Genomic DNA, 72,089 nt, shown 5'->3' on the forward strand with positions numbered 1-72,089 from the left:
ATAGTAAGGGTATGAACTACTGTTGCCATCAGACATTGCTTGTGTGACAGAGGGCCAACACCATCAGTAGGATCTGCCACTTCACCCCAGGAATCTAGTCATCTCGTTGTGAACGTGTTAAAATATCATTAGTTCCATTAGACAGCGCAAAATTATATCATGCTTATCGCATTACATCAAAATATGGCACTGACATCCATCTCTCCCAACTGTTACAAGTCACGATGCTAGAGATGCACAACGAATCCACCAATCACAAGGCGTTCTACTGAGATGTTATCTTGATGTTTTGGAGTGTGTTTTCCTGTTGCTTTTAACAAGTCTTCATTGTAAATCTATATAAATATAAGCAGCGCATTTATCCAAGCTAAAGCAGCTGCTTCATCTGTCTGATTCGGGTAAGTAACCTTTAAATGTTTTATTTCTAATAATGGAAAATCTCTGTTCTTGAACACAGCCGAAGAAATTCTAAATTAATATATAATTTTTCTTTAAGCAAATCAGTAAATGTGACATCGCGTCACTCGATGTTCTGGCCTATCACTTGACTGTCGTGTTTGTTCATAAGCTCCCGTCGCATGGCAACAATACTGCTGTGCGGCGACAGGCAACAACTGCTTACTTTCTTATGCAAATTGTATGAATGACGGGTGCCTCCGCTACAGCAGAACATGCTTACACTTTTCGCCAACACCAGGGCCCGCTTGCACAAAGCGATCTTAGCGCTAAGATGATCGTAACTCCAATACTTTAACATAGGCTTACAATTTATTCTTAGCACTAAGATCGCTTTGTGCAAGTGGACCCAGGTGTCAACAGTGACTTTCAGTTATGCATTCATGTAATTATCACCACTATTTTGCCTATTAAGTCCAATGGAATCTGTTTTATCACATAATCGAGTATACTTAATCTCTGGAGTTTGACGAATCAGTATCAGAGACAAAACTGATGCAATTCTCTATTTTGACTTTTACCATTTGTTCCCGTGTTTTATTGGTGAACAACTGACTTGCTGGTGGGGCTGGATACGCTCACCTGGTATATAAACACATGCTTATGATATAGTCGGAATCTTACAACCAACTCTGTTTTTGTCAGAGATTCCTTATGAATATGGAAAGTGTTTTGTTGCTTTATTTTCTTTTTTATGGATGTTTCAAGTGCTCATTAATCACAAGTTTCATGAGAATTTCAAAGTAAATTGAAGGCAAGGAATATTTTGTTAAAAGGTTTGATATAATATGCTGTATTATCTTTTAAAATACAAGAGAAAAAACCGATTGCCAGTATTTTGTTCCGCTGGTGATTGCATTGGTAACAGCCAGAATTATCTTAATGTCACGCAGATAGTATCAGTTCATCAGGATGCGTCTGTTCCTTGTCCTCCTGCTCGTGGCCCTGGTAGTGATCCCGGAGTCGGACGCCTGGGGAAGGAGAAGAAGAAGTTGGTTCAGGGGCAGGCGAATAATTAACGGCGCAGTTCGGGTGTACCGGGTTTACAGGAGATACAAACACATCATCAACCCAGCAATCGGTAAGAACAGGAATAACTCTCCCAAACGGGTTAGATGTACAATTACGTTTAGGGTAACTTTAGAAAAAAATGGGTTTACGGATTTCGTCCACCATAATTAAAACGGCAACTGGAAAAAAATGAAGAGTGTTATTGACATTTTCCGCCAAAAGGAACTTGCGTTGCTAAAACGAAGAAGCAATTGAAGACCACCCATACTGTTCCTTCTTTACTTTCTTTCATTCCAACCTGTCCACCCTGAGTTTTCACACAATATCCGTAAAACAAGAAATAGACATTGCTTGCCCTATACAAGATTACAGTTGGAGACTTAGAGATTTTGTCTCACCCGTGCGACAGAGTTGGATGGCAAGTTACGAATGTGCAACATATTAAAGATTGTATTTAATACAGATGATGGGACATCAATGTGCATTTAGCCTAACTCTAACCCTAACCCTAAATATTGTCAACAGAGGAATGGTGTAAAAATGTCAAATATATCTCGAAATATACCTGACGCTTTGAGAATAACACACCTAATACAATATTTAGATTTCGAAAATGTCATATGTCCAATAAGTCACAGCAGTAAGTGTGATGTCTTCTGGGCAAATATGTCCTAGTTACGGCGTGTTAACACAAATGATTGAGCAAATTACTTGTGTTAGAGCAGCCTGGAATGTTATTTCAATTGTAGAAGTCCAAATTAACGTCTGTCGTAGACGTTACCACTTTTTAAAAAATCACTTTCAGCGGATCTTCGCACGATTAGGGGCGAAAAATCAAATATTTAGATAATAAGTTATCATGTTAGATCAATGTGTACAAAGTGGAACTTAAAAGACACTAAGTGTGTGTTTATGAACATTACAATATGACATTTGATGCTGGAAGGACATTCTGTTGACAAATGTACATTGTTGTTTGCAGCTGCCCTAGGCAAACGAAACACTGACGAGCTTGATAAGAACAAGGATGGCAATATTGACCAATCAGAAGCTGAGGAACTGATGGAAAGACGGGCAGCCGAGGATCTTCTTTCACTTGCTGATGAAAATGGTAAAACACGCTTTGCTATTCATTTAATGACAATGTACACCTTTATACACTTGATTTTGATGTTTCACTAAACACTAGCATTACTTAAGTGTTCCTGTCATTTACTGTGAAAATGTATATTCCTCTCGCTTGACGAATAAAGTCTGACTGACAACTTCAACAATTTCAGGTGATTCGAACGTGAGTGTGGAAGAGTTCTCGAGGAGCATCCATGACTTCATGACCATAGATTCAGGTAATATAACATAACAAGTTGAATAGTTTGTTTGTATCTGGACCCGAAAATCCAATGATTGACATCATGAGCATCGATCCAAGTAATTGGGATACGATGACATGCATCAACCAAGTCAGCGAGCCTGACCACCCGATCCCGTCTGTCGCCTCCCACACAAGCATGGGTTGCTGAAGATCAATTCTAACCCAGAATCTTCAAGGGACAGTAGAATAGTAGTGGTATTTGTAGAAAATATCAAAAACACAGACATGTAATGTTCTGATTCGAGCGAATGATTTAGGTTGAGGTATGAGGCCATTTTAACAGCATTTCAGCTTTATTACGCTCTTGGAAAAAACACAAAGACTTGAATGTCTTTAACGTGTATAACTTCATTAAAGCCCTGAGGAAGTGGTACAGTGATGACAGACCGAGGATCATAATCAGGAAGAATCGGATACCGAGACCAGCTGATCCTGGATCTTTGAACCACTGGGCCACCCCAGACCCTGATTATTGATTTGAAGGACGACAAACATAGTTGACACACGTGTATTATTTTATACTGTCAATTGTTTCCTTTCAGACCCACTGTTGCAAAAACAACTTGCAGAAGAGTTTGCTGATGCATTTGAGGATGATGCGGAATAAAGCGCCCGATCAACATCTTTATGAAATGATTTCAATAAAAAGATTCTTGCAAACGTAAACTGTCTCCTGTGCTGTTGATTATCAATTAAACTATATTAGGCACTAGAGGTGCACCCAAAAATCGTTTCAGAATCCGCTGGACGATGTTCCTAGAAACATCAAGGAGATTTGCAGGAGAACCTTGAGCCGTTTTAAATAGAATGGGCAACAATTGTGCTCCTCTTCTTGCGGATCTGTTTCTTTATGCAAATGCCCTGATTGGCAAAGTCAAAACAAAGTAATTTCGCTAAGAAGTTTCAGGTATATCGATGATCTGATATCGTTCAATAAGAATCAAATAGCCAATTCCTTTACACTGATCTACCCACCTGAACTAGAAATAAAAGAGACCAGTACGAGTAGAGAGGCATAGCCAGTTACAGTTAGAATCGAGTCTGTGAATTCTATATATCTATTGACATAGCCCGGTATCATTAGCATGTGACATAATAATAAATAACAATTTGCACAGTCTTCGAGGGTCTGTCACATCATTTGATTGACACTTTAAAGAAATTCGGATTGGTTAAAAATATTTTTTTTCATGAACCTATTTCTTTCATTTTTATTTTTTTTTACACCAGAAAATGTAATGAAATTCGTCACCGAGTTTGCTTGTAGAAGTATGACAAAGTTTCATATGGTATTTTATGGATTGAGGTTTTATATTATAACAATATGGTTTTATTCTCTGTGCCAAGTTTAGTCTGTGGCCATGAAATATTACAATGTGATTTCACTCAAAGGTAGGTGACACCACGAGTTGTAAATAATCATGTCTAAACCAGTAAATCCGGGTTAGAATATAGCTTCAGCAACCCGTGCTTGCCGTAAAAGGGGACTATGCTTGTCATAAGAGGCGACTGACGGGATTGGGTCAGGCTGGCTGCCTTAGTTGATGCATGTCATCGTCTTCCAATGGTATGGCTCGATGCTCATGATGTCAATTGCTGGATTGTCTGGTCCAGACTCAATTACAGACAGCCGTCATTTAGCTGGAATGTTGCCGAATGCGGCGATTAACAACAGACACACAAACTAAACCAGAAAACGTTTTTCTGGGCAGCTTGGGGCCAGTATCATGTGAAATATGTAAACATCAACATGGTATCTCATGGTGAGTGGGATGCAACTATAAAACAAACACACGTTTTCTGGTTTAGTTTGTTTGTCTGTTGTTAAACGTCGCATTCGGCAACATTCCAGCTATATGACGGCTGTTTGTAAATAATCGAGTCTGGACCAGACAATCCAGCGATTGACATCGTGATCCATACGCATTTGATGTAATGCGATAAGCATGATAGAAGTTTGTGCTTTGTAATGGATCTAATGAAATTTTAACACGTTCACAACGAGAACGTTACATGCGATAGTAACGTATGACAACCACTACCACTACTACGGAAACTAATACCCTAAACACTGAAGGACTGGTTGGCAGATGGCCATTATACTGTGTCTGAGTGTGGTAAACAGTGTCATACAACATGGTGTCCTGGAGGACTCTTGCTTAAAAAACCAGCATACACTTGTACAAGCACACACACACACATACACACATACACACACACACACACACAAAACACGCACGCACGCACGCACGCACGCACGCACGCACGCACGCACACACACACACAGACAGACAAACACACATATATTTCTTATATTTATTTAGATTTACAATGTAGACTTCTTAAAAGAAACAGGAAAACAGACTCCAAAACAACAAGATAATATCTCAGTAGAACGCCATGTGATTGGTGGATTCGTTGTGCATCTCTAGCATCGTGACTTGTAACAGTTGGGAGAGATTGATGTCAGTGCCATATTTTGATGTAATGCGATAAGCATGATAGAATTTTACGCTGTGTAATGGAACATTGTGATATCTAATGATATTTTCACACGTTCACAACGAGATGACTAGATTCCTGGGGTGAAGTAGCAGATCCTACTAATGGTGTTGGCCCCCTGTCACACCAGCAATGTCCGATGGCAACAGTAGTTCGTACCTCAAACACTACTACTACAACTACTACTACTACTTCCACTACAACAACAACAACTACTACTACCACTACTACTTGCTGTTTTTCTGGGCAGCTTGGGGCCAGTATCATGTGAAATATGTAAACATCATCATGGTATCTCATGGTGAGTGGGATGCAACTATAAAACAAACACACGTATTCTGGTTTAGTTTGTTTGTCTGTTGTTAAACGCCGCATTCAGCAATATTCCAGATATATGACGGCTGTCTGTAAATAATCGAGTCTGGACCAGACAATCAAGCAATTGACATAATGATCATCGAGCCATACAATTGGAATACGATGACATGCATCAACGACCCACGCTGTCGGGGAGTACTGACCACCTGATCACTTTATTACTTCTAATGACCAGCATATAGGTTGCAGTGACCTATACTAACACGGATTCCCCACGAAACTAATGTTCTGACGACTAACAGTGGAATACACAGGGGAGATAACCACTTGAAATAGCTCCAGATTATTAAAATATTTCTGGATAATCTTGGACTATCAATATCTGGCAATCCTAAAATATTATTTCACTCAGATGATTTAAAGATGCAGTTAATATACGAGTTTCTGAAATATATGATAAAACAAATATCTTCCTCTAGTGGTGTCACCTACCTTTGTGTGAAATCACATTGGAATATTTCATGGCCACAGACTAAACTGGGCACAAAGAATAAACCATATTGTTATAATATAAAACCTCAATCCATAAAATACAATATTAAAAACTGGTCGCTGGGAAAATAGTCCCCACAACCAAACATTTTGTCATACTTGTCCAAGCTAAATCGGTGACGAATTTCATTACATTTTCTGATGTATAACAAACAAATGAAAGAAATAGGTACATGTAAAAATATTTTGTCACCAACCCGAATTTCTTTAAAGTGTCAATTAAATGATGTGACAGACCTTCGAAAACTGTGCAAATTGTTATTTATTATTATGTCACATGCTAATGATACCGGGCTATGTCAATAGATATATAGAATTCACAGACTCGATTCTAACTGTAACTGGCTATGCCTCTCTACTCGTACTGGTCTCTTTTATTTCTAGTTCAGGTGGGTAGATCAGTATAAAGGAATTGGCTATTTGATTCTTATTGAACGATATCAGATCATCGATATACCTGAAACTTTTTTGTCAAAGTATCTTGTTTTGATATACCAATCCGAGCAGAAATTCCGATTCATATGCATAAAAACAGATCCGCAAGAAGGGGAGCACAATTGTTGCCCATCCTATTCAAAACGGCTCAAGGTTCTCCTGCAAATCTCCTTGATGTTTCTAGGAACATCGTCCAGCGGATTCTGAAACGATTATTGGGTGCACCTCTAGTGCCTAATATAGTTTAATTGATAATCAACAGCACAGGAGACAGTTTACGTTTGCAAGAATCTTTTATTGAAATCATTTCATAAAGATGTTGATCGGGCGCTTTATTCCGCATCATCCTCAAATGCATCAGCAAACTCTTCTGCAAGTTGTTTTTGCAACAGTGGGTCTGAAAGGAAACAATTGACAGTATAAAATAATACACGTGTGTCAACTATGTTTGTCGTCCTTCAAATCAATAATTAGGGTCTGGGGTGGCCCAGTGGTTCAAAGATCCAGGATCAGCTGGTCTCGGTATCCGATTCTTCCTGATTATGATCCTCGGTCTGTCATCACTGTATCACTTCCTCAGGGCTTTAACGAAGCGGTACACGTTAAAGACATTCAAGTCTTTGTGTTTTTTCTAAGAGCGTAATAAAGCTGAAATGCTGTTAAAATGGCCTCATACCTCAACCTAAATCATTCGCTCGAATCAGAACATTTCATGTTTGTGTTTTTGATATTTTCTACAAATACCACTACTATTCTACTGTCCCATGGAAGATTCTGTGTGAGAGGCGACAGACGGGATCGGGTGGTCAGGCTCGCTGACTTGGTCGATGCATGTCATCGTATCCCAATTACTTGGATCGATGCTCATGATGTCAATCATTGGATTTTCGGGTCCAGATACAAACAAACTATTCTACTTGTTATGTTATATTACCTGAATCTATGGTCATGAAGTCATGGATGCTCCTCGAGAACTCTTCCACACTCACGTTCGAATCACCTGAAATTGTTGAAGTTGTCAGTCAGACTTTATTCGTCAAGCGAGAGGAATATACATTTTCACAATAAATGACAGGAACACTTAAGTAATGCCAGTGTTTAGTGAAACATCAAAAACACGTGTATAAAGGTGTACATTGTCATTAAATGAATAGTAAGTGTGTTTTACCATTTTCATCAGCAAGTGAAAGAAGATCCTCGGCTGCCCGTCTTTCCATCAGTTCCTCAGCTTCTGATTGGTCAATATTGCCATCCTTGTTCTTATCAAGCTCGTCAGTGTTTCGTTTGCCTAGGGCAGCTGCAAACAACAATGTACATTTGTCAACAGAATGTCCTTCCAGCATCAAATGTCATATTGTAATGTTCATAAACACACACTTAGTGTATTTTTAGTTCCACTTTGTACACATTGATCTAACATGATAACTTATTATTTAAATATTTGATTTTTCGCCCCTAATCGTGCGAAGATCCGCTGAAAGTGAATTTTTAAAAAGTGGTAACGTCTACGACAGACGTTAATTTGGACTTCTACAACTGAAATAACATTCCAAGCTGCTCTAACACAAGTAATTTACTCAATCATTTGTGTTAACACGCCGTAACTAGGACATATTTGCCCAGAAGACATCACACTTACTGCTGACTTATTGGACATATGACATTTTCGAAATCTAAATATTGTATTAGGTGTGTTATTCTCAAAGCGTCAGGTATATTTCGAGATATATTTGACATTTTTACACCATTCCTCTGTTGACAATATTTAGGGTTAGGGTTAGAGTTAGGCTAAATGCACATTGATGTCCCATCAGCTGTATTAAATACAATCTTTAATATGTTGCACATTCGTAACTTGCCATCCAACTCTGTCGCACGGTTGAGAGAAAATCTCTAAGTCTCCAACTGTAATCTTGTATAGGGCAAGCAATGTCTATTTCTTGTTTTACGGATATTGTGTGAAAACTCAGGGTGGACAGGTTGGAATGAAAGAAAGTAAAGAAGGAACAGTATGGGTGGTCTTCAATTGCTTCTTCGTTCTAGCAACGCAAGTTCCTTTTGGCGGAAAATGTCAATAACACTCTTCATTTTTTTCCAGTTGCCGTTTTAATTATGGTGGACGAAATCCGTAAACCCATTTTTTTCTAAAGTTACCCTAAACGTAATTGTACATCTAACCCGTTTGGGAGAGTTTATTCCTGTTCTTACCGACTGCTGGGTTGATGATGTGTCTGTATCTCCTGTAAACCCGGTACACCCGAATTGCGCCGTTAATTATTCGCCTGCCCCTGATCCGGATCCAACTCCTTCTTCTTCTCCCCCAGGCGTCCGACTCCGGGAGCACCACCAGGGCCACGAGCAGGAGGACAAGGAACAGACGCATCCTGATGAACTGATACTATCTGCGTGACATTAAGATAATTCTGGCTGTTACCAATGCAATCACCAGCGGAACAAAATACTGGCAATCGTTTTTTTCTCTTGTATTTTAAAAGATAATACAGCATATTATATCAAACCTTTTAACAAAATATTCCTCGCCTTCAATTTACTTTGAATTTCTCATGAAACTTGTGATTAATGAGCACTTGAAACATCCATAAAAAAGAAAATAAAGCAACAAAACACTTTCCATATTCATAAGGAATCTCTGACAAAAACAGAGTTGGTTGTAAGATTCCGACTATATCATAAGCATGTGTTTATATACCAGGTGAGCGTATCCAGCCCCACCAGCAAGTCAATTGTTCACCAATAAAACACGGGAACAAATGGTAAAAGTCAAAATAAAGAATTGCATCAGTTTTGTCTCTGATACTGATTCGTCAAACTCCAGAGATTAAGTATACTCGATTATGTGATAAAACAGATTCCATTGGACTTAACAGGCAAAATAGTGGTAATAATTACATGAATGCATAACTGAAAGTCAGTGTTGACACCTGGATCCACTTGCACAAAGCGATCTTAGTGCTAAGACTATTGTAAGCCTATGTTAAAGTATGGGAGTTACGATCATCTTAGCGCTAAGATCGCTTTGTGCAAGCGGGCCCTGGTGTTGGCGAAAAGTGTAAGCATGTTCTGCTGTAGCGGAGGCACCCGTCATTCATACAATTTGCATAAGAAAGTAAGCAGTTGTTGCCTGTCGCCGCACAGCAGTATTGTTGCCATGCGACGGGAGCTTATGAACAAACACGACAGTCAAGTGATAGGCCAGAACATCGAGTGACGCGATGTCACATTTACTGATTTGCTTAAAGAAAAATTATATGTTAATTTAGAATTTCTTCGGCTGTGTTCAAGTACAGAGATTTTCCATTATTAGAAATAAAACATTTAAAGGTTACTTACCCGAATCAGACAGATGAAGCAGCTGCTTTAGCTTGGATAAATGCGCTGCTTATATTTATATAGATTTACAATGAAGACTTGTTAAAAGCAACAGGAAAACACACTCCAAAACATCAAGATAACATCTCAGTAGAACGCCTTGTGATTGGTGGATTCGTTGTGCATCTCTAGCATCGTGACTTGTAACAGTTGGGAGAGATGGATGTCAGTGCCATATTTTGATGTAATGCGATAAGTATGATAGGATTTTGCGCTGTCTAATGGAACTAATGATATTTTAACACGTTCACAACGAGATGACTAGATTCCTGGGGTGAAGTGGCAGATCCTACTAATGGTGATGGCCCTCTGTCACACAAGCAATGTCTGATGGCAACAGTAGTTCATACCCTTACTATCGAATAAATACGTTATTAAAGAAAAGGAGAAGACAGTCGGAAGAATCTTAATATTTCCAAAATTGAAAGAAATATTTGTTTCTAGTAATAGTTGTATGATTTTTGGGGAACACATTACATCCGATAGCAACGTATGACTACCATTATCACTACTATGGATACTTGAACAGAAGGAAACAGTTGTTCTTGGTTGGGTTGGCATAGCTCGTCCAAATACACTCGATTAATGTGGAAGTGCTCGCCCAAACACACCCGTTGCGCATGTTCTTTTTTTGGGGGTAAATCTCGTGCGTGTCATGCTGATGTGACGGACCACTACGTTGAACGGGGTAACATGTGAAAGTTGACATTTATTCGTTGTGGGATGAAGACGTCCTCTGAGCTCCAGTCAGGAGATTGCCTTTGCTAATACTAGAATTAACTTCCATTATCCACTTTATAACAGAAAGTGGTCAATTATTCACTTTTGATGAATATATAGAAACATTTCATTTTGGGGCGATTTGGTTAGTGTGGCAATGACGGTTTGTGTTTCTGTCTTTAGTTTAATTAAAATGTTCGACATGATATTTTTGACTTGTTGTTTACTTAACGGGGAATAACGTGCCTCATTCCCAATACTAATACCTCAAACACTACTACTACAACAACTACTACTACTACTACTACTAGTATTCCACTACAACAACTACTACTACCACTACTACTGGCTGTTTTTCTGGGCAGCTTGGGGCCAGTATCATGTGAAATATGTTAACATCAACATGGTATCTCATGGTGAGTGGGATGCAACTATAAAACAAACATATCCCTCACTAGCTGTGTTTGTAAGACTATGGAACGTATGATAAATAATCGTTTAGTTTGGTACTTGGAAACCAACAATCTCATTACTAACATTCAATGTGGTTTCCGCAAAAATCGTAGTACTGTCGATCACTTAGTCCGTTTAGAATCTTTTATTAAAAATTCCATAATAAATAAACAACATGCTGTATCAATATTTTTCGATCTCGAAAAAGCGTATGATACTACATGGAAGTATGGTATTTTAAAAGATCTACATGATTTTGGTTTAAGGGGCCGTTTGCCTCTATTTATATCTCAGTTTTTAAAAAATAGACAATTTCAAGTTCGTGTGGGTTCAACCCTGTCTGACCATTACAATCAGGATCAGGGTGTCCCACAAGGCAGTATCTTGTCTGTAACATTGTTCAGCATAAAGATAAACAGTTTGTCGAAGGTTTTAAACGATTCACTTGATGGATCATTATTTGTGGATGATTTTAATGTTTCTTGTCGTGGTAAAAACATGCATACCATTGAAAGACAACTACAATTGTGTTTAAACAAAATCAATAAATGGTGTCTGGAAAATGGCTTTAAATTTTCAAAAGCCGAGACCAACTGCATTCATTTTTGCAGAAAGTATAAGCAACATAAGGACCCTGATTTAGTTTTGGATGGTGCTCCTATCAAAGTTGTCAAAGAGGCCAAGTTTCTTGGTCTTATTTTTGACCATCACTTGACGTTTCTGCCACATATAAATTATTTAAAAACTAAATGCCTGAAGGCTCTTGATATCATAAAAGTAATTTCAAACGCAAAATGGGGAGGGGATCAGAAAACCCTCCTCCAATTGTACAGAGCCCTCATCCGCTCTAAACTTGATTACGGCTCCATCGTCTATGGTGGAGCATGTAAAAGCAATTTGAAAAAACTGGATTCTGTTCATCATCAGGGCCTGAGGCTTTGCCTTGGAGCCTTTCGAACTTCTCCAATTCATAGTTTGTATGTGGAGGCTGATGAGCCTTCACTTAAACAACGTCGCATTAAGTTATCTTTACAATACGTTTCTAAATTACGTTCTTTGAATTCCAATCCAGCCTATGACTGTGTTTTTAACCCTCTTTATGAAGACCTATATAATAAAAAATCATCACTCACTCCACCCCTTGGACTAAGAATACAATCGTCCATTTTGGCTGCTCAAATAATTCTCGAAAATATAGCCCCCACCCACCTTTTGACTTCCCCTCCATGGCAGTTAGTGAAACCAGAGGTGGATCTAACCTTAACTAAATTTAAAAAATCTGAAACCAATCAACTAATTTTTCAACAAGAGTATAATCAGTTACGAAACAAATATAATACTTATCAATCTATATTTACCGACGGATCAAAGGATGGTGACGCAGTTGCAAGCGCCACCATCATCGGATCCAGGACAATATCATCTAGAATACCGGATAACTGTTCTATTTTTACAGCCGAGTCAAACGCCATATTAACAGCACTAAAATACATTCGTAAACAATCGAAGCATAAACAATTTATTATATTTTCCGACTCTCTTTCCTGTCTTCAGGCAATTACAAATCAATCTACAAAACATCCACTTTTAATCGAAATACTTGAATTATATAATGAACTTGCCACTGGCCAAGGCGACATCGTTTTTTCCTGGTTACCAAGCCATGTTGGAATCAAAGGTAACACAGTGGCCGATGCTGCTGCTAAAGCTGCACTCAACAAATCTGTGACACCACTTCTTGTTCCATACACTGATTACAGACCTGTGATTGGATCATATATACGAGATCTGATGCAACAGAAGTGGGACACCCAAGTAGGTATCAATAAATTACATGACATTAAACCAAATATCGGTTACACCTACTTGGGTTGTCAGTCCAGATTTGAAGAGGTCATTTTACGACGATGTCGTATTGGCCATTCGCGTTACACCAATGAATATCTATTGAAAGGTGAGGATCCTCCGTTTTGCATCCCTTGTGATGAAAGAATCACGGTCAAGCATGTCCTGCTTGACTGTGTTGATTTTTCCATCACAAGGGATAACTATTTCAAGGTTAATTCTATGAAGGATCTTTTTAACACTATTAGTTCTCATTTAATTATTGGCTTTTTAAAAGAAATAGAGTTGTTCAGTAAATTTTGTTAATTAGCTTTGTATATAATAAATGAATTTTAGCATTAGTGGAATAAATAAATCTCTGTGATTGATCGTGGCTGTATCCTCAAAGGGGGTTAAAGTAGTATAAAATTATTGTCCCCCTGAGAGGGTATCGTAAGTCCATATCATTCAAAGTATGTTTTTCCAACTACAGTTTTAATCGTAGAATATGTGTTCTTTTAATTTGGCTACATTTGTCAATAATTGCCAACACCTGAAGGGATGATGTAAATCCGGCTGGGGTCCATGCAGGTAGCAAAAGTACTGTAAGTCCCCATGGACCCTAGCATGGTGATCTACCTTCAGTTGTTGGCGATCTATAGCCCGTTTTTATAATGTATTGTTATGTATAGCGCTATTGATTTTATTATTACATACTAGTTTTAAATTTATTGCTGTGATAAGTCTAGTTGTTTTACTGTCCCTCGTTGGCAGGTTTTTACAATCGTTTCAGTATATGTATTCTATTTTACTATTGATAGTCACGATATGGCTGAAATATTGCCGATGTGACTTAAAATTAACTCACTCACTATAAAACAAACACACGTTTTCTGGTTTAGTTTCTTTGGGACGATTGTCTGATTTGAGCTATTTCCGATTTTCAATTTTAGTTTTGTTCAAGCATTTGTGATTAAGTATGCCCTGAAATCTTAAATCTGCAAAGTTGCTAACTTCACTTGACCTTTAAGGGAATAAAGGAAGGACTGGTTGGCAGATATGGTTGGCATGATACTGTGTCTGAGCGTGGTAAACACAGACACACACAGACACAGACACAGACACACACAGAGAGACACACAGAGACACACAGAGAGACACACACAGACACACACAGAGACACACACAGAGACAGACACAGAGACAGACACAGAGACAGACACAGAGACAGACACAGAGACAGACACAGAGACAGACACAGAGACAGACACAGAGACAGACACAGAGACAGACACAGAGACAGACACAGAGACAGACACAGAGACAGACACAGAGACACACAGAGACAGACACAGAGACAGACACAGAGACAGACACAGAGACAGACACAGAGACAGACACAGAGACAGACACAGACACAGACACAGACACACACAGACACAGAGACACACACACACACACACACACACACACACACACACACACACACAGACACAGAGACACACAGACACACACAGAGACACACACAGAGACACACACAGAGACACACACAGAGACACACACAGAGACAGACAGAGACACACACAGACACACACACAGACACACAAATGGATCGCTGCTCATTATGTCAATGTCATATAGCTGGGAAATTGCTGAGTACGGCGTTTAACTTGAAGAGACAAACAATCCAAACCAGAAACCGTGTTTGTTTTATAGTTGCATCCCACTCACCATGAGATACCATGTTGATATTTACATATTTCACATGATACTGGCCCTAAGCTGCCCAGAAAAAACAGCGAACAGTAGCAGCAGCAGCAGCACCAGCAGCAGCAGTTGTAGTAGTAGTAGTAGTGTTAGTAGTAGTGTTAGTAGTAGTGAGTAGAAGTAGTGAGTAGTAGTAGTGAGTAGTAGTAGTAGTAGTGAGTAGTAGTAATGAGTAGTAGTTAGTAGTAGTAGTAGTAGTAGTGAGTGAGTAGTAGTAGTGAGTGAGTAGTAGTAGTGGTAGTAGTAGTGAGTAGTAGTGGTAGTAGTAGTGGTAGTAGTGAGGAGTAGTGGTAGTAGTGAGGTGTAGTGGTAGTAGTGGTAGCAGTGAGGAGTAGTGGTAGTATTGGTAGTAGTGAGGAGTAGTGGTAGTAGTGAGGTGTAGTGGTAGTAGTGGTAGTAGTGGTAGTAGTGGTAGTAGTGAGGAGTAGTGAGGAGTAGTGGTAGTAGTGAGGAGTAGTGGTAGTAGTGAGGAGTAGTGGTAGTAGTGAGGAGTAGTGGTAGTAGTGAGGAGTAGTGGTAGTAGTGGTAGTAGTGAGGAGTAGTGGTAGTAGTGAGGGGTGGTGAGTGGTGGTGGGTGGTGGTTGTATGGAGTAGTAGTGGTAGTGAGGAGTAGTAGTGGTAGTGAGGAGTAGTAGTGGTAGTGAGGAGTACTTGTGGTAGTGAGGAGTAGTAGTGGTAGTGAGGAGTAGTAGTGGTAGTGAGGAGTACTTGTGGTAGTGAGGAGTAGTAGTGGTAGTGAAGAGTACTTGTGGTAGTGAGGAGTAGTAGTGGTAGTGAGGAGTAGTAGTGGTAGTAGTGAGGAGTAGTAGTGGTAGTGAGGAGTAATTGTGGTAGTGAGGAGTAGTAGTGGTAGTGAGGAGTAGGAGTAGTAGTGGTAGTGAGGAGTACTTGTGATAGTGAGGAGTAGTAGTGGTTGTGAGGAGTAGGAGTAGTAGTGGTAGTGAGGAGTAGTAGTGGTAGTGAGGAGTAGTAGTGGTAGTGAGGAGTAGGAGTAGTAGTGGTAGTGAGGAGTACTTGTGATAGTGAGGAGTAGTAGTGGTAGTGAGGAGTAGTAGTGGTAGTGAGGAGTACTTGTGGTAGTGAGTAGTAGTAGTAGTAGTGGTAGTGAGGAGTAGTTGTAGTAGTGGTAGTGAGGAGTAGTAGTAGTGGTAGTGAGGAGTAGTAGTAGTGGTAGTGAGGAGTAGTAGTAGTGAGGAGTAGTAGTAGTGAGTAGTAGTAGTAGTGAGTAGTAGTAGTAGTAATGAGTAGTAGTAATAGTGAGTAGTAGTAATAGTGAGTAGTAGTAGTAGTGAGTAGTAGTGAGTAGTGGGTAGTAGTAGTTGGTAGTAGTAGTGGGTAGTAGTAGTGGGTAGTAGTAGTTGGTAGTAGTGTTGGGTAGTAGTTAGTAGTTAGTAGTTAGTAGTTAGTAGTAGTTAATAGTAGTAGTAGTTAGTAGTAGTTAGTAGGTAGTTAGTAGGTAGTAGTAGTTAGTAGGTAGTTCGTAGGTAGTAGTAGTTCGTAGGTAGTAGTTAGTAGTAGTAGTAGTTTGTAGTAGTTAGTAGTAGTAGTTTGTAGTAGTTAGTAGTAGTTAGTAGTAGTTGGTAGCAGTAGGTAGTTAGTAGTAGTAGTTAGTAGTAGTAGTGCTTGGTAGTTAGTAGTAGTAGTTAGTAGTAGTAGTTAGTAGTAGTTAGTAGTAGTAGTTAGTAGAAGTAGTTGGTAGTAGTTAGTAGTAGTTAGTAGTAGTTAGTAGTAGTAGTAAGTAGTAGTAGTTAGTAGTAGTAGTTAGTAGTAGTTAGTAGTAGTAGTTAGAAGTAGTTAGCAATAGCAGTTAGTAGTAGGTAGCAGTAGAAGTAGTTGGTTGTAGTAAGTAGTAGTAGTTAGTAGTAGTAGTTAGTAGTAATAGTTAGTAGTAGTGGTTAGTAGTAGTGGTTAGTAGTAGTGGTTAGTTGTAGTTAGTAGTAGTTAGTAGTAGTAGTTAGTAGTAGTTAGTAGTAGTAGTTAGTAGTAGTTAGTAGTAGTAGTTAGTAGTAGTAGTTAGTAACAGTAGTAGTAAGTAGTAGTTAGTAGTAGTAGTTAGTAGTAGTTAGTAGTAGTAGTTAGTAGTAGTAGTTAGTAGTAGTAGTTAGTAGTAGTAGTTAGTAGCAGTAGTAAGTAGTAGTTAGTAGAAGTAGTTGGTAGTAGTTGGTAGTAGTTAGTAGTAGTAGTTAGTAGTAGTTAGTAGTAGTAAGTAGTTAGTAGTAGTTAGTAGTAGTAGTTAGTAGTAGTTAGAAGTAGTGTTTGAGGTATTAGTTTCTGTAGTAGTGGTTGTCATACTTTGCTATCGGATGTAATGTGTCCCCTTTTTATCATACAACTATGACTAGAAACTAATATTTCTTTCAATTTGGGAAATATTAAGATTCTTCCGACTGTCTCCTTCTTTTCTTTAATATTGTATTTATTCGATAGTAAGGGTACGAACTACTGTTGCCATCGGACATTGCTGGTGTGACAGAGGGCCAACACCATCAGTAGGATCTGCCACTTCACCCCAGGAATCTAGTCATCTCGTTGTGAACGTGTTAAAATATCATTAGTTCCATTAGACAGCGCAAAATCCTATCATGCTTATCGCATTACATCAAAATATGGCACTGACATCCATCTCTCCCAACTGTTACAAGTCACGATGCTAGAGATGCACAACGAATCCACCAATCACAAGGCGTTCTACTGAGATGTTATCTTGATGTTTTGGAGTGTGTTTTCCTGATGCTTTTAACAAGTCTACATTGTAAATCTATATAAATATAAGCAGCGCATATATCCAAGCTAAAGCAGCTGCTTCATCTGTCTGATTCGGGTAAGTAACCTTTAAATGTTTTATTTCTAAGAATGGAAAATCTCTGTTCTTGAACACAGCCGAAGAAATTCTAAATTAATATATAATTTTTCTTTAAGCAAATCAGTAAATGTGACATCGCGTCACTCGATGTTCTGGCCTATCACTTGACTGTCGTGTTTGTTCATAAGCTCCCGTCGCATGGCAACAATACTGCTGTGCGGCGACAGGCAACAACTGCTTACTTTCTTATGCAAATTGTATGAATGACGGGTGCCTCCGCTACAGCAGAACATGCTTACACTTTTCGCCAACACCAGGGCCCACTTGCACAAAGCGATCTTAGCGCTAAGATGATCGTAACTCCCATACTTTAACATAGGCTTACAATAGTCTTAGCACTAAGATCGCTTTGTGCAAGTGGACCCAGGTGTCAACACTGACTTTCAGTTATGCATTCATGTAATTATCACCACTGTTTTGCCTGTTAAGTCCAATGGAATCTGTTTTCTCACATAATCGAGTATACTTCTCGAGCAACCTCCTCGTGGTGAGTGCTGGGTAACGCTAATCGCTCTTCCCCCGTGTGGAACCGGGGTAGAATATTTCCACAGCACCCCATTGCTGGTCGTAAGAGGCGACCAAAGTGGGCAGCCCGTTTGCCGTGGGTTGCGTCCCTGTGTCGGCAGAGGACGGGAGTCTGGTAGTTGAGGGCACTGGTTCCTGGAACTGTGTTCCTTTGCCCAACACACTACTTTGACCCTTACTTCGCCTAGACGGGTGGTAAGATGGGCCCGGTCTTATCAATCGGCTGGTCATGCCAGGCCCTGTGCGTAATATTGTATATGCACTCCTGTGTTATATTATAATGTATATTTTGGTCTTGGCTAGGCATACTTTGTATGAATTACCAATTTTTGATGGAATAAATTGCCTAGAGTCTTACGCCAGAAGGCGGTGGCTCATGGGCCAATCTGGTGATGTTGACCTCTGTATTCTGTATGTCTCCAGTTTCTTGTCATGGACTGAACCTGCCTGGCACTACATCTGGTAGATGAATATAGCTATTCACGTCATATTTGCTGGCGTATAACATCCCTGTATCCCTGGTGTTTGCATGCTGGAAATCCGATGCGTTACAACACTGTCCTTGTTGACACTCCATGGGGGGTGGGGAGCAGGTATGCTGAAACACTTTTCTTTCGCCATGTCTACCAAACAACCTGGTTCTCTTCGTAACGACAAAAAAAGGCGTCTTGAAGATGATGATTCTGGGAACATTCCCACCAACTCCGATTCATGGGCCCGATTCCTGGTGATCGAGGCTGCTGACAAACTACCTTTAAAATTGAATCCGTTTGCTATTTCAAAAGCTATTAACGGACACTGTGGAGAAGTGAAAAATGTCACTCGTCTCCGTAGTGGTTCTATTTTTGTGGAGTGTCTGAAGAAACAGCAATCTCTAAATCTCTTGTCCATCAGTCAGTTTGCAAATGTTGAGGTTGCTGTTTCAGCACACAAGACTTTAAACTCCAGTAGAGGAATTGTTCGAGACAGAGCTCGATGCCTTTCGGACATGTCTGAACAAGAAATTGTTACAGAGTTAAAGGATCAGGCAGTGACTGCTGTTAAACGTTTCACCAAAAAGGTCAATGGTGTTATCACTCCCCTGAATTCCTATCTCTTCACATTTGATAGACCAAGTATCCCCCGTTCAATTAAAGCTGGTTATGTTAATATCGGAGTGGAGGTGTATGTCCCCAATCCGCTCCGATCTTATACTTGCCAAAAGTTTGGCCATGGTTCAAAATCATGTGGTCGACCTCATGTTTGCCAGCGTTGTGGTGGTCAGCATGACAGCACTGACTGTAGGGCAGATGTAAAGTGTGCCAACTGTAATGGCCAACATGAAGCCTGGTCAAAGGCCTGTCCTATATGGAAAACTGAGTCACAGATATTGAAACTGAAACACAACAACAACATTTCATATCTGGAAGCCAAAAGGCAAGTAGCTAATCAGGTGCCGTCAACTTTATCTTATTCTGCTGCAGTGTCTCGTTCTGCTGCTACTTCATCAATAGAATGCCAGACTGAGTTGACGTGGGTTCACTCTGTGAAACCAGTTGATACAACATCTGTCATTCAGCCCAACAAATCAGATTGTCAGCCCACTACATCATCCTCAGAATCACAGACCGATTCACAATGTTTACCAGACATTGAAAACCCAGGAAATGTTCATATGTCGAAGACAGAAAGAAAAAAACTAAATAGACAACATCTTCGGACACCCTCTCCTTCAGAGGTGCCTGTCCACAACTCCTTTGGACCTTTGGATATGGAGGTAACTCCGTCTTCTCAGGCCAGTGCTAGGAGTTCTTCACGCTCGCGTGTGAGATTACCTATTGAGCCGCCATGACTCACACGCCTCATTTGATTCAGTGGAATTGCAGAGGACTCAGGAAAAATTTTAATGAGATACAATTGCTAATTCAGGACTTTACACCATCAGCACTGTGTCTCCAAGAGACTTATCTTAAGCACAGCGATGTATTTGATTTACGGAAATACAATTGCTATCATTCCTTTTCACCACCAGGTGAGAAAGCTACTGGAGGTTCTACTATATTGATCAGGCAAGGCATCATCCACAGTACTGTTCCCCTCAATACCAATCTTCAAGCTGTAGCTGTCCGACTTACCTTGCACATTGCACTTACTTTGTGCTCCTTATATATTCCTCCTTCGACTACTCTTCAGCAGGCTGATCTTCAGAATCTTTATGATCAGTTACCAAAGCCCTGTATCATCATGGGCGATCTAAATGGGCATAATCCTCTATGGGGAAGTCCAAATACAAACAGTAAGGGAAAAGTGCTCGAAGACTTTATTTCGGACAACAATCTCTGCATATTTAATGATGATTCTAACACTTATTTGCATCCTGCTACAGGAACATATTCAGCACTGGATCTCTCCATCACAGATTCAGATCTTTACAACGAATTTGAATGGTCAGTTCATGATGACCTTTGTGGGAGTGACCATTTCCCTACCATCCTTAAAACTGTTAACCCTACTGATCGTCCACCAACAACACGGTGGAATTTTACTAAGGCTGATTGGTCTTTATATGAATTACTATCCACTGAAAAATTAACACCTGACATTTTTCAACATGTTCAAGATCCGATACAGTTGTTTTCGGACTTGCTGAATGAAATTGCTGATGCAGCAATTCCAAAGTCCTCTGTAATTCCACATATTCGTAAACCATGGTTTAACAACGAATGCAAACAGGCACGAAAATATAGGAAGAAAGCGGAAAAGTATTTCCGCCGCCATCCTACAGTCCATAATCTAGATCGAGTCAAAATTACAAATGCCAAGGCACGACGTGCTTTTAAACAAAATAAGCGTATGTCTTGGAGGAACTATGTCTCCAAAATAAATTCCCGCACGCCCATATCCAAGGTGTGGAATATGGTGCAGAAAATAAAAGGCAAAGGTTCAAGATCGTCTGTTCACCATCTTAAGGAAGGTGACACGTTATTAACGGATAAAACAGATATTGCCAATAAACTTGGAGAAACGTTAGCAAAACATTCTTCAACATATAACTATGTCCCGGAGTTTCAAAAATTTAAGAAACAACAGGAAAAGATAAAAGTTAATTTCACTTCTGATAATGGTGAAGACTATAATGAAGTCTTCTCATTACATGAGCTACATACCGCCCTTGGGCAAGCTCATGACACAGCAACAGGAGCTGATAACATTCATTACCAGCTTTTAAAACATTTACCAGAATCTTGTCTGGAGACACTTTTAGATATATTTGACCAAATATGGACATCAGGGAATTTTCCTACTTCATGACATAATGCCATTGTAGTCCCAATACCGAAGCCTGGCCGGGATCATACAGATCCCTCGAACTATCGACCTATATCCTTAACAAGCTGCGTATGTAAAACCATGGAACGAATGGTTAATAATAGATTAATTTGGTATCTGGAAACCAATAATCTATTAACAAATATCCAATGTGGTTTCCGAAAAAATAGAAGTACTATCGACCATTTAGTACGATTAGAATCCTTTGTGAAAAATGCTATTGTCAACAAACAACACGTAGTATCAATTTTCTTTGATCTTGAGAAAGCCTACGATACTACTTGGAAGCATGGCATTCTAAAGGATTTACATGATTTTGGTTTGAGAGGCCGTTTGCCTCATTTTATATCACAATTTTTAACAGACAGACAATTTCAAGTCCGAGTGGGTTCCACCCTGTCTGACCATTATAATCAGGATCAGGGTGTCCCACAAGGCAGTATTTTGTCTGTCACCTTGTTTAGTATTAAAATTAATAGTCTGTCCAAGGTTTTAAGTAATTCAGTGGATGGATCACTGTTCGTGGATGATTTTAATGCATCTTGTTGTGGTAAAAATATGCATACCATAGAGAGGCAGTTACAAATCTGTCTCAATAAAATTCATAAGTGGTCTGTAGAAAACGGGTTCAAATTTTCTATGTCTAAAACTAACTGTATACACTTCTGCAGAAAATATAAGCCGCATAAAGACCCTGAATTATTTTTGAATGGCACCCCTATCAAAGTTGTGAAGGAGGCCAAATTCTTGGGACTCATCTTTGATAGCCATTTAACTTTCTTACCACACATTCAATCACTTAAAGCTAAATGCCTGAAGGCGCTTGATTTATTGAAAGTTGTATCAAATTCCAAGTGGGGAGGAGATCAGACAACCCTCCTACACTTATACAGGTCACTGATCCGTTCAAAACTTGATTACGGCTCCATCGTCTATGGTGGAGCCTGTAAAAGTAATTTAAAAAAACTTGATACTATCCATCACCAAGGGCTGAGGCTTTGCCTTGGAGCCTTTCGCACTTCTCCTATTCCAAGTCTGTCTGTTGAGGCGGATGAGCCTTCTCTTAAACAACGCCGTCTGAAACTATCATTACAATACATCACTAAATTATATTCTAATCAGTCAAATCCAGCCTTTAATTGCGTATTTAATCCTCTTTACGAAGATATTTACAATAAGAAAACATCTCTTGTTCCACCACTAGGAATAAGAATTAAATCAGTCGTTTCTGCTGCGAACATTACATTTCAGGATATAGCTCCCACAAAACTTTTTTCATCGCCTCCTTGGCAGATGGTAAGACCAACTGTAGACCTCACATTAACAAAACTTAAGAAATCTGATACAAATCCACTTATTTATAAACAAGAATACAATCAATTACGAAACACTTATGACACATATAAATCTATATTTACAGATGGATCCAAGGATGGTGGCGCAGTTGCTAGTACCACCGTCATTGGATCCAGAACAGTATCTTCACGTTTACCCGATAATAGTTCCATATTCACAGCAGAAGCGCACGCAATTTTAACAGCACTACAATATATCAAGAAGAAATCAAAATATAAAGACTTCATTATTTTTTCAGATTCACTTTCGTGCCTTCAGGCTATTAAAAATATGTCATGTAAACATCCATTTTTAATTGAAATTCTTGAGTTATTAAATGATCTTGCGACTGGCCAATATGACATCGTTTTTTGTTGGTTACCAAGCCATGTTGGGATTGTTGGTAACACACTGGCTGATGCTGCCGCAAAAGCAGCACTCAACAAATCTGTGACACCACTTCTTTTACCATACAGTGATTATAAACCTGTCATTAGATCTTACATCAGAGATCTAATGCAGAAGAAGTGGGACACCCAAGTTGGTATAAATAAATTACATGCAATAAAAGCGAATATCGGTTATACCTACTTGGGTTGTCAGTCCAGATTTGAAGAGGTCATTTTAAGACGATGTCGTATTGGCCATTCACGTTATACTCATGAATATATTTTAAAAGGTGAAGATCCTCCATTCTGCATCCTTGTGATGAAAGAATCACGGTCAAGCATGTCCTGCTTGACTGCATTGATTTTTCCATCACAAGGGATAAATATTTCAAGGTATCATGTATCAAGGATCTTTTTTATCAGGTAAGTAGTCATTTAATTATTGGGTTTTTAAAGGAAATCGAATTACTGCATAAATTTTGATTGTTATAGTTTGTAATTAAATAAATAACTTTTATAATTGGTAGAATTATTCAGTAACTAGGATTGTTAGTGGCTATATCCTCGAAGGGGGTTAAAGTAGTGTAAAATTATTGTCCCCCTGAGAGGGTATGTAAGACCACGTCTTTCAAAGTATGTTTATTTCTGCTCGTTTTTAGACGTAGTATATATGTTCATTTATTCTGGCTAGATTTGTCATTAATCGCCAACAGGCACTCGTGAAGAGCAACCTCCTCGTGGTGAGTGCTGGGTAACGCTAATAGCTCTTCCCCCGTGTGGAACCGGGGCAGAATATTTCCACAGCCTCCCATTGCTGGTCGTATGAGGCGACTAAAATGGGCAACCTGTTTGCCGTGGGTTGCGTCCCTGTGTCGGCGGAGGACGGGAGTCTGGTAGTTGAGGGCACTGGTTCCTGGAACTGTGTTCCTTTGCCCAACACACTACTTCGACCCTTACTTCGCCTAGACGGGTGGTAAGATGGGCCCGGTCTTATCAATCGGCTGGTCATGCCAGGCCCTGTGCGTAATATTGTGTATGCACAACTGTATTTTAATGTATATTTTGGACTTGGCCGTGCATTACTTGTATGAATTCTCCAATTTGAATTGAATAAATTGCCTAGAGTCTTACGCCAGAAGGCGGTGGCTCATGGGCCAATCTGGTGATGTTGACCTCTGTATTCTGTATGTCTCCAGTTTCTTGTCATGGACTGAACCTGCCTGGCACTATATCTGGTAGATAAATATAACTATTCAAGTCATATTTGCTGGCGTATAACATCCCTGTATCCCTGGTGTTGTAGACTGGCTTCCACTGTGCACCGTCCTTGTTGACACTCGATGGCGGGTGGGGAGCAGGGATGCTGAAACTTATACTTACAACATGTCTCTAAATCTGCACTCTGGTTCTTCAAAAACAAACAAGCGTAGGCATACAGATTCTGTCTCGTCTGATGAAGATGTCTCTCCTCAAGAGGCCGATTCTTGGCCTAGGTTTATCGTCATTTCATCCGCTGATGGCTCTCCTTTAAAGCTCAATCCTTTTGTCATCTCCAAGGGAATCCAAAGTACCTGTGGGGAAGTCAAGAATGTCACACGTCTTCGTTCTGGCTCCATCCTTGTTAAATGTGCACGGAGACAACAATCCGTTAATCTGCTGGGTCTCCAGCAGTTTGTTAACACAAAGGTTGTTGTCTCAGTGCACAAGACACTGAATTCTTGCAGAGGTATTGTGAGAGATCGCGCTCGCTGTCTGTCAGACATGGCAGAAGAGGGCATAGCAACTGAGTTACAAAACCAAGGCGTCACTGCAGTTAAACGATTTACCAGAAAGACACAGGATGGTAAGATTGTCAACACACAAACTTATCTTTTCACTTTTGCAATGTCAACTCTTCCTAAATCAATTAAAGCTGGTTACTTTAACATCGGAGTGGAGGTTTATGTCCCAAATCCACTCCGATGTTATAAGTGTCAAAAGTTCGGCCACGGAGCTAAATTTTGCACTGCTAAGACAAGATGCTTCCGTTGCAGTGGAACTCATGAGAGTACAGACTGCACAAGTGACATCAAATGTGCAAACTGCGACGGAAAGCACTTGTCCTCGTCTAAATCCTGTCCTATATTTGAACATGAAGCCCAAATATTAAAAATCAAAGTCACAAACAACCTTTCTTACACTGAGGCCAAAAGGTTACTTCCATTGCAAACCCCGTCAACCATGACGTATTCAGCTGCTGTGTCCTCTCCAACTCAAGTAGTGAAAGTATCGACAATCTCTACACAAACCGATATCTCTTGGGTTCAGGATGAACAGATTACCATTGATGAAACCATGACATCTCCCATAGTTCCGTCAAGAGTAACATCTGCTTCCAAAACAGAGACCTTGCTTGCGACGCCTAAAAATACTGAACTGATAGAACCTGAAACATCCACTAAAATGCAAACAGTTTCAGGTGAAGCCCACTTGTCAAAGCAGACTAAAAAGCAATTGAAGAAGAAAGGCAGGGCACTCCAGCACTTGGAGGCGCCTTCTCCTATAACTACACCTTTAGAGGTTCATAATCCTTTTGAGCCTCTGGAGATGGAGGTTAGTCCCTCAGTCCCAGTCCATGGGAATGGACCTCCCTCCCGCTCACGATCTCCAGTTGAGCCACCATGAGTAGCTCTTCTCACATTATACAATGGAATTGCAGAGGACTTAGGCACAATTTTAACGAACTGCAATTATTAACAACGGATATTTTTCCGTCAGCAATTTCTTTACAAGAGACGTACCTTAAAAAAACCCGATAAATTTGATTTACGGCAGTACAGTTCGTATCATTCCTTCTCTCCCCCGGGAGATAAAGCTACTGGAGGAGCTTCTATTTTGGTGCGGCGGGGCGTTGTTCACAGTCCTGTTCCGCTTGACACGAATTTGCAAGCAGTTGCAGTTAGACTTACACTGCATATTGCCTTCACACTTTGCTCCTTATACATTCCTCCATCTTCAAATCTTCAGCGTAATGATCTCCAAAAACTGTACGACCAGCTCCCAAAGCCCTGTCTCATCATGGGTGATCTAAATGGGCATAATCCTTTATGGGGAAGTTCTATCATTAATCAAAAGGGAAAAGTGATCGAGGATTTTGTTTCTGATAATGACCTTTGCATCTTTAATGATGACTCCGACACTTACTTACACCCTGCAACTGGTACGTATTCATCATTAGATCTGTCTTTGACGGATTCCGTTTTGTTGAATGAATTCTCATGGTCCGTCCACGATGACCTATGTGGGAGTGACCATTTCCCCACGGTGCTTAAACCCATTAATCCCGCTGATGATCCACCTTCACCTCGATGGAATTTTGTGAAGGCTGATTGGCTTTTATTTCAATCTTTATGCAAAGATAAATTACTACCTACGTCTTTTCAAAATGTTACTGACCCGATTCAGTTGTTCTCAGATCTACTGAATGAAATTGCTGATGAATCAATACCTAAGTCCTCTATCAACCCACGTGTTCGTAAACCGTGGTTTGATGACACTTGCAAACAAGCTAGGAAATGTCGTAAGAAGGCGGAGAAGTACTTCCGTAAACATCCCACTGTCCATAATTTAAATATTGTAAAAATTTCGAATGCCAAGGCAAGACGTCTATTTAAGCAAAATAAACGTCAATCCTGGCGGACTTATGTCTCCAAAATTAACTCTCGTACCCCTATGTCCAAGGTATGGAATATGATTAAAAAGATCAAAGGCAAGGGATCAAATTCTACAGTTAACCATCTGAAGGATGGCGATACTTTGTTAACTGATAAATCTGCCATTGCCAATAGCATTGGTGAAACTTTATCTCATCATTCTTCTTCATCTAATTACGCTCCTGAATTTCAAAAATATCAGCTTCAACAGGAAAAGAAAAAAGTAAATTTTACATCTGATAATGGTGAAGATTACAATGAGGTATTTTCACTACATGAGCTATATACTGCCTTAGGGCAAGCTCATGATACAGCAGCAGGCGCTGATAATATTCATTATCAGCTGCTGAAACACTTGCCCGAATCATGCCTTGAAACTATGTTAAATATATTCGATGATATTTGGACATCTGGGATGTTTCCAGCTTCATGGCATAAAGCCATTGTTATCCCCATTCCCAAACCTGGGCGGGATCATTCTGATCCGTCAAATTACCGACCTATCTCTTTAACTAGCTGGCACTCGTGAAGAGCAACCTCCTCGTGGTGAGTGCTGGGTAGCGCTAATAGCTCTTCCCCCGTGTGGAACCGGGGTAGAATAATTCCACAGCACCCCATTGCTGGTCGTAAGAGGCGACCAAAGTGGGCAGCCCGTTTGCCGTGGGTTGCGTCCCTGTGTCGGCGGAGGACGGGAGTCTGGTGGTTGAGGGCACTGGTTCCAGGAATAGTGTTCCTTTGCCCAATACACCACTTTGACCCTTACTTCGCCTAGACGGGTGGTAAGATGGGCCCGGTCTTATCAATCGGCTGGTCATGCCAAGCCCTGAGCACCTTCCATTTTGCTCACTGTTCTCACTATTCCGGCTTGGAAATTTATATCTATCCTTGACTTGTTTCAGTTTATGACAGAACTGTTTTATGTGAATATATATGTCTATTGTTATTTTGTACTATTTGATATATTCAAAATTTGCCTAGATGCCAGTGCCAGAAGGCGGTGGCTCATGGGCCAATCCGGTGGATTTATTGATCTTTGATTAGTACTTCTACTTGAGTATACCCTCCTGGTATCCTTGGTGCCGTCTGTTGGAGATCCACAGACGTGTGGCATCGTCCACGTAGACACTCCATGGTGGGTGGGGAGCTAGGAGGGTGAAACACATTTAATACTACCATGGCACCACCACTAAAAAAACGCTCACACGAATCAGATGATTCGCTCTCTTCTGGAGATGAAGATTCTCCTCGACCACTCGTAAATCCTGATGCTTGGTCTCGATTTCTCGTCATGTCTGCTCCGAATGGTGATCCACTTAAACTGAACCCATTTGCGATATCCAAGGGTATTGAAGGTTTAGTTGGTGAAGTCAAGGAAATAAAGAAATTGCGATCTGGATCTCTATTGCTCCAATGCAAAAAACAAATACAATCCCAAATTCTTCTGTCCACCAAATCTCTAGCTAATGTTCCTGTGGAGGTATCCCCTCACAGGACACTGAATAGTAGTAAAGGCATCGTTCGTGATATTGTACGATGCCTTTCTGATATGACAGAAACTGAAATTGTGAATGAATTACACTCCCAGGGAGTTACTGCTGTAAAACGTTTTACAGCAAAAAGAAATAACGAAATCACAAAAACAAACACTTATCTGTTTACTTTTTGTCTCCCGATTCGTCCAGACTCGCTGAAAGCTGGTTATTGCAACTTAAGAGTGGATACTTTTATCCCAAATCCCTTAAGGTGCTACACTTGCCAAAAATATGGCCATGGCTCGAAATCTTGCCATAATCCAGCTGCATGTTATCGGTGTGCTGGGACATGCGATGATAGTAATCTGTGTAACAAACCAACTAGCTGTGTCAACTGTTCAGGCAACCATCCTTCTTCTTCGAAAGACTGTCCTACGTGGAAACTACAGTCCAAAATATCAAAGATAAAGCATGAACGTAATATATCTTTTTTCGATGCAAAAAAGGTTGTTATTGCTCAGGAACAAGCAGGTCCGACATATTCTTCTGCTGTTTCTGCTTCTCTGCAGGTTTCTACCACGACTAAACATGTTTCATGTCAATCCATAGCTTGCCAGACTGATTACACGTGGGCCAAAACCTCTGGCCCAACGTTATTATCTACAGAAATGCAGGTGAGACAACTACAAGTAAACTCTACCTCCCAAACCTCACAGGTATTCACTCAATCAATGACACCTTGTCATATGGATGCAGACCAATCATCAAAAATAGTTTCTGAACAGTCTAAATCAGAAACAAATGTCAAACAAATTTCAACGAACAAACCAAAACCAAGAACCGAACAATCTAAAAGGTATCAGAGTGGCAGGGCCTCGAAAGGGGCAGAAAACAAGATCCAGCTATTTAACAAGTTTGGATCACTTGAGGACATGGATGTGTCCGACACGAGCCATCACAGGGCACATAGCTTGTCGCCCTCAAGGAAGGTGAGGGGTAGGTCCCCTGTCAATCCCCCTAAAAGATAGTGTTTACAACAAATATAGTTCAGTGGAATTGTAGAGGATTAAAGACTAATTTTAATGAATTACATCTATTAGTCCAAGATTTTAATCCATCAGCATTCTGCTTACAAGAGACATATTTAAAGCAGACAGACCAATTTAACTTACGTCAGTTTAATGCGTATCATTCGTTTTCTCCTCCAGGTGATAGAGCCTCAGGAGGATCTTCAATCATTGTGCGACAGAATGTTATACACAGTCCTGTTGTGCTTAATACTAATCTGCAAGCCGTTGCAGTGCGACTTACTCTGCACGTTGCATTTACACTGTGCTCTCTTTATATTCCACCATCGTCAGCTCTCCAGCAGTCTGAACTTCAAAATCTCTACGATCAGCTCCCAAAGCCATGTATAATCATGGGTGATTTGAATGGACACAATCCACTCTGGGGTGGTACAAACACAAATGCTAAAGGTAAAGTACTTGAAGATTTTATAATTAATAATGATCTGTGTATCTTTAATGATGATGCACACACTTATCTGCATCCAGCAACTGGGACTTACTCTTCATTGGATTTGTCCCTTACTGATTCTAATCTACTCAATGATTTCGATTGGTCTGTCCACAATGATCTTTGTGGAAGTGACCACTTCCCAACTATCCTATCAGCTGTAAATCCGTCTGATGTTCCTCCTTCTACACGATGGAATTTTACAAAGGCCAACTGGTCTTTGTTTCAAACTATGTGCCAAACTGAAATAAAACCCGAATGTTTTACTGATGCTGACGATCCTATTCAGGATTTTTCTGATGTTTTAAATAGAATTGCTGACGAATGCATACCTAAATCCTCGTAAACCATGGTTTAACCTCGAATGTAAACAGGCTAGAAAAGTGAGAAAAAAGGCAGAGAAATATTTTCGACGCCACCCAACTGTCCATAATTTAAATAAATTTAAAATGTTAAATGCTAAAGCTCGTCGAGCATTTAAACAGAATAAACGCCAATCTTGGCAAAGCTATGTCTCGAAAATAAATTCCCGTACTCCAATATCTAAGGTTTGGAATATGGTACAAAGGATTAAGGGCAAAGGTTCAAAATCTAGTGTTCATCATCTTAAGGAGGGTGACACATTATTAACCGATAAAAGAGATATAGCGAATAAATTGGGAGAAACTCTTGCTCAACATTCTTCCTCATCAAATTATGCACCAAATTTTCAAAAATTTAAAGACCAACAAGAAAAAAAGAAAATTAATTTTAATTCTAATAATGGTGAGGATTATAACGAAGTTTTCTCCATCCATGAGCTGCATACCGCCCTTGGGCAAGCTCATGATACTGCCACGGGTGCTGATAATATTCATTATCAGTTACTCAAACATTTACCCGAGTCATGCTTAGAAACTTTATTGACTATTTTTGATCACATCTGGACAACTGGGAATTTCCCTTCATCTTGGCGAAATGCCGTTGTTATTCCAATTCCAAAACCTGGCCGTGATCATACTGATCCTTCCAATTATAGGCCGATATCGCTTACTAGCTGTGTCTGTAAGACCATGGAAAGAATTGTAAATAACCGACTTATATGGTATTTAGAAACTAATAGTCTTTTAACAAATATTCAATGTGGTTTTAGAAAAAATAGAAGTACAGTTGACCATTTGGTTAGACTGGAAACATTTGTGAAAAATGCTTTAATAAATAAACAACATGCGGTATCAATATTTTTCGATCTAGAAAAAGCGTATGATACCACCTGGAAACATGGAATTTTAAAAGATCTTTATGACATGGGTTTGAGAGGGCGTTTGCCAAATTTTGTGTCTCAATTTTTAACAGATAGAAATTTCCAGGTTCGTGTGGGATCCACCTTGTCTGATTTTTACGATCAAGATCAAGGTGTCCCACAAGGTAGCATATTATCGGTAACGTTGTTTAGCATAAAAATTAACAGTTTAGCTAAGGTTTTAAATGACTCTATTGACGGGTTTTTGTTTGTTGACGATTTTAATGTATCATGTCGAGGTAAAAATATGCACACGATTGAGAGACAATTGCAACTTTGTCTGAATAAAATCAATGTTTGGGCAGAGCAGAACGGATTCAAGTTTTCTAAATCTAAAACAAATTGTATTCATTTCTGTCGAAAATATAAACCGCATAAGGACCCTGATTTACATCTAGCTGGAACACCAATTAAAGTTGTCAAAGAAGCTAAATTTTTAGGAATTATTTTTGATCATCACCTTACCTTTTTACCACATATTAAATATTTGAAAGCTAAATGTCTGAAGGCACTAGATTTATTAAAGGTTGTTTCTAATTCCAAGTGGGGAGGTGATCAAACGACCCTCCTTCACTTATATAGATCACTTGTCCGTTCTAAGCTCGATTATGGCTCCATCATCTATGGTGGAGCCTGTAAAAGTAATCTTAAATTACTTGATCCCATACATCATCAGGGTCTGAGGCTTTGCCTTGGATCTTTCAGAACTTCTCCGATTGACAGTCTATATGTTGAGGCCGATGAGCCATCCCTGAAACAACGCCGTATCAAACTATCTCTACAGTACATCACAAAATTATATTCTAATCAGTCTAACCCTGCATACAGTTGTGTATTTAATCCTCTTTATGAGGATCTGTACGGTAAGAAGTCCTCTCTTATTCCGCCTCTCGGAATAAGAATAAAACCTTTCATTTCTGCTGCCGATATTAAACTTGAAATTATATCTCCTTTCCGACAGCTTTCGTCTCCTCCTTGGCAATTGGTAAAGCCACAGGTGGATATTACCTTATCTAAACTAAAGAAGTCTGAGACTAATCAATTACAATATCAACAAGAATACAATCAGTTAAGGTGTGACTATGATACTTATAAATCTATTTTTACTGATGGATCCAAGGACGGTGATGCTGTTGCCAGCGCCACCGTCATTGGATCCAGAACTATATCAACTAGATTACCGGATGAATCTTCAATTTTTACAGCTGAATCAAAAGCAATATTAACTGCTTTAGAATATATAAATAAACAATCTAAACATAAAGAATTCATTATATTTTCAGACTCCTTATCCTGTCTTCAGGCTATTAGAAATAATTCGTGTCAGCATCCCGTTTTACTCGATATCATAGAACTACATAATAACCTTGCGACTGGCCAATATGACATCGTTTTTTGTTGGTTACCCAGCCATGTTGGAATTGTTGGTAATACAATGGCTGATGCTGCTGCAAAAGCAGCTCTCAACAAATCTGTGACACCACTTCTGCTACCATACAGTGATTATAAACCTGTCATTAGATCTTACATCAAAGATCTGATGCAGAAGAAGTGGGACGCCCAAGTGGGTATAAATAAATTACATGCAATAAAAGCAAATATCGGTTACACCTACTTGGGTTGTCAGTCCAGATTTGAAGAGGTCATTTTAAGACAATGTCGTATTGGCCATTCAAGGTACACTCATGAATATATTTTAAAAGGTGAAGATCCTCCATTTTGCATCCCTTGTGATGAAAGAATCACAGTCAAGCATGTCCTGCTTGACTGTGTTGATTTTTCCATCACAAGGGATAAGTATTTCAAAGTTTCATCGCTAAAGGATCTTTTTAATCACGTGAGTAGTCATTTAATTATTGGGTTTTTAAAAGAAATAGAATTATTACATAAATTTTGATGCTATGTTCTCTAAATAATACATATTTTAGTATTGGTAGCGGAAAAATTGTTAACTGAGATTGTTTGTGGCTTTATCCTTGATGGGGGTTGAAGTAGTGTAAAATGATTGTCCCCCTGAGAGGGTATGTCAGACCACGTCATTCAAAGTAATGTTTTTTCACCACAATTTTAATCGTAGAATATATGTTCATTTATTCTGGCTACATTTGTCATTAATCGCCAACAGCGGAAGGGATGATGTAAATCCGGCTGGGGTCCATGCAGGTAGCAAAAGTACTGTAAGTCCCCATGGACCCTAGCATGGTGATCTACCTTCAGCTGCTGGCGATCTATAGCCTTTTTTTATATTGTACCGTAATTTATAGTGCTATCTTTTTTATAGTTGTATGCTAGTTTTAAATAATAAACTGTGATATTCTAGTAATTTTACTGTCCATCGATGACAGGTTTTAATTTAGTTAAAAATGTATGTATTCAAATTGTCACATTTTTCGTCACGATATGGCTGAAATATTGCCGATGTGACGTAAAGCATTAACTCACTCACTCACTCACTTTAACTAGCTGTGTTTGTAAAACGATGGAACGCATGGTAAATAATCAATTAGTGTGGTACTTGGAAACAAATAATCTTCTTTCCAATATACAATGTGGTTTCCGGAAAAATAGAAGTACTATCGATCATTTAGTGCGTTTAGAATCGTTCATTAAAAATTCCATTGTAAATAGACAACATGCTGTATCGATCTTTTTCGATTTAGAAAAAGCTTACGATACAACATGGAAACATGGTATTTTAAAAGATCTTCATGATTTTGGATTAAGAGGCCGTCTGCCTCATTTTATATCACAGTTTTTAACAGACAGGCAATTTCAAGTCCGAGTGGGTACAACCCTGTCTGATCATTATAATCAGGATCAGGGTGTCCCACAAGGCAGTATTTTGTCTGTCACTTTATTCAGTATAAAAATTAACAGTTTGTCAAAAGTTTTAAATGATTCAGTTGATGGATCACTTTTTGTGGATGATTTTAATCTATCTTGTCGGGGTAAAAATATGCACACAATTGAAAGGCAATTACAATTATGTCTTAATAAAATTAACAAGTGGTGTCTAGAAAACGGGTTTAAATTTTCCAAATCAAAAACTAATTGCATACATTTCTGCCGAAAATATAAACCGCATAAGGACCCTGAACTATTTTTGAATGGCACCCCTATCAAAGTTGTTAAGGAAGCCAAGTTCTTGGGACTTATTTTCGATAGCCATTTAACTTTTTTACCACACATTAAATACCTTAAAGCTAAATGCCTGAAGGCACTTGATTTGTTAAAAGTTGTTTCTAATTCGAAGTGGGGAGGGGATCAGACAACACTATTGCACTTGTACAGGTCCCTGATCCGTTCAAAACTTGACTACGGCTCCATCGTCTATGGTGGAGCCTGCAAAAGTAACTTAAAAAAACTAGATACTATCCATCATCAGGGCCTGAGGCTTTGCCTTGGAGCTTTTCGAACGTCTCCAATTCACAGTCTGTATGTAGAAGCAGATGAACCTTCTCTTAAACAACGCCGTCTGAAATTATCTGTACAATATGTCACTAAATTATATTCAAATCAGTCAAATCCAGCTTTTAATTGCGTCTTTAATCCTCTCTACCAAGATATCTACAATAAAAAATCATCTCTCGTTCCACCACTCGGAATAAGAATCCAGTCTGCCATGTTTGCTTCTAATATTAAATTGCATGATATTGCTCCCTTTCAACTGTTTTCATCACCTCCTTGGCAAATGGTAAGGCCAGAGGTTGACCTCACATTAACCAACTTAAAGAAATCAGATACTAACCAATTAATTTACCAACAAGAATACAATCAATTAAGAACCACTTATAACACTTATAAATCTATATTTACTGATGGTTCCAAGGATGGTGGTGCTGTTGCTAGTGCAACTGTCATTGGATCCAGGACAATATCTTCGCGATTACCAGTTAACAGTTCTATCTTTACAGCAGAAGCAAACGCCATTTTTACCGCACTACAATATATCAAAAACCAATCTAAACATAAACAATTCATTATTTTTTCAGATTCTCTATCGTGCCTTCAGGCGATTAAGAATATATCTTGCAAACATCCACTTTTAATCAAGATTCTTGAATTATTTAATGATCTTGCTACTGGCCAATATGACATCGTCTTTTTGTTGGTTACCAAGCCATGTTGGTATCACTGGTAACACAATGGCTGATGCTGCTGCAAAAGCAGCACTCAACAAATCTGTGACACCACTTCTGATCCCATACACTGATTTCAAACCCGCGATTAGATCTTACATCCGAGATTTAATGCAGCAGAAGTGGGACGCCCAAGTAGGTATTAATAAATTACATGCTATAAAACCAACCATCGGTTACACCTACTTGGGTTGTCAGTCCAGATTTGAAGAGGTCATTGTACGATGATGTCGTATTGGCCACTCGCGATACACACATGAATATTTGTTAAAAGGTGAAGATCCTCCGTTCTGTATCCCTTGTGATGAGAGAATCACGGTCAAGCATGTCCTGCTTGACTGTATTGATTTTTCCATCACAAGGGATAAGTATTTCAAAGTTTCATCGTTAAAGGATCTTTTTAATCAGATTAATTCTCATTTAATTCTTGGTTTTTTAAAAGAAATAGAATTGCTTGATAAATTTTGATATGTACATGTATTGTAAAAAGTATGTGATTTTAATTTGGTAGAATGACGTAATAACTGAGTTTGTTAGTGGCTGTACCTTCAAAGGGGGTTGAAGTAACGTAAAATAATTGTCCCCCTGAGAAGGTATGTAAGTCCCATTTCATTCAAAGTATTTTTCATTTTCCATGTTTTTAATCGTAGAATTCTTGTTGTTTTTAAATGTTTTGGCTTAAACTTGCCGACAATCACCAGTAGCCGGAGGGATGGTGTAAATCCTGCTGGGTTACCATGTAGGTAGCAGAAGTATCGTAAGTCCCCATGGTACCTAGTATGGTGACCTACCTTTGGCTATTGGTGATCTAAAGCCCATTTTTATTGTGTACTGTTTTGAATTGTTATGAATTTTATTCTGATATGCTAGTTTTACAATCTACATCTGTGATAGTCTAGTGTTTTTACTGTCCTTTGTCGACAGATTTTATTGTCACTATGTATTAATATATAACTTGATTTAGTCACGTTATGGCTGAAATATTGCCCATGTGACTTAAAACTTAACTCACTCACTCACTCTGGGCAAATATGTCCTAGTTACGGCGTGTTAACACAAATGATTGAGCAAATTACTTGTGTTAGAGCAGCCTGGAATGTTATTTCAATTGTAGAAGTCCAAATTAACGTCTGTTGTAGACGTTACCACTTTTTAAAAATTCACTTTCAGCGGATCTTCGCACGATTAGGGGCGAAAAATTAAATATTTAAATAATAAGTTATCATGTTAGATCAATGTGTACAAAGTGGAACTAAAAAGACACTAAGTGTGTGTTTATGAACATTACAATGACATTTGATGCTGGAAGGACATTCTGTTGACAAATGTACATTGTTGTTTGCAGGTGCCCTGGGCAAACGAAACACTGACGAGCTTGATAAGAACAAGGATGGCAATATTGACCAATCAGAAGCTGAGGAACTGATGGAAAGACGGGCAGCCGAGGATCTTCTTTCACTTGCTGATGAAAATGGTAAAACACGCTTTGCTATTCATTTAATGACAATGTACACCTTTATACACTTGATTTTGATGTTTCACTAAACACTAGCATTACTTAAGTGTTCCTGTCATTTATTGTGAAAATGTATATTCCTCTCGCTTCACGAATAAAGTCTGACTGACAACTTCAACAATTTCAGGTGATTCGAACGTGAGTGTGGAAGAGTTCTCGAGGAGCATCCATGACTTCATGACCATAGATTCAGGTAATATAACATAACAAGTAGAATAGTTTGTTTGTATCTGGACCCGAAAATCCAATGATTGACATCATGAGCATCGATCCAAGTAATTGGGATACGATGACATGCATCAACCAAGTCAGCGAGTCTGACCACCCGATCCCGTCTGTCGCCTCCCACACAAGCATGGGTTGCTGAAGATCAATTCTAACCCAGAATCTTCAAGGGACAGTAGAATAGTAGTGGTATTTGTAGAAAATATCAAAAACACAGACATGTAATGTTCTGATTCGAGCGAATGATTTAGGTTGAGGTATGAGGCCATTTTAACAGCATTTCAGCTTTATTACTCTTGGAAAAAACACAAAGACTTGAATGTCTTTAACGTGTATAACTTCATTAAAGCCCTGAGGAAGTGGTACAGTGATGACAGACCGAGGATCATAATCAGGAGGAATCGGATACCGAGACCAGCTGATCCTGGATCTTTGAACCACTGGGCCACCCCAGACCCTGATTATTGATTTGAAGGACGACAAACATAGTTGACACACGTGTATTATTTTATACTGTCAATTGTTTCCTTTCAGACCCACTGTTGCAAAAACAACTTGCAGAAGAGTTTGCTGATGCATTTGAGGATGATGCGGAATAAAGCGCCAGATCAACATCTTTATGAAATGATTTCAATAAAAAGATTCTTGCAAACGTAAACTGTCTCCTGTGCTGTTGATTATCAATTAAACTATATTAGGCACTAGAGGTGCACCCAAAAATCGTTCCAGAATCCGCTGGACGATGTTCCTAGAAACATCAAGGAGATTTGCAGGAGAACCTTGAGCCGTTTTAAATAGAATGGGCAACAATTGTGCTCCTCTTCTTGCGGATCTGTTTCTTTATGCAAATGCCCTGATTGGCAAAGTCAAAACAAAGTAATTTCGCTAAGAAGTTTCAGGTATATCGATGATCTGATATCGTTCAATAAGAATCAAATAGCCAATTCCTTTACACTGATCTACCCACCTGAACTAGAAATAAAAGAGACCAGTACGAGTAGAGAGGCATAGCCAGTTACAGTTGCAATCGAGTCTGTGAATTCTATATATCTATTGACATAGGGCACTCGTGAAGAGCAACCTCCTCGTGGTGAGTGCTGGGTAACGCTAATCGCTCTTCCCCCGTGTGGAACCGGGGCAGAATATTTCCACAGCCTCCCATTGCTGGTCGTATGAGGCGACTAAAATGGGCAACCTGTTTGCCGTGGGTTGCGTCCCTGTGTCGGCGGAGGACGGGAGTCTGGTAGTTGAGGGCTCTGGTTCCTGGAACTGTGTTCCTTTGCCCAACACACTACTTCGACCCTTACTTCGCCTAGACGGGTGGTAAGATGGGCCCGGTCTTATCAATCGGCTGGTCATGCCAGGCCCTGTGCGTAATATTGTATATGCACTCCTGTGTAGTATTATACTGTATATTTTGGACTTGGCCATGCATACTTTGTATGAATTACCAATTTTGGATGTAATAAATTGCCTAGAGTCTTACGCCAGAAGGCGGTGGCTCATGGGCCAATCTGGTGATGTTGACCTCTGTATTCTGTATGTCTCCAGTTTCTTGTCATGGACTGAACCTGCCTGGCACTACATCTGGTAGATAAATATAGCTATTCAAGTCATATTTGCTGGAGTATAGCATCCCTGTATCCCTGGTGTCAGCATCCTGGATATCCGGTGCAATTTGACACCGTCCTTGGTGTCACTCGGTGGTGGGTGGGGAGCAGGGGTGTGGAATTATTTTCTTTCGTCATGTCACTACAACAATCTGGTTCCTCTCGGAATGAAAAGAAGAGACGTATTGAGGATATAGACCACTCATATGGAAATACTTCTTCAAACATTGATTCTTGGGCTAGATTCTTAGTTATTGAGGCTAGCGATAAATTACCTATCAAACTGAACCCATTTGCTATCTCTAAAGCAATTTCTGGAATTTGTGGAGAGGTGAAAAATGTCACCCGTCTTCGTAGTGGCTCACTTCTGGTTAAGTGTGCACGGAGACAGCAATCTCTCAATCTTTTGTCTATCACAACTTTTGCCGATATTGAGGTTGCTGTGTCTGTGCACAGAACACTGAATTCTTGCAGAGGCATCGTTCGCGACAGGGCTCGTTGCTTGTCCGACATGTCGGAAGAGGACATTGCTGCAGAGTTGGAGGAGCAAGCTGTCACCGCAGTAAAACGTTTCACTGTCAAGAAAGATGGTGTAATATCAAATACTAACACGTATCTCTTGACGTTTGCGCGTACATCGATTCCGCAATCAATTAAGGCAGGTTATTTCAATATCGGAGTGGAGGTGTTTGTCCCCAATCCACTCCGATGTTACAAATGCCAACAGTTCGGTCATGGGTCAAAGTCTTGTAACAACTCTGTGGTGTGCCATCGTTGTGGTGGCACCCATGAATCCTCAGATTGTGAAAAAGATTTTTACTGCTTCAACTGTCATGGCCCACATCCTGCATCATCAAGGTCCTGCCCTGTGTGGCAAAGAGAATCAAACATTATGAAAATCAAAAGTGAAAAAAACATTTCTTATCTCGAGGCCAAGAAACTGTTCACACATCAGACCTCAGCTCCTGCCAATATAACATACTCTGCTGCAGTCACTCGTTCTGTAACAACATCTTCTATTTCATGTCAGACTGACTTAACATGGGTCAAGTCTGAACAACCTGTTGTAACAGCTTCAATAAAGCAGTCTATTTCCATAGCCACTCAGTCCAGTGCTGGATCTCAGACAGAGAGTCAGCCTGAGACAAATTCTCAGACAGAGAGTCAGCCCGAGAATAAATCTTCAACGTCTATGTCCCTACCGGACACCATTCCTTTGACAAGAAAAGAAAAAAAGAAATTGAATAGAAAACCAACAACAACCGTCCCTACATGTTCAGAGGTTCCTCTACAGAACTTTTTTGGACCTCTGGATATGGAGGTCACCCTGTCCTCACAGGACAGGCAGAGGAGTAGTTCCTCCTCACATTCCCGTGAAAGATCTCCTATTGAGCCACCATGACTCAATTGCCCAATCTAATGCAATGGAATTGCAGAGGACTTAGACATAATTTCAATGAGATCCAATTATTGATACAAGATTTAAAGCCGTCAGCACTATGTCTTCAAGAAACCTACCTCAAAAGTACAGATAAGTTTACTTTAAGACAGTACGATGATTATCATTCCTTTTCTCCTCCTGGAGATAAGGCAACAGGAGGCTCAACTATCTTTGTGCGACAGGGCATCATACATAGCCTAGTCCATCTTAATACAAATCTTCAAACTGTTGCTGTTCGTCTGACTCTCAAGGCACTCGTGAAGAGCAACCTCCTCGTGGTGAGTGCTGGGTTACGCTAATAGCTCTTCCCCCGTGTGGAACCGGGGCAGAATATTTCCACAGCCTCCCATTGCTGGTCGTATGAGGCGACTAAAATGGGCAACCCGTTTGCCGTGGGTTGCGTCCCTGTGTCGGCGGAGGACGGGAGTCTGGTAGTTGAGGGCACTGGTTCCTGGAACTGTGTTCCTTTGCCCAACACACTACTTCGACCCTTACTTCGCCTAGACGGGTGGTAAGATGGGCCCGGTCTTATCAATCGGCTGGTCATGCCGAGCCCTGTGCACTTATTGTGTTTATAATTGTGTGACTTTTGATTTAAGTTTCTAATTTAGGACTTGGCCAAATTTTGATGTGACGAATCGAGTATTTTGTTTGTGAAATATTTGAATTGCCTAGAGTCGTATGCCCAGAAGGCGGTGGCTCATGGGCCAATCTGGTAGATTAATTGATTTTTTTCGTTAATCTGCTTGAGTATGCCATCCCAGTATCCTTGGTGCTGCCAGTTGGAGCTCCACTGGCTTACAGCATTGTCCGCGTGATACTCCGTGGTGGGTGGGGAGCTGGGTTGGTGAACCATATACAACTCCACCATGGCTCAACCAAAAAAACCAAAAAGAGCATTAGATGATTCCTCTGACGAGGATCATTTTACACCAAAATCTTGTTCAAATAGTTGGTCTCGATTTTTAGTCGTTTCTGCTGCTGATGGTACGCCATTGAGACTAAATCCTTTTGCCATCTCCAAGGCTCTTTATGGCATTGCCGGCGACGTGCAAAATGTTAAAAAACTTCGATCCGGTTTGCTATTGGTCGAATGTAAAACAGAAAAACAGTCTACAACCTTACAAGCTGCCCAACATTTAGTCTCTACTGCTGTTCTGATTCCGCCACACAAAACTCTCAACTCGAGCAAAGGCATTATCAGAGATAGAGATCGGTGTCTCTATGATATGTCCGAAATTGAAATTGCGGAAGAATTAAAAGATCAGGGAATCACACATGTCAGACGCTTCACATACAAAAGAGATGATACTATCTATAAATCAAACACATATTTAATGACTTTTGCAAAGCCAAATCCTCCAAAAAGTATCAAAGCAGGCTATTTCAACATCGTGGTGGATAAATACATTCCAAATCCACTTCGGTGTTACAAATGTCAGCAGTTTGGGCATGAGTGAGTGAGTGAGTTAATATTTAACGTCACATCGGCAATATTTCAGCCATATCGTGACGAGAAGTACATTAATAATACATATATTTATACAATATAAAAAGCTGTCAACGAAGGACAGTACAATAACTAGAATATCACAGAATCTATTTAAAACTAGTTGAGAATATATAAAAGTCATAAATATCAGAGAACACAATATAAAAATGGGCTAGAGATCGCCAGCAACTGAAGATAGATCACCATGCTAGGGTCCATGGGGACTTACAGTACCTTTGCTTCCTGCATGGACCCCGGCAGGATTTATATCATCCCTTCAGTCACTGGCGACAGTGTACCAATTAAGCCAAACTAAAATGACGAATATTCTACGATTAAAAACCTGGCATGCAGAAAAATACTTTAAATGATATGGGACTTACATACCCTCTTAGGGGGACAATAATTTTACGCTACTTCAACCCCCCTCGAGGGTACAGCCACTAACAATCTCAGTTATGAATTTTGCACTACCAATCTTTAAAACAATACAACAATTACATCAAAATTTATGTATAAGTTCTATTTCTTTTAAAAAACATAGTATTAAATGAGAGTTAACTTTACTAAAAAGGTCCTTCACTGTTTTTACACTGAAATATTTATCCCTTGTGATGGAAAAATCAATACAGTCAAGCAGGACATGCTTGACCGTGATTCTTTCATCACAAGGGATACAAAACGGAGGATCCTCACCCTTTAATATATACTCATGTGTATACCTCGAGTGGCCAATACGACATCGCCGCATAATAACCTCTTCAAATCTGGACTGACAGCCCAAGTAGGTGTAACCAATATTGGGTTTAATTACGTGTAATTTATTGATACCTACTTGGGTGTCCCACTTCTTTTGCATCAGATCACGGATGTAAGATCTAATTATAGGTTTATAATCACTGTATGGTAAAAGAAGTGGTGTCACAGATTTGTCGAGTGCTGCTTTTGCAGCAGCATCGGCCAGTGTGTTACCAACAATCCCAACATGGCTTGGTAACCAACAAAAGACGATGTCATATTGGCCAGTCGCAAGATCATTAAATAATTCAAGAATTTCAATTAAAAATGGATGTTTACATGACATATTTTTAATAGCCTGAAGGCACGAAAGTGAGTCTGAAAATATAATGAATTCTTTATATTTGGATTTGGTCTGGATATATTTTAGTGCCGTTAAAATGGCGTGTGCTTCTGCTGTGAATATGGAACTATTATCGGGTAATCGTGAAGATACTGTTCTGGATCCAATGATGGTGGCACTAGCAACTGCGCCACCATCCTTGGATCCATCTGTAAATATAGATTTATAAGTGTCATAATTGTTTCGTAATTGATTGTATTCTTGTTTATAAATAAGTGGATTTGTATCAGATTTCTTAAGTCTAGTTAATGTGAGGTCTACATTTGGCCGTACCATTTGCCAAGGAGGCGATGAAAAAAGTTGTGTGGGAGCTATATCCTGAAAGTTAATGTTCGCAGCAGAAACGACTGCTTTAATCCTTATTCCTAGGGGTGGAACAAGAGATGTTTTCTTATTGTAAATATCTTCGTAAAGAGGGTTAAATACGCAATTAAAAGCTGGATTTGACTGATTGGAATATAATTTAGTGATGTATTGTAAAGATAGTTTCAGACGGCGTTGTTTAAGAGAAGGCTCATCCGCCTCAACAGACAGACTTGGAATAGGAGAAGTGCGAAAGGCTCCAAGGCAAAGCCTCAGTCCCTGGTGATGGATAGTATCAAGTTTTTTTAAATTACTTTTACAGGCTCCACCATAAACGATGGAGCCATAATCAAGTTTGGAACGGATCAGTGACCTGTATAAGTGTAGGAGGGTTGTCTGATCCCCTCCCCACTTGGAATTTGATACTACTTTCAATAAATCAAGTGCCTTCAGGCATTTAGCTTTAAGTGATTTAATGTGTGGTAAGAAAGTTAAATGGCTATCAAAGATGAGTCCCAAGAATTTGGCCTCCTTTACAACTTTGATAGGGGTGCCATTCAAAAATAATTCAGGGTCTTTATGCGGCTTATATTTTCTGCAGAAGTGTATACAGTTCGTTTTAGACATAGAAAATTTGAACCCGTTTTCGAGAGACCACTTATGAATTTTATTGAGACAGATTTGTAACTGCCTTTCTATGGTATGCATATTTTTACCACAACAAGATGCATTAAAATCATCCACGAACAGTGAACCATCCACTGAATTACTTAAAACCTTGGACAGACTATTAATTTTAATACTAAACAAGGTGACAGACAAAATACTGCCTTGTGGGACACCCTGATCCTGATTATAATGGTCAGACAGGGTGGAACCTACTCGGACTTGAAATTGTCTGTCTGTTAAAAATTGTGATATAAAATGAGGCAACCTGCCTCTTAAACCAAAATCATGTAAATCCTTAAGAATGCCATGCTTCCAAGTAGTATCGTATGCTTTCTCAAGATCAAAGAAAACTGATACTACGTGTTGCTTATTTACAATAGCATTTTTAACAAAGGATTCTAATCGTACCAAATGGTCGATAGTACTTCGATTTTTTCGGAAACCACATTGAATATTGGTAAGAAGATTGTTGGTTTCCAAATACCATACTAATCTATTATTTACTATTCGTTCCATGGTTTTGCAAACACAACTGGTTAACGATATAGGGCGGTAATTTGAGGGATCAGTATGATCCCGGCCAGGTTTTGGTATCGGTACCACAATGGCATTATGCCATGAAGGAGGAAAATTCCCTGATGTCCATATGTGGTCAAATATATCTAAAAGCGTCTCAAGACATGATTCGGGCAAATGCTTGAGTAACTGATAATGGATATTATCATCCCCTGCAGCAGTATCATGAGCTTGCTCAAGAGCAGTATGTAGCTCATGCAATGAAAATACTTCATTGTAGTCTTCACCATTATTTGAATCGAAATTAACCTTTTTCTTTTCCTGTTGTTTCTGATATCTCTGAAACTCGGGAACATAATTTGATGATGAAGAATTTTTGGCAAGAGTCTCGCCAAGTTTATTTACAATGGCAGATTTATCAGTTATTAATTTGTCACCGTCTTTAAGATGGTGTACAGACGATTTAGAACCTTTACCTTTTATTTTTTTAACCATGTTCCACACCTTCGACATGGGTGTGCGTGAATTAATTCTGGAGACATAATTCCTCCAAGATTGACGCTTATTATGTTTATAAGCACGTCGTGCCTTGGCACTAGTTATTTTAACAGTATTCAAGTTATGTACTGTAGGATGTTTACGGAAATATTTTTCCGCTTTCTTCCTACACTTTCTTGCTTGTTTGCATTCATTGGTAAACCATGGTTTACGAATGTGAGGATTTGCAGAGGACTTCGGAATTGTTTGGTCAGCAATGTCATTGAGTTGACTCGAAAACAACTGGATGGGATCTGGTACATTAGTGAAATGATCCGGTTTTAATTTTTCAGCACATAATGTTTCATACAAGGACCAATTTGCCTTTGTAAAATTCCACCGTGACGAAGGTGGGTCATCATTCGGTGTCATTGCTTGTAGTACAGTAGGAAAGTGATCACTTCCACAAAGGTCATCATGTACAGACCATTTGAACTCATTGTAAATATTTGAATCAGTGACGGACAGATCGAGTGCAGAGTAAGTTCCTGTGGCAGGATGTAAATAGGTGCTGGAATCGTCATTAAATAAACATAAATTATTATCAGATAGAAAATCCTCAATAACTTTCCCCTTATTGTTTGTAGTTGTACCTCCCCATAAAGGGTTGTGCCCATTTAAATCGCTCATGATGATGCACGGCTTAGGGAGCTGATCATACAAATGCTGAAGATCAGACAGTCGAAGTGTAGACGAAGGTGGAATATATAAAGAGCACAAAGTGAATGCAATGTGCAAGGTAAGGCGGATAGCAACAGCTTGAAGAGGTGTATTTAAAGGTACATCACTATGTATGATGTCATGCCTGACTAAAATAGTAGAGCCTCCAGTGGCTTTGTCACCCGGAGGAGAAAAAGAATGATGACAATTATACTGCCTCAGATCAAATGTATCCGTATGTTTAAGATATGTCTCTTGGAGACATATAGCTGACGGCTTAAAATCTTGAACTAGTACTTGTATCTCATTAAAATTCTTACGAAGTCCTCTGCAATTCCATTGTATAAAGTTGTGAGAGCAACTCATGGAGGCTCAATTGGAGAACGGGAACGGGGTGAAGGTCCCATACGCTGTAACGACAACGATGGAGACACTTCCATATCGAGAGGTTCAAAGGTGTTGTGAACCTCGACAGGGATTGTTGAAGGCGCCTTCAGATGTTTCAGGGTCCTTAATTCCTTTTTTTTCATTTGTTTTCTCTCTTTCCTTGTTAAAAGGTGAGGTTCAAGCTCAGTCTCAGACTCAGGGTGTGGTTGAATCTCAGGCTTAGGCTCTGGTTCAGGTTCAGGCTCCAGAGAGGGAGGGGTGAATTGGCTATCAGTCTGAGTTTCAGACGATGATGTTAATTCCTCTGTAGTGGAACATAACATTGTCTGTTGATCAGAGACCCAGGAAATATCTGTTTGACAAGCATGATCAACAGTTTGCTTAGGAGAGGAGACTATGGCAGAGTAAGATCTGGATTGTAAACTGTTATGAGGTTGTTCCTTTACCAATTTCTTTGCATCAGAAAAGGAAATATTGTTTGTGTATTTGATTTTTATTATCTTTGTTTCTCTTTCAAAGACTGGACACTGTTTGGAGGAGGATATGTGCTCACCGTTGCAGTTCGCACATCTGATGTCACCTGTGCAATCAGAGCTGTCATGATTCTTACTGCAACGGGAGCAGACTGCAGAGCCACGACAGGACTTGGCGCCATGACCAAACTGTTGGCACTTGAAACATCGCAGGGGATGTGGTATATACACATCCACGCCGATGTTAAAATAACCAGCTTTGATTGAGGTTGGGAGCCTCGAAAGAGCAAATGTAAATAAATAAGTGTTAGTGTTTACAACACTATCATGATCTTTTCGTGTAAAGCGTTTTACAGCTGTAACACCTTGAGATTTTAGTTCCTCAGCAATCTCCCCTTCTGACATGTCAGACAGGCATTTCGCTCGGTCGCGGACAATGCCCCTGCATGAATTCAAAGATTTATGGATAGATACTGTAACTGCAGTATTGGCAAAATGATGAGCATTCAACAAATTTATGGATTGTTGTCTCTTGGAGCATTCTATCAAGAGAGAACCAGATCGAAGACGAGTGACGTTTTGAACGTCACCACAAATTCCTTGAATAGCCTTTGAAACTACAAAAGGGTTGATCTTGAGAGGTAGACCATCAATGCCTTCAACAACTAGAAATCTTGGCCATGAGTCACTGTTGGTTGTAGAAGATTCATCATCAGAAGATGAAATATTATCTATGTCAACATGTCTTCTCTTGTTTTTGCTACGAGAACCAGTGTTTTGTGGGGTATCCATAATGAGAGAAAAAAGTTTCAACACCCCTGCTCCCCACCCACCATGGAGTGCTACAAAGAGCGATGTTTTCCTGCACCGGATCTCCAACATGCAAACATCAGGGATACAGAGGTGGTATACTCCAGTAAGAACAACATGAATAGCTGCATTTGTCTAACAAATAAAATGCCAGGCTGGTCCGGCCCATGACAAGAAATTTAAGACATACAGAACTCAGAGGTCGAAAGTACCAGATTGGCCCATGAGCCACCGCCTTCTGGCGTAAGACTCTAGGCAAATTATTCAATCCAAAATTGAGAATACACACAAGTTATGGACGGCCAAGGCCAAAATATACATTATAATACAACACACGTGTGCATATACAATATTACGCACAGGGCCTGGCATGACCAGCCGATTGATAAGACCGGGCCCATCTTACCACCCGTCTAGGCGAAGTAAGGGTCGAAGTAGTGTGTTGGGCAAAGGAACACAGTTCCAGGAACCAGTGCCCTCAACTACCAGACTCCCGTCCTCCGCCGACACAGGGACGCAACCCACGGCAAACGGGCTGCCCACTTTGGTCGCCTCTTACGACCAGCAATGGGGTGCTGTGGAAATATTCTACCCCGGTTCCACACGGGGGAAGAGCTATTAGCGCTACCCAGCACTCACCACGAGGAGGTTGCTCTTCACGAGTGCCAGTTTGGGCATGGAGCCCGCTCATGTGACAACCGCAAGAAATGCCATCAATGTGGTGAAAATGATCATGAAAGTGATGACAAATGTACTAAAAATCCTAAATGTGCAAACTGCTCTGGTAACCATGTTGCTTCGTCGAAGTCATGTCCGAAGTTTAAAATCCAACACCAGATTGTTCAGTTAAAACATGAGAGGAACATCACCTTCCTCGAAGCAAAACGAATAATCATGGTCACTGTCTCTCCGACCACAGCTGTCTCCTACTCGACAGCAGTGTCACGCCCACCTTCAAAAACAGTTACATCTGTTCAGTGTCAGACGGATATAACTTGGCTTTCATCAGACAACTATTCCTTGATACAGTCTTCTTCTGCTTCTCAAACTGATTCATCGCCATCACCAAATGTGTCACCATCGTTAATGGCAACAGCACCAGAGCCAGCATCGGAACCAAAACCATCACCTGTGGTGAAACATGCTAACAAGAATGTTGATTATTCAAGGATTTCAGATCGTGTATCTAAGGGTCGCCGTGACCCGATTCAAATTTACAATCGATATCAGACCTTGGAGGACATGGATGTCTCTCCACAATCTCAAGGGCGCAACAGAAGTAAGTCGCCAAGAAATGGGAGAAATAGATCTCCTGTACATCCACCAGTAACTTAAATATTATGAATCCACTGATTCAGTGGAATTGCAGAGGTCTTAGGACCAATTTTAATGAACTACATTTATTAGTCCAAGATTTTACGCCGTCAGCAATCTGTCTCCAGGAGACATATCTCAAAGAGACTGACAACTTTGATTTGCGTCGGTACAGTTCCTACCATTCGTTTTCTCCTCCAGGTGCTAAAGCTACTGGAGGATCTTCTGTTATAGTGAAGCAGGGAGTGATCCACAGCCCTGTTTCACTTCATACCAATCTGCAAGCTGTTGCAGTCCGACTGACTTTACATATAACCTTTACTCTGTGTTCTCTATATATTTCTGGCACTCGTGAAGAGCAACCTCCTCGTGGTGAGTGCTGGGTAGCGCTAATAGCTCTTCCCCCGTGTGGAACCGGGGTAGAATATTTCCACAGCACCCCATTGCTGGTCGTAAGAGGCGACCAAAGTGGGCAGCCCGTTTGCCGTGGGTTGCGTCCCTGTGTCGGCGGAGGACGGGAGTCTGGTAGTTGAGGGCACTGGTTCCTGGAACTGTGTTCCTTTGCCCAACACACTACTTCGACCCTTACTTCGCCTAGACGGGTGGTAAGATGGGCCCGGTCTTATCAATCGGCTGGTCATGCCAGGCCCTGTGCGTAATATTGTATATGCACATCTGTGTTGTATTTTAATGTATATTTTGGCCTTGGCCGTCCATAACTTGTGTATTCTCAATTTTGGATTGAATAATTTGCCTAGAGTCTTACGCCAGAAGGCGGTGGCTCATGGGCCAATCTGGTACTTTCGACCTCTGAGTTCTGTATGTCTTCAATTTCTTGCCATGGGCCGAACCAGCCTGACATTTTATTTGATAGACAAATACAGCTATTCATGTTGTTCTTACTGGAGTATAACACCTCTGTATCCCTGATGTTTGCATGTTGGAGATCCGGTGCAGGACAACATCGCTCTTTGTAGCACTCCATGGTGGGTGGGGAGCAGGGGTGCTGAATACATTAATTTCATCATGGCTCACAATATATCTGGTTCAAACCGCAATGACAAGAAGAGACGTCTGGAAGCTGAGATTTTCTCATCTGACGACGATGCTTCTATTTCACAAACTTCAAATTCTTGGGCTCGGTTTATCGTAGTGGAATCACGTAATCAACTACCTTTGAAAATCAATCCCTTCGCTATTTCTAAAGCCATTGAAGGAATCTGTGGTGAGGTGAAGAATGTTTCACGGCTCCGGAGCGGCTCTCTTTTGGTGGAGTGTGCACGGAGACAGCAGGCTATTAATCTTTTAAAATGTACTAGCTTTGCTAACACAGAAGTTGTTATTTCTGAACACAGAACGTTGAATTCGAGTCGGGGGATCATCCGCGACAGAGCTCGTTGCCTGGCAGAAATGTCAGAAGATGACATTTTGGAAGAACTTAAAGGACAAAGTGTAACATCTGTGAAACGTTTCAATAGAAAAGATGGTGAAAATTTCGTTCCAACAAATACTTATTTGTTCTCCTTTTCTCTTTCAACAATTCCACAATCTATTAAGGCGGGCTATTTTAACATCGGAGTGGAGGTGTATGTCCCCAATCCGCTCCGATGTTACAAATGTCAGAAGTTTGGGCACGGCTCCAAATCATGTGATCGTCCAACTGTTTGCCACCGTTGTGGTGGAAATCATGATGGTACAGGCTGTACAGCAGACCTGAAATGTACCAATTGTAAGGGTGAACATGTAGCATCATCTAAATCCTGCCCTTTTTGGACACGTGAAAAAGACATTTTGACAATCAAATGTCAAAACAACATCAGTTACTTTGATGCCAAAAAACTCTTTGATAGCCGGACACCTTCATCCAAACAATCTTATGCTGCTGCTGCTGTCTCTCGCCCTTCAACAAGTAGATCTATAGAATGTCAGACGGACTTGACGTGGACACATTCTGAACACCCGCTGCCTCTGACTACATCATGTGACAGTCAAACAACTCATTCTGTCAGCCCAGGTGAAATGTCTCCAGATTCTATCATTGTGACTCAGGTTGTGGCCCCATCTACACCCACTCCTGATATACCAGCTACCAACAAACCATCAACTGAAATGCCCAAAAAACAAAAGAAGAAACAAAACAAGAAAATTTCTACTAAGATCCCTACTCTCACTGAAACATCTGTAGGTGTTCACAATTATTTTGAGCCTCTTGAGATGGATGTCACCCCATCTTCACACCACAGCAGTGGTGACTCCTCTTCACGTTTACGTGAACGATCTCCGGTAGAACCACCATGAATCATTCGAATCTAATTCAATGGAATTGCCGAGGACTTAGGCACAATTTTAACGAACTGCAATTATTATCAACGGATATTTGTCCATCAGCAATTTCTTTACAAGAAACGTACCTTAAAACAACCGACAAATTTGATTTAAGGCAGTATAGTTCGTATCATTCCTTCTCTCCTCCGGGAGATAAAGCTACTGGAGGAGCTTCTATTTTGGTGCGGCGGGGCGCTGTTCACAGTCCTGTTCCGCTTGACACGAATATGCAAGCTGTTGCAGTTAGACTTACACTGCATATTGCCTTCACACTTTGCTCCTTATACATTCCTCCATCCTCAAATCTTCAGCGTAATGATCTACAAAAACTGTACGACCAGCTCCCAAAGCCCTGTCTCATCATGGGTGATCTAAATGGTCATAATCCTTTATGGGGAAGTTCAACCATTAATCAAAAGGGTAAAGTCATCGAGGATTTTGTTTCTGATAATGACCTCTGCATCTTTAACGATGACTCGGACACCTACTTACACCCTGCAACTGGTACGTATTCATCATTAGATCTGTCTTTGACGGATTCAGTTTTGTTGAATGAATTCTCATGGTCCGTCCATGATGACCTATGTGGGAGTGACCATTTCCCCACGGTGCTTAAACCAATTAATCCTGCTGATGATCCACCTTCACCTCGATGGAATTTTGTGAAGGCTGATTGGCTTTTATTTCAATCTTTATGCAAAGATAAATTACTACCTACGTCTTTTCAGAATGTTACTGACCCGATTCAGTTGTTCTCAGATCTACTGAATGAAATTGCTGATGAATCAATACCTAAGTCCTCGATCAACCCACGTGTTCGTAAACCGTGGTTTGATGACACTTGCAAACACGCTAGGAAATGTCGTAAGAAGGCGGAGAAATATTTCCGTAAACATCCCACTGTCCATAACTTGAACATCGTCAAAATTTCAAATGCTAAGGCGAGACGTCTATTCAAACAAAATAAACGTCAATCCTGGCAGACTTATGTCTCCAAAATTAACTCCCGTACCCCTATGTCCAAGGTATGGAACATGATCAAAAAGATCAAAGGCAAGGGATCCAATTATACAGTTAACCATCTGAAGGATGGCGATACTTTGTTAACTGATAAATCTGCCATTGCCAATAGCATTGGTGAAACTTTATCTCATCATTCTTCTTCATCTAATTACGCTCCTGAATTTCAAAAATATCAGCTCCAACAGGAGAAGAAAAAAGTAAATTTTACATCTGATAATGGTGAAGATTACAATGAGGTATTTTCACTACATGAGCTATATACTTCCTTAGGGCAAGCTCATGATACAGCAGCAGGCGCTGATAATATTCATTATCAGCTGCTGAAACACTTGCCCGAATCATGCCTTGAAACTATGTTAAATATATTCGATGATATTTGGACATCTGGGACGTTTCCACCTTCATGGCATAATGCCATTGTTATACCAATACCCAAACCTGGGCGGGATCATTCTGATCCATCAAATTACAGACCTATCTCACTAACTAGCTGTGTTTGTAAAACGATGGAACGCATGGTAAATAATCGATTAGTGTGGTACTTGGAAACAAATAATCTTCTTACCAATATACAGTGTGGTTTCCGGAAGAACAGAAGTACTATCGATCATTTAGTGCGTTTAGAATCGTTCATTAAAAATTCCATTGTAAATAGACAACATGCTGTATCGATCTTTTTCGATTTAGAAAAAGCTTACGATACAACATGGAAACATGGTATTTTAAAAGATCTTCATGATTTTGGATTAAGAGGCCGTCTGCCTCATTTTATATCCCAGTTTTTAACAGACAGGCAATTTCAAGTCCGAGTGGGTACAACCCTGTCTGATCATTATAATCAGGATCAGGGTGTCCCACAAGGCAGTATTTTGTCTGTCACTTTATTCAGTATAAAAATTAACAGTTTGTCAAAAGTTTTAAATGATTCCATTGATGGTTCACTTTTTGTGGACGATTTTAATATTTCATGTCGTGGAAAAAATATGCGTACCATCGAGAGACAGTTACAGCTATGTCTCAACAAAATCGAAAAATGGTGTCTTGAAAATGGTTTTAGGTTTTCAAAAGCTAAGACCAATTGTATTCATTTTTGTAGGAAATACAAGCACCACAAAGATCCAGAACTATTTTTACATGGCACACCTATCAAGGTTGTAGAAGAGGCCAAGTTCCTGGGTCTCATTTTCGATCACCATTTAACTTTTAAGCCGCATATTAACTATCTTAAAACTAAATGCCTGAAGGCTCTAGATTTGTTGAAAGTTGTTGCCAACACGAAGTGGGGAGGTGATCAGTCAACTCTCCTACACTTGTATAGGTCTCTAATCCGCTCTAAATTAGATTATGGCTCCATCGTTTATGGTGGAGCCTGTAAGAGCAATTTACAAAAATTAGAATCCATTCACCATCAGGGCCTAAGACTATGTCTTGGCGCATTTCGAACGTCTCCTGTAGATAGTTTATATGTAGAAGCTGATGAACCATCGTTAAAGCAGCGGCGTATCAAATTATCGCTTCAATATATTGCAAAATTACGTTCTAACCCGTTAAACCCTGCATATAACTGTATATTTCAACCCCTTTACGAAGACCTTTTTCATAGTAAGCCTAAGCTGGTCCCACCACTAGGCATTCGGATTAAACCCCACATTACAGCTGCACATATTGATTTAGATAATATTTCTCCTTTCAGGCTTCTGTCTTCCCCTCCTTGGCAACTTATCAGACCAGAGGTGGACTTGACTCTTACACAATTTACAAAACAAGACACCAATCAATTAGTATATCAGCAAGAATATTTACAAGTTAGAGCTAAATACGAATCCCACCGTTCCATTTTTACAGATGGATCCAAGGAGTGAGTGAGTTAAAGTTTAACGTCACATCGGCAATATTTCAGCCATATCGTGACGAAACAAAAGTTGACATGAACAATATATTTTAAACTGAATACAATTCTGCCGACGAAGGGCAGTATAATAACTAGATGGATCCAAGGACGGCAGCACAGTCTCCAGTGCTGCTGTCATTGGATCCAAAACCGTCTCATGTCGTTTACCAGACCATAGCTCAATTTTCACTGCTGAAGCCAAAGCAATATTAACTGCTTTGGAATATATCCAAAAACAGTACAGTTGTAAACGGTTCATCATCTTTTCCGATTCATTATCGTGTCTACAGGCAATCAAATCTAGCTCTTCACATCATCAATTCATTTTAGATATCTTAGAATTGTATAATGACCTTGCTACTGGCCAATACGACATCGTCTTTTGCTGGTTGCCCAGTCATGTTGGAATCACGGGTAACACTATGGCTGATGCTGCAGCAAAGGCAGCTCTCAACAAATCTGTGACACCACTTCTCCTACCATACAGTGACTATAAACCTGTTATTAGATCCTATATCAAAGACCTAATGCAGAAGAAGTGGGACACTCAAGTGGGTATAAATAAATTACATGCAATTAAAGCAGATATTGGTTATACCTACTTGGGCTGTCAGTCCAGATTTGAAGAAGTCGTATTAAGGCGATGTCGTATTGGCCATTCTCGTTATACTCATGAATATTTGTTAAAAGGTGAGGATCCTCCATTTTGTATCCCTTGTGATGAGAGAATCACAGTCAAGCATGTCCTGCTTGACTGTGTTGATTTTTCCATCACAAGGGACAATTATTTCCAGGTTTCATCTATGAAGGATCTTTTTAAGGTAAGTTCTCATTTAATTATTGCTTTTTTAAAAGAAATAGAATTGATTGATAAATATTGATATGTATTGTAAAAAGTATGCGCTTTTAATTTGGTAAAATGATTATATAACTTAGATTGTTAGTGGCTGTACCTTCAAAGGGGGTTGAAGTAGCGTAAAATAATTGTCCCCCTGTGAGGGTACATAAGTCCTATTTCATTCAAAGTATTTTTCATTTTCCATGTTTTTAATCGTAGAATTCTTGTTGTTTTTAACTGATTTGGCTTAAACTTGCTGACAATCACCAGTAGCCAGAGCGATGGTGTAAATCCTGCTGGGTTACCATGTAGGTAGCAGAAGTATCGTAAGTCCCCATGGTACCTAGTATGGTGACCTACCTTTGGCTATTGGTGATCTAAAGCCCATTTTTATTGTGTACTGTTCTGAATTGTTATGAATTTTATTCTGATATGCTAGTTTTACAATCTACATCTGTGATAGTCTAGTGTTTTTACTGTCCTTTGTCGACAGATTTTATTGTCACTATGTATTAATATATAACTTGATTTAGTCACGTTATGGCTGAAATATTGCCCATGTGACTTAAAACTTAACTCACTCACTCACTCACTCTATATATTTCTCCATCTTCTGTGCTTCAGAAATCAGATCTTCAATCTCTGTACGATCAGCTTCCTAAGCCCTGCATGATCATGGGCGATTTGAACGGCCATAACCCCTTATGGGGAAGTGTTGACGTTAATACCAAAGGTAAAGTCCTTGAAGATTTTATTTCCGATAACAACTTGTGCATTTTTAATGATGGAACATGTACATATTTACATCCTGCTACTGGAACCTATTCCGCTTTAGATCTGTCATTAACAGATTCAAATCTGTTAACTGAATTTACGTGGTCGGTCCATAATGATTTGTGTGGGAGCGACCACTTTCCTTCACTATTAACAGCAAGTAATCCATCTGATGTTCCACCAACATTAAGTTGGAACTTTACCAAGGCCAACTGGCCTTCCTTTCAGGAACTCTGCACAGACAGATTAACTCCTGTTATGTTCAGGACTGTTACCGACCCAATTCAATTGTTTTCGGATAAGCTAAATGAAATTGCTGATATAACCATCCCTAAGTCCTCTGCAAATCCACACATTCGAAAACCATGGTTTGATCTAGAGTGCAAACAGGCTAGAAAGTGTAGGAAAAAAGCGGAGAAATATTTCCGCCGACATCCAACTGTTCATAATTTGGATCGTGTAAAAATCACAAATGCCAAGGCACGCCGTACATTCAAACAGAATAAGCGTAAGTCTTGGAGGAATTATGTCTCTAAAATAAATTCTCGCACGCCGATATCCAAGGTTTGGAACATGATTGCTAAAATTAAAGGTAAAGGCTCTAAATCGACTGTCCACCATCTCAAGGAAGGTGACCATTTATTAACTGATAAAGTGGACATTGCTAATAAATTGGGCGAGACGCTGGCCAAACACTCTTCATCGACGAATTACGATCCCAAGTTTCAAACATATCAGAAACAGCAGGAAATGAAGAAGGTTGATTTTACTTCTCAAAATGGTGAAGATTATAATGAGGTATTTTCGCTACACGAGCTAAATACTGCACTTGGTCAAGCGCACGACACTGCAACGGGAGATGATAATATTCATTATCAGCTCCTAAAGCATTTACCTAATTCATGTTTAGTGACGCTTCTTGATATATTTGATCAGATATGGACGTCAGGAAATTTTCCTACTTCATGGCGTAATGCTATAGTTGTCCCCATACCTAAACCTGGTAGGGACCATAGTGATGCTTCTAATTATAGACCAATATCACTAACTAGCTGTGTGTGCAAAACCATGGAGCGAATGGTAAACAATCGACTGGTGTGGTACTTGGAAACTAACAATCTTATAAGTAACATATGGCACTCGTGAAGAGCAACCTCCTCGTGGTGAGTGCTGGGTGGCGCTAATAGCTCTTCCCCCGTGTGGACTCGGGGTAGAATTTGTCCACAGCACCCCATTGCTGGTCGTACAAGGCGACGAAATTGGGCAACCTGTTTGCCGTGGGTTGCGCCCCTGTGTCGGTGGAGGAAGGGATTCTGGTGGTTGAGGGCACTGGTTCCAGGAACAGTGTTCCTTTGCCCAACACACCACTTTGACCCTAACTTCACCTAGACGGGTGGTAGAATGGGCCCGGTTCTATCAATCGGCTGGTCATGCCATGCCCTGTGTATGGTACACATTCATGTTAATTATGTTCTGTATTTTTGAATACTGTAAATGAATGTTTTCATTGAAAATTATATGTACAAATTTGCCTAGAGTCCCATGCCTGAAGGCGGTGGCTCATGGGCCAATCTGGTAATGTTGACCTCCAAACTCAGTATGTATCCAATTTCTTGTCATGGGCAGAACCAGCCTGGCATCTATTTTGGTATACAGATATTGCTGTTTGTGTCATATTTTCTGGAGTATAACAACCCTGTAGCCCTGGTGTATGCATCTTGGAGATCCGGTGCTTTGCAACACTGTCTATTATGATACTCCGTGGTGGGTGGGGAGCAGGGTTGCTGAATCACTTCAACATAATCATGGCTAACTCACACTCTGGTTCAAAAAGACGTCATTTGGACTCTAGTTCTTCTGATGAAGCTGATACTCTTCCTGATTCCTGGGCTCGATTCCTTGTGATCGAAGCCACAGATCATGAACCACTAAAACTAAATCCCTTTGCTGTATCCAAAGCAATTCATGGATGTTGTGGAGAAGTCAAAAATGTCACACGACTGCGTACTGGATCTCTTCTGGTTGAATGCTTGAGGAAACAGCAATCTCTAAATTTATTATCAATCACACACTTTGCTAATGTTGAGGTTGCTGTTTCTAAGCATAGAACATTGAACTCTTGTCGTGGCATTGTTCGCGACAGGACACGTTCACTTTCAGACATGTCTGAAGATGAGATTGTTTCGGAACTCAAACATCAAGGAGTACTATCTGTCAAACGTTTTACCCGTAAGGATGACAAGTCAAATATCATTCAAACAAACACCTATTTGTTCACCTTTGCCCGTCCATCGGTTCCACAATCAATAAAAGCAGGTTATGTCAACATCGGAGTGGATGTGTATGTCCCCAATCCACTCCGATGCTACAAGTGTCAAAAGTTTGGTCACGGTTCGAAAACATGTAGACGCCCCATGGTTTGTCATCGTTGTGGTGGCAACCATGAGAGTATGGATTGTACTAAGGATCTAAAGTGTTCAAACTGTGCAGGCCAACACATGGCCTCTTCTAAATCCTGCCCTGTATATCAAACAGAAACCCAAATACTAAAACTGAAATGTGAAAAAAACATCTCTTTTGCAGAGGCTAGGGAGCTTGTTGCCAGTCAATCAACATCTCCTTCAACTCTGAATTATTCTGCTGCAGTGACCAAATCTGCTAAAAAATTCTCATCTGTACTGTGTCAGACTGATTTGACATGGGTCAATTCAAATCGACCTGTTCCAAGTACTTCTGTCACTGCTATCACTGAACGTAACTCCACATCAATATCATATGGTGTTCAGGCTGAAACTCAGACTTCGTCTGAAGCATCTCCTGAAGCTGCTACTGAAACTTCTCCTGCAGCATTGCCGGAAACATCTCCTGAAGAACCATCTTCTCTGGAACGAAAATCATCTAAAAAACAAAGAAAAAAGTTAAATAGAAATCAATCACCCAGTACCCCCTCTTCTTCGGAAGTAACTACTCACAACTCCTTTAGTGCTTTAGACATGGAGGTGACTCCATCGTCAGACAGTAGCGAAAGGAGTTCTTCTTCCTCACGTTCACGTGAGAGATCTCCCATTGAGCCACCGTGAATCAATCATCACATTTAATACAATGGAACTGTAGAGGACTTAAGACTAATTATAATGATTTACAACTTTTAATTCAGGATTTCAAACCATCGGCGATATGTCTTCAAGAAACATATTACAAAGACACTGATCAATTCGATATAAGAGGTTATACCTCCTACAATGTCTTTTCACCTCCAGGGGCAAAAGCCACTGGAGGTTCTTCAATATTCATGAAAAACGGCGTTATCCATAGCCCTGTTCAACTTGCTACTCCTCTTCAAGCTGTTGCCGTCCGTGTAACCTTACACATAGTTTTTACTTTGTGTTCGCTCTATATTCCACCATCTTCTTCCCTTCGACAGTCTGAACTTCAGGCTCTTTATGATCAACTCCCCAAGCCCTGTATTATTATGGGTGATTTAAATGGGCACAATCCACTCTGGGGTAGTGTTCAGACAAATAACAAGGGTAAACTTTTGGAAGATTTCATTTCAAACAACGACTTGTGTATACATAATGATGGTTCAAACACATATCTTCATCCCGGTACAGGTACCTACTCTGCTCTTGATTTATCACTCACTCACTCTGATTTATTAAACGAATTTGAATGGTCCGTCCACGACGACCTCTGTGGCAGTGATCATTTCCCTACCATTTTAAAACCTGTCTTACCTTCAGATGTTCCACCTTCAACAAGATGGAACTTCACTAAGGCCAACTGGCCTTTATTTGAAATGCTCGCATCCAAAAAATTGAAGACTGACCTATTTATTGACGTGACTGATCCTGTGCAATTATTTTCTGATGAATTAAACAAAATCGCTGATGAATGTATTCCTAAGTCCTCTACAAATCCACACATCCGTAAACCATGGTTCAACAATGACTGCAAACAAGCTAGGAAGGCACGGAAAAAGGCTGAACACTATTTCCGTCGCCATCCAATGGTCCATAATTTGAATAAATATAAAATCTTAAATGCTAAAGCCAGGCGTACGTTTAAACAAAATAAACGGCAATCTTGGCAACATTATGTTTCCAAAATAAACTCACGAACGCCCATGTCCAAGGTATGGAACATGATACAGAAAATTAAAGGTAAGGGTTCTAAAAGTAGTGTCCACCATCTTAAGTCTGGGGATGACCTTATAACAAATAAATCGGATATTGCTAATAAACTCGGTGAAACGTTAGCAAAACATTCTTCTTCCTCAAATTATGTCCCTCAATTCCAAAAATTTCAAAAACAGCAGGAAAAGAAAACTATAACTTTTAAATCTGATAATGGGGAAGATTATAATGAAATATTTTCGATCCATGAACTTCATACTGCTCTTGGACAAGCTCATGATACTGCTACAGGAGCTGATAATGTACACTACCAACTCCTGAAGCACTTGCCAGAACCGTGTTTAGAAACCCTTTTGTTGATTTTTGATGATATATGGACAACAGGTAAGTTTCCTTCTTCCTGGCGTGATGCCATAGTAATACCCATACCGAAACCTGGACGGGATCACAGTGATCCCTCAAATTATAGACCCATTTCATTGACCAGTTGCGTTTGCAAAACCATGGAACGCATGGTCAACAATAGATTAACATGGTACTTGGAATCAAATAATTTAATTACAAATATTCAGTGTGGCTTTCGAAAGAATCGAAGTACCGTTGACCATTTAGTACGGTTAGAATCATTTGTGAAAAATGCAATCATTACTGACCAGCATGCAGTGTCTATCTTTTTCGATCTAGAAAAAGCGTATGACACAACGTGGAAACACGGGATTTTAAAGGATTTACATGATTTTGGATTGAGAGGCCGTTTGCCTGAATTTATATCCAAGTTTTTAACTGGCAGACAATTTCAGATCCGCGTGGGCTCTACCCTGTCTGATCATTATCATCAGGATCAGGGTGTCCCACAAGGCAGTATTTTGTCTGTCACTTTATTTAGTATAAAAATAAATAGTCTTTCAAAGGTTTTAAGTGATTCAGTAGATGGATCACTTTTCGTGGATGATTTAAATGTTTCTTGTCGAGGAAAAAATATGCATACAATAGAGAGGCAGTTACAAATCTGTCTCAATAAAATTCATAAATGGTCCCTCGAAAACGGGTTTAAATTTTCGAAATCAAAAACTAAGTGTATACATTTCTGCAGAAAATATAAGCCGCATAAGGACCCTGAGCTCTATTTAGATGGCACCCATATCAAAATTGTTAAAGAGGCCAAGTTCTTGGGCCTTATTTTTGATAGTCATTTAACTTTCCTTCCGCATATTAATTACCTTAAAGCTAAATGCCTGAAGGCACTCGATTTGTTGAAAGTAGTTTCAAATTCTAAGTGGGGAGGTGATCAAACAACCCTCCTACACTTGTACAGGTCATTGATCCGTTCAAAACTCGATTATGGCTCCATCGTCTACGGTGGAGCCTGCAAAAGTAACTTAAAAAAACTCGATACTATCCATCATCAGGGCCTAAGGCTTTGCCTTGGAGCCTTTAGGACGTCACCAATTCACAGTCTGTATGTAGAAGCGGATGAACCTTCTCTTAAACAACGCCGTCTGAAATTAGCATTACAATATGTCACTAAATTATATTCAAATCAGTCAAATCCAGCTTTTAATTGCATCTTTAATCCTCTTTACCAAGATATTTATAATAAAAAAACGTCTCTTGTTCCACCACTTGGAATCAGAATCCAGTCTGCCATGTCTGCCGCTAATATTAAACTGCAATATATAGCTCCCTTTCAACTGTTTTCATCACCTCCTTGGCAAATGGTAAGGCCAGTAGTTGATCTCACATTAACCAAATTAAAAAAATCTGAAACAAATCAACTAATTTATCAACAACAATATAATGAATTAAGGAGCACTTATGATACTTACAATTCCATATTTACAGATGGATCCAAGGATGGTGACGCTGTTGCCAGCGCCACTGTCATTGGATCCAGAACCATATCAACTAGATTACCGAATGACAGTTCCATTTTTACAGCAGAATCGGATGCAATATTAACTGCTCTCAAATATATCAATAATAAATCTAAACATAAACGGTTCATTATCTTTTCTGATTCACTTTCCTGTCTTCAGGCAATTAAGAATATATCTTGTAAACATCCACTTTTACGTGAAATTATAGAACTACATAATGATCTTGCTACTGGCCAATACGACATCGTCTTTTGTTGGTTACCAAGCCATGTTGGTATCACTGGTAACACAATGGCTGATGCTGCTGCTAAAGCAGCACTCACCAAATCTGTGACACCACTTCTCATCCCCTATAGTGATTATAAACCTATCATTAGATCTTACATCCGTGATCGGATGCAAAAAAAGTGGGACACCCAAGTCGGTATCAATAAATTACATGCAATTAAACCAAATATCGGTTACACCTACTTGGGTTGTCAGTCCAGATTTGAGGAGGTCATAATACGACGATGTCGTATTGGCCATAGCAGGTATACAAATGAATTTTTATTAAAAGGTGAGGATCCTCCATTTTGTATCCCTTGTGATGAGAGAATCACCGTCAAGCATGTCCTGCTTGATTGTGTTGATTTTTCCATCACAAGGGATAAATATTTCAAAGTTTCATCCTTAAAGGATCTTTTTAGTATCAATGCTCGTTTAATTATTGCCTTTTTAAAAGAAATTGAATTGTTACATAAATTTTGATTGATATGTTTTGTATATAATATAGTTTTTATACTTGGTAAAATAAATTTGATGACTGAGATTGTTAGTGGCTGTATCCTTGAAGGGGGTTGAAGTAACGTAAAATTATTGTCCCCCTGAGAGGATATGTAAGAATACATCATTCAAAGTACATTTATTCTTGCCACAGTTTTAGACGTAGAATATTTGTTTATTTTAAGTGTTGGCTAAATTGCATATAATCACCAGCGGCTGAAGGGATGGTGTAAATCCTGCTGGGGAGTCGTGCAGGTAGCAAAAGTATTGTAAGTCCCCACGGTCCCCAGTAAGGTGTCCTAACTTTGGTTGCTGGTGATCTATAGCCCATTTTTATATTGTATTGTTGATTGAAAATGTATTCTTTTAAATGTTCTCAACTAGTTTTAAAATCCAAACTGTGATACTCTAGTTATTTTTACTGTCCTTCGATGACAGATATTTAATCCATTCAAATCTTTGTATTTTATATCAGTTCTCGTCACGATATGGCTGAAATACTGCCGATGTGACGTTAAATATTAACTCACTCACTATAAGTAACATACAATGTGGTTTCCGTCAGAATAGAAGTACCATTGATCATCTGGTACGTTTAGAATCCTTTGTCAAGAATGCAATTGTAAATAATCAGCATGCAGTATCAATCTTTTTTGATTTAGAAAAAGCGTATGATACCACTTGGAAGCATGGTATTTTAAAAGATCTCCATAATTTGGGGTTAAGAGGCCGTTTGCCTCAATTTATATCCCAATTTTTAACAGACCGACAATTTCAGGTTCGTGTGGGTTCCACCCTGTCTGACCATTATAATCAGGATCAGGGTGTCCCACAAGGCAGTATTTTGTCTGTAACTCTGTTTAGCATAAAGATTGATAGTCTGTCAAAGGTTTTAAATGAATCCATTGATGGTTCACTGTTTGTGGACGATTTTAATATTTCATGTCGTGGTAAAAATATGCGTACCATAGAGAGACAGTTACAGCTATGTCTCAACAAAATCGAAAAATGGTGTCTTGAAAATGGTTTTAGGTTTTCAAAAGCTAAGACCAATTGTATTCATTTTTGTAGAAAATACAAGCACCACAAAGATCCAGAACTATTTTTACATGGCACTCCTATCAAGGTTGTAGAAGAGGCCAAGTTCCTGGGTCTCATTTTCGATCACCATTTAACTTTTAAGCCGCATATTAACTATCTTAAAACTAAATGCCTGAAGGCTCTAGATTTGTTGAAAGTTGTTGCCAACACGAAGTGGGGAGGTGATCAGTCAACTCTCCTACACTTGTATAGGTCTCTAATCCGCTCTAAATTAGATTATGGCTCCATCGTTTATGGTGGAGCCTGTAAGAGCAATTTACAAAAATTAGAATCCATTCACCATCAGGGCCTAAGACTATGTCTTGGCGCCTTTCGAACGTCTCCTGTGGAAAGCTTATATGTAGAAGCTGATGAACCATCGTTAAAGCAGCGGCGTATCAAATTATCGCTTCAATATATTGCAAAATTACGTTCTAACCCGTTAAACCCTGCATATAACTGTATATTTCAACCCCATTACGAAGACCTTTTTCAAAGTAAGCCTAAGCTGGTCCCACCACTAGGCATTCGGATTAAACCCCACATTACAGCTGCACATATTGATTTAGATAATATTTCTCCTTTCAGGCTTCTGTCTTCCCCTCCTTGGCAACTTATCAGACCGGAGGTGGACTTGACTCTCACACAATTTAAAAAACAAGACAAAAATCAATTAGTATATCAGCAAGAATATTTACAAGTTAGAGCTAAATACGATTCCAACCGTTCTATTTTTACAGATGGATCCAAGGACGGTAGCACAGTCTCCAGTGCTGCTGTCATTGGATCCAAAACCGTCTCATGTCGCTTACCAGACCATAGCTCAATTTTCACTGCTGAAGCCAAGGCAATATTAACTGCTTTGGAATATATCCAAAAACAATACAGTTGTAAACGGTTCATCATCTTTTCAGATTCATTATCGTGTCTACAGGCAATCAAATCTAGCTCTTCACATCATCCATTCATTTTAGATATTTTAGAATTGTATAATGACCTTGCTACTGGCCAATACGACATCGTCTTTTGCTGGTTGCCCAGTCATGTTGGAATCACGGGTAACACTATGGCTGATGCTGCAGCAAAGGCAGCTCTCAACAAATCTGTGACACCACTTCTACTACCATACAGTGACTATAAACCTGTTATTAGATCCTATATCAAAGACCTAATGCAGAAGAAGTGGGACACTCAAGTGGGTATAAATAAATTACATGCAATTAAAGCAGATATTGGTTATACCTACTTGGGCTGTCAGTCCAGATTTGAAGAAGTCGTATTAAGACGATGTCGTATTGGCCATTCTCGTTATACTCATGAATATTTGTTAAAAGGTGAGGATCCTCCATTCTGTATCCCTTGTGATGAAAGAATCACAGTCAGGCATGTCCTGCTTGACTGTGTGGATTTTTCCATCACAAGGGACAATTATTTCCAGGTTTCATCTATGAAGGATCTTTTTAAGGTAAGTTCTCATTTAATTATTGCTTTTTTAAAAGAAATAGAATTGATTGATAAATTTTGATATGTATTGTATAAAGTATTTGCTTTTAATTTGGTAAAATGATTATATAACTGTGATTGTTAGTGGCTGTACCCTCAAAGGGGGTTGAAGTATCGTAAAATAATTGTCCCCCTGAGAGGGTACGTAAGTCCTATTTCATTCAAAGTATTTTTCATTTTCCATGTTTTTAATCGTAGAATTCCTGTTGTTTTTAACTGATTTGGCTTAAACTTGCTGACAATCACCAGTGGCCGGAGCGATGGTGTAAATCCTGCTGGTTACCATGTAGGTAGCAGAAGTATCGTAAGTCCCCATGGTACCTAGTATGGTGACCTACCTTTGGCTAATGGTGACCTATAGCCCATTTTTATTGTGTACTGTTATGAATTGTTACAAATTTTATTATGTTATGCTAGTTTTACAATCTACATCTGTGATGGTCTAGTGTTTTTACTGTCCTTTGTCGACAGATTTTAATGTCTATATTATGTATTATTAATGTCCAACTTGATTTAGTCATGATATGGCTGAAATATTGCCGATGTGACTATAAATCTTAACTCACTCACTCACTCACTCTGACTCTCCACATTGCTTTTACGCTGTGCTCCTTATATATCCCGCCTTCTTCAGATCTTCGTCAATCTGATCTTCCAATTCTATATGATCAACTTCCAAAGCCCTGCATTATCATGGGTGATCTGAACGGACACAATCCGTTGTGGGGAAGTACCAATGCTAATAATAAAGGAAAAATAATTGAGGATTTTCTTTCTGACAATAACTTATGTATCTTTAATGATGATTCCAGCACCTATTTACATCCAGCCACTGGTACTTATTCTGCCCTCGATCTGTCACTCACAGACTCTAATTTGTTTAATGAATTTACATGGTCTGTCCATGATGACCTCTGCGGGAGTGATCATTTTCCCACTATACTTAAGACTGTTAACCCTACTGATGAGCCACCGTCATCCAGGTGGAACTTTACCAAGGCCAATTGGTCCTTATATGAGGTACTGTGTACTGACAAATTAAAACATTGACATTTTCAAGAATATTCCAGATCCGATACAGTTGTTTTCGGACTTACTAAATGACATTGCTGACCAAACCATTCCTAAGTCCTCTGCAAATCCCCATATTCGTAAACCATGGTTTACAAATGACTGCAAACAGGCCAGAAAGTGTAGGAAGAAAGCAGAAAAATATTTTCGCCGACATCCTACAGTCCATAATTTGGATAGGGTTAAAATTACAAATGCCAAGGCACGACGTGCTTTTAAACAGAATAAGTGTCAATCTTGGAGAAGCTATGTCTCCAAAATAAATTCCCGTACGCCCATGTCCAAGGTGTGGAACATGGTTCAGAAAATAAAAGGCAAAGGCTCACATTCTTCTGTTCAGCATCTGAAGGATGGTGATCAATTATTAACTAATAAAACTGATATTGTAAATAAACTTGGAGAAACGTTAGCCAAACATTCTTCATCATCAAATTATGTCCCGGAGTTTAGAACATATCAGAAACAACAGGAAAAGAAAAAAGTAAATTTTAATTCGGACAATGGTGAAGACTATAATGAAGTCTTCTCATTACATGAGCTACACACCGCACTTGGGCAAGCTCATGATACAGCAACAGGAGATGATAATATCCATTATCAGCTCTTGAAACATTTGCCTGAATCATGCCTCGAAACCCTTTTAGACATTTTTGACCAGATATGGACTTCAGGGAATTTCCCTCCTTCGTGGCGTAATGCCATTATAGTCCCCATACCGAAACCTGGCCGGGATCATACAGATCCCTCCAATTATCGCCCTATATCGTTGACCAGTTGTGTCTGTAAAACCATGGAGCGAATGGTAAATAACAGATTAGTTTGGTATCTGGAAACAAACAATCTTCTTACTAATATTCAATGTGGTTTCCGGAAAAACAGAAGTACTATAGATCATTTAGTACGGTTAGAATCGTTTGTGAAAAATGCTATAGTACATAAACAACACGTAGTATCCATATTCTTTGATCTAGAGAAAGCATACGATACTACCTGGAAGAACGGCATTTTACAAGATCTACATGATTTTGGTTTGAGAGGTCGTCTACCTCATTTTATATCCCAGTTTTTAACTGACAGGCACTTTCAAGTCCGTGTTGGCTCAACCCTGTCTGACCATTATAATCAGGATCAGGGTGTCCCACAGGGCAGTATTTTGTCTGTCACACTATTCAGTATCAAGATAAATAGTCTGTCAAAAGTTCTTAGCGATTCAGTAGATGGATCTCCAGCCCTTGATTGGAAATCATGGCCCTACTGGATTAAGTCGCCAAGATGAAGTTGTTATCAGACGATGTCGCATTGGACACAGTCATTTGACTCATTCTTTTTTATTAAAGGGAGAGGACCCTCCTCAATGTATTCCTTGCAATAGTCCTTTGACTATCAAGCACCTTTTGTTGGAATGTGTGGATTTTGCACTTATTCGGCAACGATTTTATACTGTTCAAACTGTTTCTGAACTTTTCAATACCATTTCTAACCACTTAGTTTTAGCATATTTGAAAGAAATTAAACTGTATGACAAGATGTAGATTTTAGATTTGACTGTCAGTTTTTACCTGTTTACTGTGATATCGGACTGAAGTTTTAGTGATCTTCGACATCATTTTTAAATAATGTTGTCTGAAAGTAATTTTGTTTTTCTAGCCGCGAATAGCTGGAATATTGCTGATGCGGCTTAAAGCACCACTTACTCACTCACTCACTCAGTAGATGGATCGCTGTTTGTGGATGATTTCAATATATCTTGTCGGGGTAAAAACATGAATGCTATCGAGAGACAACTTCAATTATGTCTGAATAAAATACATAAATGGTCGCTTGCCAATGGCTTTAAATTTTCAAAAAATAAAACTAATTGTATACATTTCTGCAGAAATTATAGACCACATAAGGACCCAGAATTGTTTCTATCTGGCACCCGCATCAAAGTTGTTGAGGAGGTCAAGTTTCTCGGACTTATTTTTGATCGTCATCTGACCTTCCTCCCACATATTAAATATCTGAAAACGAAATGCTTGAAAGCACTTGACTTACTGAAAGTCGTCTCAAACACTAAATGGGGAGGGGATCAGAAAACCCTTCTCCATTTATACAGATCACTTATTCGCTCAAAACTGGATTATGGTTCCATCATTTATGGTGGAGCCTGTAAAAGTAATTTACAGAAGTTAGATTCAATACATCATCAGGGATTGAGGCTCTGTCTTGGAGCATTCCGGACATCTCCTGTTGACAGTTTATATGTGGAGGCCGATGAACCTTCCCTCAAACAACGCCGTCTTAAACTCGCATTACAATATATTACTAAATTACGCTCAAATACTTCTAATCCAGCATATAGTTGTGTTTTCTCTCCAATTTACGAAGAATTGTTTGAAAGAAAACCCAAACTTGTTCCACCTCTTGGGATCAGACTTAGACCACATATCCTAGCAGCTAACATAGACCTACATAATATTGCACCATATCAGCTGCTGTCTACGCCTCCTTGGCAACTTGTGAAACCAGAGGTAGACCTAACACTTGCGAATTTCAAAAAATCAGAAACCAACCCATTAGTCTTCCAGCAGGAATATATCCAATTAAGATCTAAATATGATTGTCACCGCTCTATATTTACTGATGGATCTAAGGATTGTGGCAACACTGCTAGTGCCACAGTTGTTGGATCGAAAATTATATCTTTTAGAATACCAGATAATAGTTCCATATTTACTGCTGAAGCCAATGCTATACTGGCAGCACTAGAATATATTCAACATCAAAGTAAATGTAAGCAGTTTATCATATTTTCCGATTCATTGTCATGCCTACAGGCACTAAAAAATGGCAACTCGACTCATCCACTGATACTTGATACTTTAGAATTATTTAATACCCTTGCAACTGGCCAATACGACATCGTCTTTTGTTGGTTGCCCAGCCATGTTGGAATTGTTGGCAACACAATGGCTTATGCTGCAGCTAAAGCAGCTCTCAACAAATCTGTGACACCACTTCTTCTTCCATACAGTGACTATAAGACTGTTATCAGATGTTACATCAGGGACCTTATGCAAAAGAAGTGGGACACCCAAGTTGGTATCAATAAATTACATGAAATAACACCAAATATTGGTTACACCTACTTGGGTTGTCAGTCCAGATTTGAAGAGGTCATACTACGACGATGTCGTATTGGTCATAGCAGGTATACACATGAGCATATATTGAAAGGTGAGGATCCTCCGATGTGCATCCCTTGTGATGAAAGACTCACGGTCAAGCATGTCTTGCTTGACTGCATTGATTTTTCCATCGCAAGGGATAAATATTTCAAAGCATCAACTATGAAGGACCTTTTTAACAGCGTGAATTCTAATCTAATAATTTGCTTTTTAAAAGAAATATCTTTGTTGCAACATTTTTGAAGATCATGTTTTGTAATTACGTACTTAATTTTTAAATTGGTATGAATAAATTTGATATCTGCGAATGTACGTGGCTTTTCTCTCAAGGGGGTTGACGTAGCGTAAAATTATTGTCCCCCTATGAGAGTATGTAAGACCACATCATTCAAAGTATGTTTATTTCTACCTTAGTTTTAATCGTAGTATACTTGTAATCTTAATTGTTGGCTTAACTTTCACTCAATCACCAGTAGCCAGAGGGATGGTATAAATCCTGCTGGAGTTCCATGTAGGTAGCAAAAGTACCGTAAGTCCCCATGGTACCCAGTATGGTGACCTACCTTTGGTTGTTGGTGATCTTTAGCCCATTTTTAATTTGTATTGTTATGAATAGTTCAAATGTTTATAATGACATGCTAGTTTTAAATATACGTCTGTGATAATCTAGTTATTTTACTGTCCTTTGTAGACAGGTTTTATAGTTCAGTTTTGTATTTCATTAATTTATAACTTGATTTAGTCACGATATGGCTGAAATATTGCCGGTGTGACTATAAACATTAACTCACTCACTCACTATTGGCATAGCCCGGTATCATTAGCATGTGACATAATAATAAATAACAATTTGCACAGTCTTCGAGGGTCTGTCACATCATTTGATTGACACTTTAAAGAAATTCGGATTGGTTAAAAATATTTTTTCATGAACCTATTTCTTTCATTTTTATTTTTTTTTACACCAGAAAATGTAATGAAATTCGTCACCGAGTTTGCTTGTAGAAGTATGACAAAGTTTCATATGGTATTTTATGGATTGAGGTTTTATATTATAACAATATGGTTTTATTCTCTGTGCCAAGTTTAGTCTGTGGCCATGAAATATTACAATGTGATTTCACTCAAAGGTAGGTGACACCACGAGTTGTAAATAATCATGTCTAAACCAGTAAATCCGGGTTAGAATATAGCTTCAGCAACCCGTGCTTGTCGTAAAAGGGGACTATGCTTGTCATAAGAGGCGACTGACGGGATTGGGTCAGGCTGGCTGCCTTAGTTGATGCATGTCATCGTCTTCCAATGGTATGGCTCGATGCTCATGATGTCAATTGCTGGATTGTCTGGTCCAGACTCAATTACAGACAGCCGTCATTTAGCTGGAATGTTGCCGAATGCGGCGATTAACAACAGACACACAAACTAAACCAGAAAACGTTTTTCTGGGCAGCTTGGGGCCAGTATCATGTGAAATATGTAAACATCAACATGGTATCTCATGGTGAGTGGGATGCAACTATAAAACAAACACACGTTTTCTGGTTTAGTTTGTTTGTCTGTTGTTAAACGTCGCATTCGGCAACATTCCAGCTATATGACGGCTGTTTGAAAATAATCGAGTCTGGACCAGACAATCCAGCGATTGACATCGTGATCCATACGCATTTGATGTAATGCGATAAGCATGATAGAAGTTTGTGCTTTGTAATGGATCTAATGAAATTTTAACACGTTCACAACGAGAACGTTACATGCGATAGTAACGTATGACAACCACTACCACTACTACGGAAACTAATACCCCAAACACTGAAGGACTGGTTGGCAGATGGCCATTATACTGTGTCTGAGTGTGGTAAACAGTGTCATACAACATGGTGTCCTGGAGGACTCTTGCTTAAAAAACCAGCATACACTTGTACCAGCGTACACACACACACATACACACACACACACACAAAACACGCGCGCACGCACGCACGCACACACACACACAGACAAACACACATATATTTCTTATATTTATTTAGATTTACAATGTAGACTTGTTAAAAGAAACAGGAAAACAGACTCCAAAACAACAAGATAATATCTCAGTTGAACGCCATGTGATTGGTGGATTCGTTGTGCATCTCTAGCATCGTGACTTGTAACAGTTGGGAGAGATGGATGTCAGTGCCATATTTTGATGAATGCGATAAGCATGATAGAATTTTGCGCTGTGTAATTGAACATTGTGATATCTAATGATATTTTCACACGTTCACAACGAGATGACTAGATTCCTGGGGTGAAGTAGCAGATCCTACTAATGGTGTTGGCCCCCTGTCACACCAGCAATGTCCGATGGCAACAGTAGTTCGTACCTCAAACACTACTACTACAACTACTACTACTACTTCCACTACAACAACAACAACTACTACTACCACTACTACTTGCTGTTTTTCTGGGCAGCTAGGGGCCAGTATCATGTGAAATATGTAAACATCATCATGGTATCTCATGGTGAGTGGGATGCAACTATAAAACAAACACACGTTTTCTGGTTTAGTTTGTTTGTCTGTTGTTAAACGCCGCATTCAGCAATATTCCAGATATATGACGGCGGTCTGTAAATAATCGAGTCTGGACCAGACAATCAAGCAATTGACATAATGATCATCGAGCCATACAATTGGAATACGATGACATGCATCAACGACCCACGCTGTCGGGGAGTACTGACCACCTGATCACTTTATTACTTCTAATGACCAGCATATAGGTTGCAGTGACCTATACTAACACGGATTCCCCACGAAACTAATGTTCTGACGACTAACAGTGGAATACACAGGGGAGATAACCACTTGAAATAGCTCCAGATTATTAAAATATTTCTGGATAATCTTGGACTATCAATATCTGGCAATCCTAAAATATTATTTCACTCAGATGATTTAAAGATGCAGTTAATATACGAGTTTCTGAAATATATGATAAAACAAATATCTTCCTCTAGTGGTGTCACCTACCTTTGTGTGAAATCACATTGGAATATTTCATGGCCACAGACTAAACTGGGCACAAAGAATAAACCATATTGTTATAATATAAAACCTCAATCCATAAAATACAATATTAAAAACTGGTCGCTGGGAAAATAGTCCCCACAACCAAACATTTTGTCATACTTGTCCAAGCTAAATCGGTGACGAATTTCATTACATTTTCTG

General features: G+C 39.6%; 2 protein-coding genes across 3 annotated transcripts; one reads left to right on the forward strand and one right to left on the reverse strand.

Moving 5' to 3' along the window:
- The first annotated feature begins 252 nt into the window (after positions 1 to 252).
- LOC124125784 lies at positions 253 to 37,723 on the forward strand. Of its 2 annotated transcripts, none has more exons than XM_048388458.1 (5): positions 253 to 398; positions 1,350 to 1,537; positions 36,670 to 36,798; positions 36,968 to 37,033; positions 37,600 to 37,723. In XM_048388458.1, exons 2-5 carry the CDS (start codon positions 1,369 to 1,371, stop codon positions 37,662 to 37,664), a joined length of 429 nt encoding a protein of 142 aa, XP_048244415.1. In that variant the 5' UTR covers positions 253 to 398; positions 1,350 to 1,368; the 3' UTR covers positions 37,665 to 37,723. The 2 variants fall into 2 exon arrangements, with proteins under 2 accessions (XP_048244415.1, XP_046341618.2); XM_046485662.2 differs by lacking the exons at positions 36,670 to 36,798; positions 36,968 to 37,033; positions 37,600 to 37,723 and adding exons at positions 2,450 to 2,578; positions 2,748 to 2,813; positions 3,382 to 3,505 and having other exon boundaries at positions 254 to 398.
- LOC124122589 lies at positions 6,921 to 10,126 on the reverse strand. Its single transcript, XM_046485663.2, has 5 exons — positions 9,998 to 10,126; positions 8,855 to 9,048; positions 7,815 to 7,943; positions 7,581 to 7,646; positions 6,921 to 7,043 (listed from the first exon to the last, which is right to left on the reverse strand). The coding sequence occupies exons 2-5, from the start codon at positions 9,027 to 9,029 to the stop codon at positions 6,979 to 6,981; spliced, it is 435 nt and encodes a 144-aa protein (XP_046341619.2). The 5' UTR covers positions 9,030 to 9,048; positions 9,998 to 10,126; the 3' UTR covers positions 6,921 to 6,978.
- Positions 37,724 to 72,089: the final 34,366 nt, after the last annotated feature.

Source organism: Haliotis rufescens, unplaced genomic scaffold, assembly GCF_023055435.1.
Source record: "Haliotis rufescens isolate VD_foot unplaced genomic scaffold, xgHalRufe1.0.p SCAF_71, whole genome shotgun sequence".
Taxonomy (NCBI): domain Eukaryota; kingdom Metazoa; phylum Mollusca; class Gastropoda; order Lepetellida; family Haliotidae; genus Haliotis; species Haliotis rufescens.

Coding starts and splice junctions, on each gene's coding strand:
- LOC124122589 (XM_046485663.2), bottom strand. CDS start 9,029: ATGCGTCTGTTCCTTGTCCTCCTGCTCGTGGCCCTGGTGGTGCTCCCG. Junction 7,647..7,814: donor TTCACTTGCTGATGAAAATG/GTAAAACACACT, acceptor CAACAATTTCAG/GTGATTCGAACGTGAGTGTG. Junction 7,044..7,580: donor CTTCATGACCATAGATTCAG/GTAATATAACAT, acceptor GTTTCCTTTCAG/ACCCACTGTTGCAAAAACAA.
- LOC124125784 (XM_048388458.1), top strand. CDS start 1,369: ATGCGTCTGTTCCTTGTCCTCCTGCTCGTGGCCCTGGTAGTGATCCCG. Junction 1,538..36,669: donor CATCATCAACCCAGCAATCG/GTAAGAACAGGA, acceptor TGTTGTTTGCAG/GTGCCCTGGGCAAACGAAAC. Junction 36,799..36,967: donor TTCACTTGCTGATGAAAATG/GTAAAACACGCT, acceptor CAACAATTTCAG/GTGATTCGAACGTGAGTGTG.